This window comes from Hordeum vulgare, chromosome 4H (genome assembly GCF_904849725.1).
Source record: "Hordeum vulgare subsp. vulgare chromosome 4H, MorexV3_pseudomolecules_assembly, whole genome shotgun sequence".
NCBI lineage: Eukaryota > Viridiplantae > Streptophyta > Magnoliopsida > Poales > Poaceae > Hordeum > Hordeum vulgare.
Window position 1 is genome coordinate 100,547,906 of NC_058521.1, and position 72,089 is coordinate 100,619,994.

General features: G+C 43.8%; 2 protein-coding genes across 2 annotated transcripts; both read right to left on the reverse strand.

Annotated features, from left to right (window-relative positions):
- Nucleotides 1-42,544: 42,544 nt before the first annotated feature.
- LOC123448024 (vegetative cell wall protein gp1-like) lies at nucleotides 42,545-43,772 on the reverse strand. Its single transcript, XM_045124791.1, has one exon. It carries the CDS (start codon nucleotides 43,348-43,350, stop codon nucleotides 42,763-42,765), a length of 588 nt encoding a protein of 195 aa, XP_044980726.1. The 5' UTR covers nucleotides 43,351-43,772; the 3' UTR covers nucleotides 42,545-42,762.
- A 288-nt stretch (nucleotides 43,773-44,060) lies between these two features.
- Nucleotides 44,061-49,213, reverse strand: LOC123448023 (two-component response regulator-like APRR3). Its single transcript, XM_045124790.1, is given in 10 exon segments — nucleotides 44,061-44,429; nucleotides 44,556-45,026; nucleotides 45,028-45,337; nucleotides 45,531-45,945; nucleotides 46,059-46,215; nucleotides 46,518-46,631; nucleotides 46,937-47,067; nucleotides 48,752-48,913; nucleotides 49,008-49,125; nucleotides 49,127-49,213. Coding segments are annotated over 10 exon segments (2,064 nt in total). The 5' UTR covers nucleotides 49,199-49,213; the 3' UTR covers nucleotides 44,061-44,315.
- Nucleotides 49,214-72,089: the final 22,876 nt, after the last annotated feature.

Genomic DNA, 72,089 nt, shown 5'->3' on the forward strand with positions numbered 1-72,089 from the left:
CATGGCTCTCTTTCTTTACCATGCTTCCTAGCAGTAAAGTCATTCTTGTCGTATCTCTTAGGTTGTGGATTATCAGGATTAACCGTAGGTTCAATCTCCACATCCTCATCATGGCTAGGTTGAGCATTATTATGAACATCACTGTCCACATTGTCACCAGGTTCATGTCCATCACCTGATTGTGTTTCTGCATCAGACGCAGAAATATCATTAGGTTCTTCAGGTGTGATAGTATTTGGTAAACTGGCGTGCAGGTTTCTATCATCCTTCTTCTTCTCCTTAGGATGACTAAGTGTATCAGCATTGATTCCTTGAGAATCTTGATCAATTCTCTTAGGATGACCTTCAGGATACAAAGGTTCCTGAGTCATTTTGCCTCCTCTAGTAATGACTCTGACAGAGTTGTCATTTAATTCATTGAGCAAGTCATTCTGAGCTTTAAGTACTTGTTCTACCTCAGTAGTAATCATAGAGGCATGTTTACTCAGAAGCTTCAGAGCATTGACATTTCTGTCTACACAAGCACTTAAATGGCTAAGCATACGAGCACTTTGTTCCAAATGTCTGCTAACATAATCATTGAAACTCTGTTGTTTGGCAATAAAGTTGTCAAATTCATCAAAGCATAGGCTAGCTGGTTTATCAAAAGGAATATCACTCTCGTCAAACCTATGCAGAGAATTCACTTCTACTACCTGTACCGGGTTATCGAGACCATGGATCTCTTCGATAGGTGGTAGATTTTTGACATCTTCAGATCTAATGCCTTTCTCTTGCATAGATTTCTTGGCTTCTTGCATATCTTCGGGACTGAGGAATAGAATACCTCTTTTCTTAGGAGTTGGCTTAGGAGGTGGTTCGGGAATAGTCCAAGCATTATCGTTGATCAAGAGGTTATTCAATAGAGTCTCAGCTTGTTCTACAGTTCGTTCCCTAAAAACACAACCGGCACAACTATCTAGGTGGTCTCTAGAGGCATAGGTAAGTCCGTTATAGAGGATATCAAGTATATCGTTCTTCTTAAGAGGGTGATCAGGCAAAGCATTCTGTAGCTGGACGAGCCTCCCCCAAGCTTGTGGAAGACTCTCTTCTTGGAGTTGAGCAAAGTTGTATATTTCCTGCAAGGCAGCTTGCTTCTTATGGGCAGGGAAATATTTCTCACAGAAGTAATAGACCATCTCCTGGGAACTACGCACACATCCAGGAGCAAGAGAGGTGAACCAGGATTTAGCATCATCCTTTAGAGAGAAAGGAAACAGCTTAAGGATATAGTAGTGGCGGATCTTCTCCTCATTAGTGAAAAGGTTGGCTATTTCGAATAGTTTGGCAAGATGGGCTATGACCGTCTCAGACTCATAACCGTGAAAAGGATCAGATTCGACTAGAGAGATTATCTCAGGGTCGACAGACAATTCATAATCCTTATCGGTGACAAAGATAGGCGAAGTGGCAAACTTTGGATCATTTTTCATCCTAACTTCCCGAGATTTTTCCTTCCACTTGAGAATTAATTTCTCAGCGTCATTGGCATCCTTACACGCAATAAAATCCTCAGCTATCTTTCCCTCCATAACGTAACCCTCAGGTATATCAGGCAATGCATATCTAGGAGAGCTAGATCTAGCAGGAGCAAAAGCAGGTTCTGTCTCGATAGTATCGGTAGTTTCAGAAGCATCACGAGCATTGGCAGTAACTCTAGCAATATGAGCATCAAGGAACACTCCTAGTGGAACAGACTAAGGAGCATCTCTAGCAGTATCAAGCATAGCATCATCAGGCAAAATAGCATCTCTAGCATCATCAGGCAAAGCAGTATCAAGCATAGCATCTCTAGCAGTATCAGGCATAGCATCTCTAGCAGTATCAAGCATAGTATCTCTAGCAGTATCAAGCATAGTATCATCAGGCAAAGCAGCATCTCTAGCATCATCAAGCACAGGCGACGAATCACGATTTCTAGGAGGAGGTGAAGTCGCAAACTTACTCATAACTGAAGGTGAATCAAGTGCAGAGCTAGATGCCAATTCCTTACCTCCCCTCGTAGTTGAGGGCAAGACTTTGGTCTTCGGATCCTTCAGATTCTTCATAGTGATCAGCAGATATAAATCCCAAGTAACTCAGAGAATATAGCAATACCTCCCCGGCAACAGCGCTAGAAAAATGCTGACGTCAGTTGTGCTTCCCTGGTAATGGCTCCAGAAAAGTGTTGATCCTGCAATCTCTAGTGTTCGCTAGACGAATGCTTATGACAACAAACCTTCTCCTCCAACGGCACCAGAAGAATGCTGATAGCACTCCCCGGCAATGAGACTGTAAGAATGTTGTTGATGGCCGACCAGCGCGTGGGTTCGCAGCAGTTTTCGAGGGTAGAGTATTCGACCCAAATTTGTAGGTAAGACAATCAGGAGGTGAGAGTATACTCTCAAGTATTAGCAGCTGAATTTTTCAGATTCAACCACACCTAAAAGATTAGTATCTGCAAGCACAATAGTAACAGCAAAGTAACGAGTAATGGCAGTGTAACGAGCAATAGCAGTGGCAAGGGATAGCAGTAGTGATAGCAGTAGCAAGTAGCAACAGTAGCAAGCAACAGTAGTAGCAACAGTAGTAGCAGCAGCAGAGCAAGACAAGTAACAACAGTAGCAACAGTAGTAGCAGTAGAGCAAGACAAGTAACAGCAGTAGCAACAGTAGTAGCAGCAGCAGTGTAAGACAAGTAACAGCAGTAGCAACAGTAGGACAAACTCGTAGGCAATGGGTCGTTGATTTGTTTGGATGATATTCATCATGCAACAGCTATAACACGGAGAGATAAGTGGCTAGCTCCTGTTCGTCAATGTGATGTAGGCATGCATTCCGTGTGTCGTCATACGTGCTTAGGGAAAAGAACTTGCGTGACATCTATTGTCCATCCCTACCGTGGCAGCGGGGTCCAAAAGGAAACTACGGGATATTAAGGTTCTCCTTTTAATAAAGAACCGGACCAACGCATTAGCACTTGGTGAACACATGAACTCCTCAAACTATGATCATCACCGGGAGTGGTTCAGGTTATTGTCACTCCGGGGTTGCCAGATCATAACACATAGTAGGTAACTACAACTTGCAAGATCGGATCTAAAACACACATATATTGGTGACAACATAATAATTTCAGATCTGAAATCATGGCACTCGGGCCCTAGTGACAAGCATTAAGCATGGCAAAGTAGTAGCAACATCAATCTCAGAACATAGTGGATACTAGGGATCAATCCCCATCAAAACTAACTCGATTACATGATAGATCTCATCCTACTCATCACCGCCCAGCGAGCCTACGAATATATTACTCACGAACGATGAAGAGCTTCCTAGAATTGGAGAGGGAAGAAGGTTGATGATGACGATGGCGACAATTTCCCCTCTCCGGAGCTCAAGACGGACTCCGGATCTGCCCTCCAGATGAAGAACAGGAGGTGGCGGCGCCTCCGTATCGAAAACGCGATGAAAACTTCTCTTTTTTATTTTTCTGGGACGAAAGACAACTTATAGAGCTGGAGTTGGGGGCGGCAGGTGCCTGTGGGCCCCACAAGCCTGCCCACCGCCACCCGGGGGGTGGTGGCGGAGCAGGGGCTTGTGGCCCATTGGCCCACCTCCCGAGGTGGAACTTGGCGCAGATATTTTTGATATTTTCCAAAACTGCTCCCCGTAAATTATCAGGACGTTTGGAGAACTTTGATTTCTGCACAAAAATAACACCAAGGCAATTCTGCTGAAAATAGCGTCAGTCGAGGTTAGTTCCATTCAAATCATGCAAATTATAGTCCAAAACAAGGGCAAAAGAGTTTGGAAAAGTAGATACGTTGGAGACATATCAGTCATCCACTAGCTGGCTAGCGTGTTTAGTTATAATGACTACGTAGTCGACATATGCCTCGACTGTTTTGCCGATTTTCTTTTGCATGCATGTCTGAATCATGCATTGATATGTGGCGCCCGCGTTTTTAACCTGAAAGGCATTGTGCTGAAGCAGAATGGCACATAGGGAGTGATGAAGGTGATTGCAGCCTGATCAGATTCCTTCATTTGGATTTGATGGTATATGGAGTAGGCATCGAGGAAGCATAGTGAGTCATGTCCAGCGATGGCGTCAATGATTTGGCCTAGGCGGGGTAAAGGAAAGGGACCCTTATCATAGGCTTTATTTAGGTATTTAAAATTGACACATAGCCTCCAGGATTTATCCTTCTTTGGTGCCATGACCAAATTTTCCAATCACTCGAGGTGTTTGATATCTCGAATGAATCTGTCTTCAAGCAATTTTGCTAGTTCAGTACCCATGGCTTGATGCTTGAGTTCGGAAAATCAGCATAATGCATGTTTGACTGGTTTAAAGCCTGTAATTATGTTGAAGCCATGCTTTGCGAGTCTTCGTGGGTTTCCCGGCATATATGAAGGGTTCCACACGAATATGTCCTAGTTTTCAGGCAAGAATGAGCGCAATGCTTCATCAACCGAAGGGTCCCGTTGTGCTCCGATGGACGCTATTTTGTTGGGTCCGTTGGATGCACCTGAAATTTGACTATTTAGTCTACTCGTTTGAAGGACGTGGACTTACGCCTCTTGTTGAGGATTACATCATCCTTATCTACCATTGATTGTAGTTCATTTAATTCCTCGGCTGCAAGAGATTCATGAAGTGCCTCAAGGGCAAGCGATCCACTTTTATTTTTGGTCCGAAGAGCTTTGTCCGGGTCACTTGTAAGTGTAGTAACACCATTGGGCCGTGGTATTTTGAGCTTCATGTATCCGTAATGTAGTATGGCCTGAAATCTAGTGAAGGCCTCCAATCCCAAAAGAGTGCGATAACCGTTGCGAAAGGGTACAATATGGAAGACAAGTTCTTCAGACTTGTAGTTCTCATGGGTATCGAATACCACATTGAGGGAGACTCGTCATGTGCATCGCGCCTCACTTCTAGGGATAGTCCCTCAAAAGGTTGTGTGGCTTTGTTTGATGTGAGATGTGTCAAACCGCATTATATCCAAAGTATCCTCATAAATGAGGTTTAAGACGTCGCCGCGGTCCATTAGTACATTGTGCGGTCTAAAGCCGTCTATAATGGGGTTGAGGACCAAAGTTGTAGGTGCTCGGCTAGTCTTCTTTGCCAAAAGTTACGGGTGTATTCATCCATGAGTTTGTTTCTACCACCTCGAGTACATTGTTCAGTTGCAGAAGAGCTCTCTACCTCTGATTGTTTGAGGAGAACGTCTCATAAATTGTTAATACTTCGACGTTGTTATCCGACAGTGTTGGTGGATGCTTCTTGGACGATGAGACCCCATGGATAGCCTCTCCACTTTTTGCTATTTTCCTAATGATCCAACAAGCTTGTAGGCTATGGGTCAAGCTAGTGTTTGGCAATGAGGAGTGTATGGGGCGTGGCCTGTCCAATAATTTATCCAAGACACTTCTGGATCCGTCGAAGGGTTTATTCTGTTTCCCGGCGGGCCCATGTTCGGCCGACCAATGTTGGGGTATTCGCTTCCTCCAAGCTCCTCCGGATTGCTCGTCACAGAAAACTCTATTTGCATTTGTTGAGTCTAACACGTGCTTTCCATTGTGCAATACATGTGTATCAACATAGCTAGCTAGCAAAGCTATTGATTTGATGGAACGTGAGCGTGTTCAAGATTCCTTCATCATGGCATTTATGCTGAAGGTTTCTATAATTTCTTTGCCGATGTATTCTCGTATCTTTTTTTTGTCACAAGGAATCTAGCCCACAAGTGTTGGACCGTCTCCCTTGCTGTTGTCAGACGCACAGTAGGTCCCGTATATTGGACTTCTCCGAATTATTCAGAGAGTGTTTGAATTGGGAGGCAGGTGGGGGAAATTTTGGCATCCCAACAGGTTGTGAATTCCCGGTTCTGACGGTGGTTTCTAGTGCCATCATGGAGTCCGGCACGCTAGGTTCAGGATCTGAATTATCGGTCGAACATGTCCGCACTGAATTTAAGTCGCACTTTGAATTGAGTTCGGGGAGAAGCTTGCATTCAGAACAAATTGTCAGGAACCTGAACACAGACCGTTATAAGCTCCGGTAGTTGGGAAGGCGAATCTTCAGCTGGGTCCTCAAGGGTGGCAACCAAGTGCATGATAGGTGGGACTTGAATTTCCCCAACGTCTAGTTTAATCCCGATCTATACATAGACTGACGGTTGGTTGTTTTACATCCCCATGGCCTGAATCCAACCGAGTAACTCATTTAATTCCATGATATCCGCGGCGTCCATGTTTTCATAATACATGGGATCAACACGTAGTGTCGCCATTGCAGGGATGTTTATAGTCGCATCAAGGTAGAATTCATCCAAAAATGAACCGGGTATGTCATTTCATTCGGCCCATAGGGTCGGAGCCAGGGTGGAGGACGCCTCGAGGGCGAGATCCACCACGCCTTATGCCAGGTCGTTGGGAGTCGAAAGCTTTGTAAGAACAAAGATCCCCTCGAGAGTCGGCGATGAACTCTAGGTTCTCTGAACTGATCTCCTGATTGGGGTCAAGGTTTTCGATCTAGCTGAAGCGGTCGGTTGGATCATCATGCAACATAATACTGCCAAACGTGAAGATCTGTCCGGGAATGAAAATGTCCTTGTTACACATGTCATCACTGATGATTAGGGGAGACATTGATCCTCTCGTGATCCCATAGTGGAACTCTCAATAAAAGCACCAATATCAGTGTCAAAAGCGATAGATCTTAGGTAGGGGGTCCCGAACTGTGGATCTTAGATCAATGGGTAACAGGAGATAAAGGAAATAATGTTTACCTAGGTTTGGGCCCTCTCGATGGAGGTAAAATCCTACGTCTTGCTCTTATTTATATTGATGATGGGGTATCAGATACAGAGTTGATCTACCTCGATATTGTATATTGTGGTCTAAACCCTATGAGTAATGATCTTAACCTGTCCTACGGAATAAATCTCTTAGGTTTATATAGATACCAGGGGTACTAGGGTTACACAACGTCGGTTACACCGGGGTGGAAACATGCCGATTATCATCTTGCCTTGGAGCACACACCAAGTCTTCACAAGAGTCCATTCTGGACACAGCATCGTCGTGTAATCTGGATTCCAATGATAATTATAGGATGGTCCAGGAGTCCGGCCCATGAAAGTGTAGGGACCCCGACTCATAAGTTGTGATCACCGAATGCACATGTACAGTGATCCCAGAGATCAATGCTCACTAAACACACATAAGCTGAATAACAAGATTTTTACATCCATACATACCGTCTTACACAAATAAAGACCATTAATGCCAAGTATTACATAGATAGGTCCATGAAGGCAAACACCAAACACAATCTAGCAGCAGACATCCTGATCGAAACGTGAACCCATGCCATTTGCCTTAACCCTATACGCATTCTCACATGGAAGCATCCTAGTTTGCATATTCGTCACCATCGTACTCTTCACCATATTCGTGTTCTTCCATGCGTGGCCAATTAAATAACCAGTAGCAAGCACATGAGTACTTTGAATGTATTCACAAGAAACCCATATTAGGAACAAGGAAACAACAACACATGATATACAACTAAGTAGGTAAGTTGCAGAAAGCGAATTTTGAGTGCAATGACATGTTCGATCAACTTGCAAAAGCATGCATCAACAGGTTGCACATATCCATACGAACAAGGTACAGATATCATCATAAGCAGGGGGTTGAACATTTCATGTTCATTCATCATGTCAAGTTATCTAACTTAGATCAAGTATCATCCTTCTCACACACACCAAGTTCATGAAAACATTTGAACATAGTCTAAGCAGGACCACCAACAGTCCATGACCTTGGACACATCTATTTGAATAGTTTTGCAATCTATAGAGCTTGCGCACTTTACCCACAAGACTCAGGGAACTTTCATGTCATCCACGACTCGCAGTATATTACATACCCGAGGTAAGCACCCGAATAATGCCTTTCCCCTGGCGACACTAAACAAAGAGTCCACTCGATTGGTACCCAGCCCTCATGATGTACATCATACTAGCCTCACTCAAGATCATACCATCCATGACGGGACCAATAGTGGGTGTGGTGTATGTTAAAACAGCCCATGGTCACCCTACTAGACATGATCATGTATCAAGAGTGACCACGCTACTCTCTCCACTAGTAATGCGGGCTCTCTCCTAGCATCGACCAAAGTAATCAACAAAGCCCCATCCCATAAAGGGGTATCGTGGTTGCACATGTAAGGTTGGGACGGTCAGCGCATCTTAAATCTAATCCGTTTTTGATGGGGTTTGCTCTGGTACACCACTTCTTTCTCAAGTGGTTACCTAGCTCAACACCATCTCCCTCGGGCATTAGTGGCACCCGACGGGGTTTTCCACAAGTGTTTGAAATCATTCCCTTTCTGACACCATGCATTTTGCCATCCCTCTTGCATAGCATCTACTTAGCATCCTAACTACTTCCCACCCGCACAACCCTCATAGGAAGGTAGGGTCACACTTAGTGCAAGTATCAACAAGGAAAGTAACAAAGGTAACCCACCACGATGGTCACCGATTCATCATGATTCAATGCAACGGAATGAAGTGCTATATGCCATGCATAAAATAGTTTTTAGACATGGTCAAAGGGGTGCTTGCGTGGCTCAACAAAGTCTTCAAAATCTTCTGGTCCTACACCTTCGTCAAAAAAGACCCTTATCATCGCAATAACAACGGGCAAAACTAACACCATGGCAAAAACAAGAAAAATATAACACTCAGAAAAAATTTCAACTCAATTTTGTGAAATACTAGGGTGATTATTAGTGTTGCAAAAATTACTAGTCTCTCATTTTATAATACAAAAGGCGGTGAAAAGTATTTTAATAAAGGTTTAAAATGTTCACAACAATGTTTTTAATAAAAAAACAGTGTATAAAACTTTCTTCGCAAATTGCACAAGTGGCACCAATAAATAATTTGGAATATTACAAATTTTTAGAAAGTGTAATTATTAAATTTGAACTTATATTTTACCCAGGAGGAATTGTGGAAAATGCCAAAAAATCATAAAGGAAAAAGGGCACTATTGCCCATGGGCCTAAACGGTCAGCCGAGCTAGGCCCAGCCAGCTAAGCCGGCCCAAGCGAGCGAGCGCGCGTGCCTGCATGGGTTTAAACCCGATAGGCGGAGCCCGGCTCATAGCGATAGAGATGGGAGGGAGGGAGAGGTGAGGATGACAGCCGGGGCCTGCCTATCATCTCCAACCTCGCAATGGGGAGGCCGACGAGCGAAGCTGCGGGCATGAATCGAGTAGCGCCGTGTTGCCGATCTGGCGGAGGTGGAGGGAGTCGCCGGAGAAGCCCTGGTCGCCATCGACTAGGAGGCTGCGACAGGGAGCTTTGGGATGTGGTCGTTGCCGATGATTCTTAGCTGCAAACGCACGAGGAGGAGATGGAAATGATCAGGGTCTCGTTGCGGTTCCATATCAAGGGAAACCGATGGATGGAGAGCGTCCTACCGAGTAAATAGACGACAACCTCAAACAGCGGAGCTCCGGGTCGGTCTGTGTGCACGGTGCTTCGGGGAGGAAATGGGGGACGCAGGGGGCGATGGGATGAGAGAGAGAGACCAAAGGGGGTAGAGTGGATCGGGGTGGCTTTATATAGGCAGCCACGGTCCACCGTGTGCGTGGCTGCTGGAGCTGGCCGCAGAGGCGATGGAGGCCATGGGTGGGGGACGAGCATGGTTGTGGCGCTCATGGGTGTGGTCTATGACCAGAGGGAGTGGGAAAAGGAGAAGGGATGCGCGCACGTGCGAGGTCATGCATTGCCCGAACGGGGAGGCATCGGGCGCACGCTGTAGAAGCCATGAGAGGGTGAGAGAGGAGGGGGTGAGTACTTGCCGTTGGGGAACGTCGCATGGGAAACAAAAAATTTCCTACGCGCACGAAAACCTATCATGGTGATGTCCATCTACGAGAGGGGATTTCCGATCTACGTACCCTTGTAGATCGCACAGTAGGAAGCGTTAAGAAATGCGGTTGATGTAGTGGAACGTCCTCACATCCCTCGATCCGCCCCGCGAACCATCCCACGAACCGTCCCGCGATCCGTCCCACGATCCGCTCCGATCTAGTGCCGAACGGACGGCACCTCCGCGTTCAGCATACGTACAGCTCGATGATGATCTCAGCCTTCTTGATCCAGCAAGAGAGATGGAGAGGTAGATGAGTTCTCCGGCAGCGTGACGGTGCTCCGGAGGTTGGTGATGATCTATCTCAGCAGGGCTCCGCCCGAGCTCCGCAGAAATACGATCTAGAGGAAAAGCCGTGGAGGTATGTGGTCGGGCTGCCATGGAAAAGTTGTGTCAAATCAGCCCTAATACCTCAGTATATATAAGAGGGAGGGGGTGGGACCTGCCTTGAGGCTCAAGAGAGCCCCAAGGGGTCGGCCGAAGCAAGGAGGGAGTCCTCCCCTTCCAATCCTAGTCCAACTAGGATTGGAAGGTGGAGTCCTTCTCCACTTTCCCACTTCCCCCATTTTTTTCTTTTTCATTTGATTTCTTTCTTTCCTGCGCATAGGGCCTCTTGGGCTGTCCCACTAGCCCACTAAGGGCTGGTGCGGCACCCCTAAGGCTTATGGGCTTCCCCCGGGTGGGCTGGCCCCCCACCCCCGGTGAACATCCCAAACCCATTCGTCACTCCCGGTACATTCTCGGTAATGCCGAAAACTTTCCGGTAATTAAATGAGGTCATCCTATATATCAATCTTTGTTTTCGGACCATTCCAGAAACCCTCGTGACATCCGTGATCTCATCTGGGACTCCGAACAACATTTAACCATATAACTCAAATACGTATAAAACATCGTCGAACCTTAAGTGTGCAGACCCTGCGGGTTCGAGAACTATGTAGACATGACCCGAGAGACTCCTCGGTCAATATCCAATAGCGGGACCTGGATGCCCATATTGTATCCTAGATATTCTCCGAAGATCTTATCGGTTGAACCTCAGTGTCAAGGATTCATATAATCCCGTATGCCATTCCCTTTGTCCTTCGGTATGTTACTAGCCCGAAATTCGATCGTCGGTATCCGCATACCTATTTCAATCTCGTTTACCGGCAAGTCTCATTACTCGTTCCGTAATACAAGATCCCGTGACATACACTAAGTCACATTGCTTGCAAGGCCTGTGTGTGATGTTGTATTACCGAGTGGGCCCCGAGATACCTCTCCGTCACACGGAGTGACAAATCCCAGTCTTGATCCATACTAACTCAACAGACACCCTCGGAGATACCTGTAGAGCATCTTTATAGTCACCCAGTTACGTTGTGACGTTTGATACACACAAGTTATTCCTCTGGTGCCAGTGAGTTATATGATCTCATGGTCATAGGAATAAATACTTGACACGCAGAAAAACAGTAGCAACAAAATGACACAATCAACATGCTACGTTCATTAGTTTGGGTCTAGTCCATCACATGATTCTCCTAATGATGTGATCTTGTTATCAAGTGACAACACTTGCCTATGGTCAGGAAACCTTGACCATCTTTGATCAACGAGCTAGTCAACTAGAGGCTTACTAGGGACAGTGTTTTGTCTATGTATCCACACAAGTATTGCGTTTCCAATCAATACAATTATAGCATGGATAATAAACGATTATCATGAACAAAGAAATATAATAATAACTAATTTATTATTGCCTCTAGGGTATATTTACAACACTTGCCGCATCACAAACGTCGAGACCCAGCCTGTGGCGCATGGGGGAGGCTCAAGGAGACCAGGAGCAGGGTTAAACGTGATACGTCTCCAACGTATCTACAATTTTTGATTGTTTCATGTTGATATATTATCATTCTAGAATATTTTTGAGATATTTATTTACCAATTTATATTATTTTTGAGCACTAACCTATTGACCCAGTGCCTAGTGGGAGTTGTTATTTTTTGCATGTTTCTCACTTTTCAAGTTTCCATACCAAACGAAGTCCAATTGTCCGGAAACTTTTTGGTCATTTTTCTACACCAAAAGAAGACCAATGAGCATCGAAAGAAGGATGGTGCCTCCCTCGTGTCCCTCCCAACTTTGTTCTTTGGCTTGTAAATTCTCATCTCCCCTAAAACACCAGAGGGAGTGCTGAAAGACTTTTTACGCCGCCGCAAGTCTATGTTCCGACGGAAGGCCATCTGGAGCTCCATTCCGGCACACTATAGAAGGGGTGATCTATCAAGGAGGGACTCTTCATCAACCTCGTTGCCCTCATGGTGATGTGTGAGTAGTTCACCATAGACCTACGGGTCCATAGTCAATACCTCAATACAACGATCATCGCATCTTCGCTTTGATCCATATGATGTAATTCCTTTTGTGCGGTGCATTTGTTGGGATCGATGAATTGTGGGTTTATGTTTAGATTATTCATGATAAATATTTGAGTCTCCTTTGAATACTTATATGATTATTACGTGCATGATTATGATAGCTTCGTAATTCTCTCCGATCTATTAAAATATGTTTGCCAACTAGATCGATATTTCTTCGGTGAGAGAGGTGCATTGTGGTAGGTTCAACCTCGCAAATTTCTTTATCCCAGTGATAGAAGGGGACAAGATGTGTCTTTTTGTTGCTCCTACTAAGGATAAAATGATGGGGTTTATTCATACTGCTTGAGTTTACTTTGTCTGCATCATGTCATTGTTCTCCATGCATTACTCTGTTTTACTTAATACTCTAGATGCATGCTGGATAGCGGTCGATGAGTGGGGTAAGAATAATTGGTGCAGGCAAGAGTCGGCCTATTTGTTTATGCACGTGATGTCTATGTACACATGATCATTACCGTGAATATCGCATAATTATCCGCTTTTTTGTCAATTGCCCAATAGTAATTTGTTTACCCACCGTATGCTATTTTTCATGAGAGATGCCATTAGGAAAAGCTATGGCCCTGGGTCTATTCACAACATATTGATAAAACCTTCATTACCTTGCTTCCATTTACTTGTTTTTATTTCATCTTGTTATCTACAATTATCTATAGACCAACTTGCTTGCAAATAAGAAGACAAGAGAATTGATAACCCTCTTACCTGCCTTGGGTGCAAGTTGTTTGTTCTTTTGTGTGCAATCGCTGAAGATGTTTGTAGTTTATATTAGTATTGGTTCGATAAACCTTGGTTAATAACTAAGGGAAATACTTACCCACATTGTGCTTCAATAACTCGTTCCTCTTCACGAAAAACCCAACGCAGATCACAAGTATCAGGAAGGATTTCTAGCGTCGTTGCTGGGGAATATCATCACCAACTATCAAGTAACTCCACATAAAATTTCATTCGCTTGTTCGTATTTTTATTTTCTGGTATATTTAGTTAGTCTCATAAAAAATAAAAATACAAAAATATTTATCTTTGCTTCTCACTAGTCTTTTTGTTTGAAGTCATGGCTAATTCTTCCTTTGTTCGCGTTACTCCCAATAATGATGTTGTCAATTTTAAACAAAGGGGAGGAGAAAGTTTGAAAGATTATTAGTATAGGATTTGCTACGCTCAAAATAAAGCAACTAATAAGCTATCCACTACTACCTTGCTCCACAATTTTTATGTTGGTGTGACAACTTGGTATAGGTTTTTCCTTGACTTCATCACCAGTGGGAATTTTCTTATGTGTCACATATTGGATGCCTATAATTCCATTGAAAATCTTGTTGGAACACCACCCATTATCATCAATGAAAGAAATTTAACCTTGGAACATGTTATGCAAAGACTTGATGTTATTGAAAGGAAAATGGTTGCTCACAAACCAATCGAGGAGTTATATAAAAAATTGCATAATCATATCACTCAACTTGGGTCACATGTAAGAATGACTTTGAAAACCTTCAAGGAAAAGGACACCATTATAGATGAGAGGGTAGAACAAGGTTTGTGGAGAATTGATAAAATGTATGAGGTCATTGACAAGGTTTGTTCCGCCTTTGCACCATCTAAAACTAATGCTAGTACTTCTCGAGACAAAAGTCTCAAGTTCATATACGTTCCTAAGAGCATTAGTACACCTACCACCAAAAGAAATGAAGATCTCAAAAGGATTAGTGTTCATCCCAATTTCATAGACATGATAAAGGATCCTACTCTCAAGCCTCCTCTTGTGCCTACTATCCATGGTAGTATTATTAAGGAGCTTGATGATAAAGATGACAACACTTCAACCTATATGCAATATGCCTAGCTAGGGGCGTAAAACAATAGCACTTGTTGGGAAGCAACCAAATAGTTAACTTTTTTTTTGCTCTTTTATTTCTGTTAGTTTTTTATAATATGATTATGGCCTCTGAAATGATTTTGTTTTTATGGTTTAAATTAGTTTTTGTGCCAAGTAAAGCCTTTGGGATGATTTGGATGATGAGTAGAATTGATACGGTGCAAAAACAGAAACTTTGACGTCCACTCAGAATTTTATGATTTTATTGGAACATGTTTTTAACATGAATTTTTTTTTAAATATTTATATACAAATTCCTCAGGACTTACTAATTTTTCAGAATTTTTTGAGTTGCAGAAGTATAGGTTCATTATAGATTACCACAGCATGTTGTGTTTCGTTCTGATTCTGTTTTTTTGCTTGCGTAGTTTGCTTGTTTTGATGATGCTATGGATTGTATGAGGGGGTATAATCCATGGAGGAGTTAGGATACAGTACCCTATGCTAAAATTAAACAATAATCAACTTATAACATCACCTAAAAATATTTGATATGTTGCTTATACTAACGGATCTCGCGAAGTTTTTTTGAGTTTTATGTGATTGAAGTTTTCAAGGTTTGGGTATTATCCCGATGGACAAAGGATTGAGGAGCAAAAAAATCCTAAGCTCGGGGATGCCCAGGGCACCCCAAGGTAATATTATAGGAAGACTCAAGTGGCTAAGCTTGGGGATGCCTTGGAAGGCATCCCATCTTTTCGTCTCAATCCATCGGTATGTTACTTGGAGCTATATTTTTATTCATCACATGATATAAGTTTTGCTTCAAGTGTTGTTTGCTTTTGTTTGATTTTACTTTCAGTTTACCACAATCATTGTTTTCTGGACACACCTATTTAAGAGATATACCACATCATCACAATTTGTTACAATACTCTAGATGTGCTTCACTTATATCTTTTGAGCTTAGCATTTGCTCTACTACTTCACTTATATCTTTTTGAGCATGGTGGCTTGTAGATTTTATAGAAATATCATGTTGTCCTTCTCCACTTATATTTGTTTGAGAGCTAGAAAAATAGTGACGGTAATTTGCATGGGTCATAAGACTAGATAAAAAATAATGGGTATTCAATAAGTGATAACAAAAACCCATGTAGCACATATAGAGAAATTGTGGGTTAATGAAATTGATGTGGTGATATGAACAAGGTATGAGTGTATTATTATTAATTCAGATAGGCGTTGATATTAAGAGATGTTAAACTTCTTGTTCATCTAAAAAATTAAAAAAGCATGGTGATTATGTGTGAGCATTTCTATTCGTCGTTGAAATTCTAATGTTGTTTTGAGTCAGAGTCGCGCGATGGTTAATTCCTAGCAACCCTCTCCCTCGGGGCATGCAAGTAGTAATTTGATTTGTGATAAAAACTAATAGAACTTTGCAATAAGTATATGTGTTCTTTATGACTAACGTGACACCATGGACATATGCACTCTCACCTCCTCATATTTGCTAGCCTCTTCGGTACCGTGCATCGCCCGTTCTCACCTTGACGATCGGTGCAAGTTTCGTTGGTGCATCCAAACCCCATGGCATGGCATGCTCTATTGCACATAAACATTTTTATATCCTCCTCAAAACAGCCACCATACCTACCTATCATGACATTTCCATAGCCGTTCTGAGATATATTGCCATGCAAATGCCATCGTCACTTCACATGACTAGTTCGTTCATCATCATAATGCTTTGCATGATCATATAAAGCAGACATAGTATTTGTGGCAGAGGCACCATTCATCATATTTTTGATACATGTCACGCTAGATCTTGCACATCTTGGTACACTTCTAGAGGCATTCATTCAGAGTCATATCGTCCTATAAGTTTTCATATTGAGTTGAAAGTAAATAAAAGTGTGATGATCATCATTATTAGAGCATTGTCCTAGTGAGGAAATAAAAATGGGGGAGGCCCAATGAGCCCACCATAATAATAAAAATGAATGAGAGAAAAAGAGAGAAGGGACTTTGCTACTATCCTTTACCACACTTGTGCCTCAAAGTGGCACATTGTTCTATATATAGAGAGAGTCTCATGTTATATCATTCATATGCTAGTGGGAATCGCATTTTCTTAAACTTGGCTTATATATTCGTGAAAGGCTTCCTCAAATGCCCACGGTCTTCATGAGCAAGCAAATTGGATGCACATCCCAACTTAGTTTTAGTGGAGCTTTCATACACTTATAGCTCTTGTGCATCATTTGCATGGCAATCCCTACACCTTGCAGTGATATCTATCAACGGGCATGTCCATAGCTCATTGGTACGCCTAGTTGATGTGAGACTATCTTCTCCACTTTTACCCCTTTGAAACCTACCACCATATACTATTCCACCTTTATACTATGTCCAATGGTTCACGCTCATGTATTGCATGAAGAATAAAAAGTTGATGCATATTGAAAAAGTATGATCCAATTGCCTGACTTGAACATCGTGGTGCTTGACATTTTTATTAATGTGGTGAAGATGGAGCCATGCCTTGCTAATATAAGAAAGATGGATGGGGGGTAAACAATCTTTGAGGATCATATATGGAAAATTAATAATTTTCTGCTTATACCTATAAGTATTGTTGTGTTAATATTTGTCAATTCATCGTTTCTCAATGAGCATACATGCATAAGGTTACATCATGGATAGCAGGTCGCATCAAAAATTCTATTTTTATCATTTACCTACACAAGGACGAGTAGGAATTAATCTTGGGGATGCTTAATACATCTCCAATGTATCTATAACTTTTTATTGTTCCATGCTGATATATTGTCATTCTAGAATAATATTGGGGTATTTATTTACCAATTTATATTATTTTTGAGCACTAACCTATTAACCCAGTTTGAGTTACTGTTTTCTGCATGTTTATCAATTTTCAGGATTTCCATACCAAACGAAGTTCAATTGCCCTTAACCTTTTTGGTGATTTTTGGTGGACCAAAAGAAGACCAACAAGCATGAGAAGAAGGCTCGAGGCCTCATGAGGGGCCCGCAAGCCCACAAGGCATGACCTAGGGGCATGTCATGCTCTCATGGCTTGTGCCTCCCTTGTGGCCCCCCGAGTCCGTTCTTTGGCTTATAAATTCTCATCTACCCTAAAAACACCAGAGGGAGTCCCGAAACACTTTTCACGCCGCCACAAGTCTTTGTTCCAATGGAATGCTATCTCGAGCTCCGTTCCATCAATCTGTTGAAGGGGGGTCGATTACGGAGGGCCTCTCAATCAACCTTCCTACCCTCACAATGATGTGTGAGTAGTTCACCACAGACCTATAGTTCCATAGTTAGTACCTAGATGGCAATCTCTCTCTTTGATCTTCAATACAATGATCTTCCCTTTGATCCATATGATATAACTCCTTTTGTGCGGTGCGTTTGTTGGGATCCGATGAATTGTGGGTTCATGTTCATATTATTGATGATAAATATTTGAGTCTTCTTTGAATTCTAAATATGATTCTGATGTGCATGATCATCATAGCTTCGTAAATCTCTGTGCTCTATTAAAATAGTTTGGACAACTAGATCGATATTTCTTCGATGAGAGAGGTTGTGGTACGTTCAACCTGGCGAATTTCTATATCCCAGTGATAGAAGGGGACAAGATGTGTCTTTGCGTTGCTGCTACGAAGGATACAATGATGGGTTTTATTCATATTGCTTGAGTGTACTTTGTCTACACATGTCATTGTTGTCCATGCATTACTGTGTTTTACTTAATACTCTAGATGCATGCTGGACAGCAGTCGATGAGTGGAGTAATCATAATAGGTCCAAGCAGGAGTCGGCCTATTTTTATAGACGTGATGCCTATATACACATGATCATTGTCGTGAATACCTCATAACTATCTGCTTTTCTGTCAGTTGCCCAACAATAATTTGTTTACCCACCGTATGTTGTTTTTCATGAGAGATGCCATTAGGGAACGCTATGGCCCCCGGGTCTAGTCACAACATGTTAATAAAACCTTTCTTACCTTGCTTCCATTTAGTTGTTTTTTTATTTTATCTTGCTAACTACAATTATCTACACACATCACTTGCTTCCAAATAACAAGACAAGGGGATTGGTAACCCTCTTGCCCCCATGGGGTGCAAGTTGTTTGTTCTTTTGTGTGCAGGTGCTGAAGACGGTTGTGGTTGATATACCTATTGGTTCGATTAACCTTGGTTTCATAACTGAGGGAAATACTTACCCACATTGTGTTGCGATAACCGGTTCCTCTTCTCGGAAAACACAACGCGCATCACAAGTATCAAGGCGCGGAGTTAATGTCGTGTCGTCTTGTAGTGAGCTACAGAGTGTGCTTTTGGCCGGCAAGGTAGGACTATTGCATGCTCTACCGCATCCTTTAGTGTCCTGGAGGTCTATGGGATGCCCTAGGTGTCGTAGCAACTAAGAAAAGGCATGGGTAGGGTAGAGGAGAGAGAGCTGAGGGAGAGAGGGAATCTTGTTGTCCAGGGAGTGCAAGTGGGTGCTTCACCCATAAAATTATGGAGATGGGCGCCAGGAAATTTACTCGAGGTGCGGGAGAACTAGTTGGTGATGTGGTAAAGTTTTCACCCCAAGGATAGGAGTCTTGCAATCTCAATTATTGGATATGAGATTCCACCACAAGGTGTTTGATATCTGTTTGGGTGTTCTCTAGTGCTCTACCGGTGCTAAAAGTTAACAGGATCAAATAATTGGGATAGATAAGCTTGATCACCAAGTCTGAGCTCAGTTTATGAAAGGTGGCAATGCAAACATAAAAAACCCTATAAATGCATAGAATCTGGTTATCATGGATCTAGTTGGGAAAAACTATTCCTCCTAATGCACCACTGGGTATGGTGGCATTATTTGGGGATTAAAGCATGCCCAAAAAGTGTGGGGACAATTGGAGAAACTAGATAATGTAGAGTTGCTCATATTTGGATCTGGACACACAAACTTTTGGAATATTTTGGTGAAACAAATCAAGTTGGATTGAGGTGAAACTTGGCAAGATCATCACATATGTCATGTGTCACTTGCTAGAATTTTCCTAAAATTATTTGAGAATATTTCTTTTAGAATATTTCAAATACTTGAAATAAGGAGAAAGGTTTTGAAGGGTTTTGTCCAATATTTTAAACATGACCATGTGCTGAGACTCTTATATATAGAAACTATATACATATGTCATGTGAGTTTTCCTAAATTTTCTCAAATATTTTGAAAGCATTAAAATAATGTTTCCCTATAAAAGACCTTTTGTTGCCTTAGAAAAAGGTATTTAAATAAAATAGGAAAGTAACTTTTAAAATATTTATTTTTGTGGTTTTGGGAATTCTTTTTGATAATAGGATCCAAATAAAATATTTGGGGCAAAACAACTTCCCTAATTTGAGGACTTGTAGTACAAACATCAATTCATGGGGTTTTGAAAGCTTAAATTAAACAAATTCCTTTTGGTAAAAATAATATTTTATAGAAATAGTTTTAAGTCCTATACACATGGCATGATCACTGGGAAAAGACGTGGGTCAAGGATATGGCTTGAGACAAGGAGAATTTTTGTGATATAAAACACAATCAAGCAGTGAGGCAAATAAAAACCAAATCAAACATGACAAGCACACCAAAAGTTTTAATTGGTCCAAATTTTTATAACTCAAGTCATAGCAAGTGATACAAAAACAGGGTGTGACGGAAAGCAGGTAAGCGGTCTGAGGACCCCTCAGTCCCGGACTCCCTCACCCCCTTTTATGCTAGTATCATTATGTTCATGCCATGAGTAGCATGTACATTCCATGCTCACTCTCATGTTGTTCTAGTAGTATGATTATCATCATTAATTAAGCTGTAAATGCCATGTTGTTATTTGTCTTGATTTCTTTGGTTGTTGTGAGATTGCGAGTACATTCAAAGTACAAACCTCATGTGTCATGCGAGATTGCAGGTGTTGTCGTGATTGATTGCTTGTTGAGGATCTCGAGTTTGCACTCTAGGTCATGTCTTAGCTAGAGTCACCGCAGAGTGGAGTCCATCACCGTCATCGTTGTTCCGCTGCTAGAAGTTATTCCGGTGTTACGAGTTGTTCTGCTGCTAGCATAGAGCTACCTTAGCAGGCATAGTGTTGTCGTGCCGATGTAATCCTTTCTAATACCCGAACACGTGTACCTTGATTATTTATAATAAAGATCTTATTTGTCCTATGCTAAGCAGTGTCGTATTCTAGAATACTTGATCTCTAAGCTGGAATATGGGGTGTTCCGGTTCCTCTAAGCCGGGGTGCCACAAATAATAGCGCCAATAGTATGTAGGAAAGGTCTACCAAGTATTATAGGGCAAGACAGATTGTACTCAATATCAAGCACAATAATATCCACAAGCACATAATTTCTATTACCAAGAAAGAATATCATTTATTCTACCCAATGGTTTCTTAATAGTGGAATCTGCAAGATGCAAGTTAAGGGAACATTCATTTATATCAGTGAGACCTAGCACATCACATAGATATTTAGGCATAGTAGAAACACTAGCACCAAGGTCACATGAAAGAATTACATTCACAATCTTTAAGCTTAGTTTTAATAGTAGGCTCCCATTCATCATGCGGTTTTCTAGGTATTGAGACCTCGAGTTCAAGTTTCTCCTCGGGAAATTTTATCGCAACTTCTACGATATGTTTAATAAAAGCTTTATTTTGTTCATAAGAAATAGGTGAGCTAATAATGGATCGTAACAAGGAAAACATCCAATCAAATAACAACTTTCATAATTAAAGTCATTCTAATCCAAAGTAGTGGGTACATCACTATGTAAAGTCTTGACCTCTCCAAATCCACTTTTTGATTTTTGATCATCAGGATCATCACCCTCCAAATAAGAGGGAAGCCTTCTAGATAAAGTTGATTAATATCTAGTACCTTTTTCATCGAGTTTAAGATTAGTAAATAGAGAAACACTAGTCATTTTAATATCTTCATCATGATTACGATAAAAAACTGGTGGAAAAGCCTTTTTAAGAATTGTCGCTTAGCTATCAACCTAGTGGTTCTCTCCTTACTTTCAGTAATAGACACTTCAATAGATTCAATGGAATCATTAATATTATGCTTAGGTGGCAAATTTTTTACTTTTAAGGGTATCCACATCATGAGCAGTCATATACATATTTCAAGCCGTATCGACAACTTTATGTAGTTTTTCTACTACCATAGTGTTGAAAATCTTTGGAGAACTAATGAAAAAATTAATGGTCTTCTCAACATTAGAGGGTATTGTATTATTATTGCTAGATGAATTATCATAGTACTAACCATAATTATTAGAGGAATTACCCGGGTAAGGTCTAGGATTGAAATTTCCTCTATAAGCATTGTTGTTGAAATTATTTCTTGAGACAGAATTCACATCAAAAGCATCATTATTGTGCTCAAGCAAAGTAGGTAATGGCACATCACTAGGATCAATATGAGCATTATTATTAGCAAACATATTCATAAGAGCATCCATTTTATCACTCAAGGTAGCGATTTCTTTGATAGAATTTACCTTCTTACCTATTGGAGCTCATTCGGTACGCCATTAAGAGTAATTTGTCGTAATATTATTCAAAAGTTTTATATATTCTCCCAATGTAATTCCCATGAATGTACCACCTGCATTAGAATCTAGGAGAATTCTCGACACAAAGTTTAGTCATGCATAGAAATTTTGTATTATCATCTATAAACTTAAGCCGTGAGTAGGACAATTTCTAATCATTATTTCATTCACTCCCATGCTTGTGTAACATGTTCTTCCTCGTGATGTTTAAAATTCATAAATTTATTTATAAGAGAAATAAGCTTAGCGGGACGAAAACACATAGTAATACAAGCATCCTTACTCTTATCCCAAGTTCAAACACTATTACGAGGCAAGGATGAAAACCAAGTTTTAGATTTATTCTTAGTGAGAATGGAAATAAATTCAACTTAACCACATCATTATCCACATCCCTTTTCTTTTGCATATGACATAATTCAACGAAGGTATTAAGATGTGAAGCAGCATCCTCATTAGGACTTCGAGCAAATTGTTTTTTCGTACAAAGATTTGGTAATACAAAATTTATATCATAAGAATCCACACTAGTGGCGGGTGGTATTGGAGTACTAATAAAATCGTTATTATTAGTATTTGCAAGGTCACACGGTTTGGTATTTTCTTGAGATATAGCAACAAAGCAAGTAAACTAACAAGTGAAACAAGTAAACCAACAAATATAAATATTTTTGTATTTTTGATATTTTTAATCAAGCAAATAAAGAGTAGACGACCTCCATGATCGATTCCCCCTCCGTCAGGGCACTGGTAAAGGTCTCCAAATGGGATCACTGTGGAACGGATACTTGCGGCGGTGGATAAAGTGTTTCGGGTGGCTCTCTAATGTTTTCGGAATATTTTGGGATTTGTAGGAGTGAGATTAGTTCAGGGGGACTTGCGAGGGCCCACAAGCCTCTTGGGCGTGCCCTACCCCCAAGGTGCGCCAGCAGTCTTATCGCCACTTCGTGTGGCACCCTTGGCCTCCTTCCTAAGCTTCGTGGGTCCAAAACTTTCCACAAAAAATGACCAAAAGTTTCATCATGTTTGGACTCTATTTGGTACTGATTTTTTGCAGAAGTCAAAAACGAGCAAAAACAGGAACTCGCACTAGGCACTGGGTTAATAGGTTAGTACCCACAAATGATATAAAATAGCATAATAATGCATATAAAGTATCCAAGATTGATTGCATAATAGCATAGAACAATAAAAATTGACGATACGTTGGAGACGTATCACATTGCATAATAAAATTTACCCAATTTTAATGGTAACCTAGTCTCAGCATAATCTCCTTCAAAAAAGGCCACCCAATTCAGAAATAAGCTTTGTGCATAATGAGTTTTATAGCACACAAACCCTCTTTGCCTTCAATTTTGTTCTTGATTGTATGGAAGCACTCGTAAGACAATCAAAAAAAATTGTAATCAATCTACCAAGCACAAAGCATTCTGAATCAGGCTACTCCTCTCCTTCTAAATAGCTACAACCCACTACCTAATTTTCCTAGTCATGCAACCAAGACACATAAGCAAGTATGCATGTAAGACATAAATAACATCTTCTGCATTATTCTAGGCATGCAATGGTGTCACATCATCAATTCACGCATATTAGTCATAAGTAGTTTTTTAATTAGAGCTCAACATCCATATTTTGTTAGAATTTTAACTATAATTTTCAGTCTTTTAAACGCTTTGTATTTTATTGTTTTCAAGCTTGCATCCGCTTTTCATTAGTTTTAGATTTTTTTATAACAATTATTTATCCATTTTTTAGCAATGTCTCCGCAACAACGCGCGGGGCATCATCTAGTAATATAAGGTAGGAAAACCTTCAAGCGAGGGGCCACCATTTATGCAATTATTTTATATACCACATTGCACAAACTGATCAACCTAAATTGGGTTACCTTTTGCGAGGAATTAACCTTAGAGATCATCACAATCACAGTATCATTCCAGCTAGATGGGATAGTGTAAGTATTGATTGCTTGCAAGACCTCCTCTCCTAACATGGGTCAAAATCTTTTATAGAATATAGCATATAGCCCGCCTTGTACCCGGGCTTCTAAGTCCCCAATATCGAACAACCCCATACGAACAACTTTGATGGTATAACATGCAATAAGGGTGTTATTCATTTCAATAGACATTGTCCTAAAAGCAACCTCTTCTTATTCTATGAGCTACATCTAGTTTGCTTAAAAATGGTATCAAAACTGACATCAATCTCCTTGAAATTTTGGTGAGGAGTGGGTCATTATTTTTGAATTGTTGGGACAAGAAGTGCTATAGTGAGAGGATGGGAGGAATGAACCTTCGTGATTTCAAAACCTAAAACGCAATGTTGATATAACATTTTGAATACGTATCATTTTAACCTTTTTTAGGAAGTAAGCTTGTATTCAAATCACTAAATAATACAAAGTCCTCGATCCGTACAAGCACACCCTAACACGCGCACAAATAACTAGAATAACAAAGAGCAACCTAAAACAACGAGTAAAACACGAAGATCATCGAAGCTCTGTGTCATCATCCCTAATCCTTGCGAGAAGACCCCTGCAACACAAGCATCTGCAACCATATCTAAGCAGGCCATCATCTTGAACTATGATATAATCGTCATCATGTCACTCCCCCTTTTCTTCGCTTTCGCGCCAAAAAGACAAGAACACACATATGAATCTAACAATCATGCACCAGCCTTCACCATATATGGCTTTGAGTACCGATGTATGTGTCCCTTTGAGATGGAAGAGAATTAGGGTCCGGTTCCGACGCCATGCTCGGGCCAACTGCCCGGGCAAAGCAGAAATAAACGCAGTAGGAAATCATACCGACGCCGAGGAAGAAGAATATGTGTCACCACAGAACTGCCACCCATTCGAGGACCAACCTGGCCAGTGTCGGTCGACCTCTAGACACCATAGCCTGCAATATCAACGAGATCTAGGGATCCCCCACCCGCCTAGCTCCTAAACGAAGGAAAGAACCCTGCATGACCACGAACGGAGCCCGAGGAAACTTATCCCGACGCAACGCCGCCATGACGGCCTCGGCAGCGAATTCCTCAAACCTAACCCTACTGAGAACCCGGTCGACGCACAGATCTGAGGTTCCCCCTCCCTCCAGCCGCCGGAGCGGATGGCAGAGGGAGAGGGAACCAGCAGCGGCGCCGACGGCTCACAAAGGGAACCCGATGTCGCCTACCTTCTGCCACGCTTGATCCGATCTTCCCGGACACAGTTCCCATAGAGTACCCTCAGTCCCGGCTATCATTTTAACTTTTGTGGAACACAAATTGAGAGACATCAGAAGTAACTAAGATTTACGGCATTTTGGTCTCTCTTTTTTACACACTACAACCATGACCCTTAATATCACCAGTTAACGCATAGTCCCTCCTTTCCGATTTATAGGGCTCAAATCTAAAATCTCATCAACCAAGGTGAATTGTGAGTGGATGAATTGTAACTGGCCAATGAAATATTTCTCACATATTCAATTTTCGAAGCAATAAATGTAGCATCCTCCTTAGAGCATCTCCAACAATCCGTATGTTCAATTGTTGGTATAAGTGTCCACATCATCAACCAACAGCACATCATACAAGCTCTTCAATAGAGTGTATGTTAACCGTATGTAAAATAACTAAGTGGGTCCATTAAATGTTGAAGAAATAACCATGTTTGCCTCGGAGCTTGTGCATGAACCGTTGCTTCAAGTTCATACGGTTTCATTCTCTCTCTTCTTTTATTATGTGCCATCTCATCAAAACCATCTATATGGCAATTTTACCAACGATGATCATACGATCATTGGAGATGCCCTTATTAGACTTGCATGATGGATGTAGAAAACGATGCATGCATAGTCACTCATTTCCTTTCTCTAAACTCTATGAATTAAATATGGCGTGAGACTCAAAGTAGTTTAACTCAATTAGACTCAAAATGAGCTTAATATAGTGAAAATCTGAAATTTTTAAGACGAGCCCTATAAACCGGAAAGGAGGGAGTACATGCTCGTTCATAACACCCTCGCAAAAAATGCTGGTTGATAACACGTTTTACATTCCTAAACTTCGAGTTTGTAAAAATAGACACATATCAGCGCACGTACGGATCATGGCACAAATTCGACACATTTATCACTAGCAAAATCAGAGACAAATAACTAGCTCCCGAAAAATCGCAAACACGAAGGGCACGTCGAACGTGGGAAAAGAAGCATGGGTAAATGTGTGGGAACACACGCTCGCGTCCCTATTAATCCCCACTCGTCGTCGTCGTCCGCGGTATAAAATGCTCACGCCCAATGCCTGCCTCTCCACTCCCCCATGCACCGTGCGCCTCCCCATCCCCACTACAACCGCGTCGCCTCTCGCGGTCTCTCTCGACGAGCAATGGCAATGACAATGGCCGACGACTACTACGCGGCGGATCTGGACGACGTCGTCCACCGGCTGCTGCCGCGGGAAATCTTGGCGGACGTGGGCATCGCCCCGCGTTCGTGCGCGTTGAGCTGCCGCAGCGACGACCACGCCGCTTTGGTGGAGGACCTCGCCGCGCACCTCGTTGGCATCCTCGGCCTCGACGGCGGAAGAAAGAAGCGCGCCCATGCCCATCCTCCGTACGTGCGCCATGAGCAGGGACCCCGTGTCCGTGATGGGATGGACTGCGGGCGCAGGGCTCTCGTCGGTGGTGGCCAAGATGGAGCTGGGCGTCACGCGCCGCCTCCCTCCTGGAATAACGGTGCCGTGCCGCGGCGGCTTCCGAGGTTTGAGCCGACCGTGCCAGTTCCCGCCTTTGCGGATTGCCATCCTTCGGCGAGGCGCCACGGCAGTGGCACCGGCACCGGCACCGGCGTGTTCCTTCCGCGCGCGGAGGCGTACCTGAAGAACGGAGCATCATCCACATCGCTCAGCCCCAGGAACGGTAAGAATTGTTAATCGTCGCGTTGTGTGCTTTTCCGGCAACGGCGGCGGCGTCAGCCTGAACAAACGTGCAATGCAGGTGCGAAGCCGCCGCGGATGCTGAGAAAGGAGGCTCTCATTATTGCGATGCGGGAGCAGCAGGAGCAGCTGATGCAACTGAGGGTGATGGCGGAGGAGATGGAGCGGCAGAGGGAAGCATTCCCCGTGGCGTTCCAAGGCTGCCCTGCGCTCGCGGCGCCACGACAATGGACGTACTGACTGATAGATTGTTGACAGTTGGTCGTATGCTCAGAATAAACCTGGATGGCTACGATGATAAATTATTTCCGCTTTGGGGTATTATAGCAGTTCACATCAGTTGATCATATTTTTCTTGATCGGGTGGAGTTGTACTGCTTCTTCTTTTTTTCTGGAGGAAGTCTGAACGGGGTAAAATTTGAGGTCGCTAGAATTGAATTTAAGCTGTTTGTCATACTACGGCTTTGATATCCCACTCAGGTTCCCCGGCAAAAAAAAAAAAGAATCTGATAATCGTATGAAAACAGACGAAACCAAATTATGACAATTAATGAACGGTACCTCAAGGTCTTTCGCAGTGGACAGTTTTTTAAACAGGGTACAAACCTAAGTGTTCGTATACGCACGCATACAATTAGTTCTATAAACGCACGTATACATAGCCGACCGGTTTTGGTAAGAAATCGCGTGGGGTCTCCCACACCAGCTAAAAAGAGGAAGTTTGCCTCCTTCCTAGTGTTACCATGTCCTGCAAAAAAAGAAACAGCCGTTTCCAGGTTCGTTCCGTCCTCAACACCTGCGTCGTTTGCAAGCAAAACAACATATGCCCCCCACACAGATCTGCCTGCTCGCATCAAGAAAACACGCATCTCTTTTCAACCCATCATCACACACTGACCCCTGTTTCTTCAAGCCGCCGTTGCCCGCCATGGATTAGGGGAAAACTATTGTCTTGTAAGAACACAACACAGGTGGAATATTATATAGCACAAACAAGCCAACTGGCCTGCAACTCTTTGTCCCAGGACAAAAAACTCACAAATCTCATAAGGCAACAGACAGATAAAAGCACGATGCTACATAGCACGTGTGATACGGTAGGATCTGACAGCCGTACTTTTTTGATAGTTGCCCCACGTACGGTCCCTCATGTGTCAGAAAGCGAAAAATCCCACCCTTATACGTAGCCAACGTACCGTCAAAAGAAAGAACAAAAGCTGCCACTGCCATGGTCTAGCCGGGGGTTACTTGCAGATAGAAAACTCAAAAAAAACACCAAATCCTGAAGAAAGCCACAAATTTTGCCATACAACTCTTTGTTGCTGATCAGGCAATATTGTGAAGCAAGCGTCGGCAAGAAAATTCAAGAAACTAGGCAATTTCCTCCCGACAAAAACATCAAGGTAAAAGTACTCTCCAACTATTATTATCCCTACTATAATCCTTGGGAAAAAACAAAAAAGAAAAGCTTGATTCCTGTTTGGCTCTTGAGCTACTAGGACTATCCCTTTGTACCTTCGGTGTGATACTGCTAGTCTTCACGTGTAGTTGCCTCCCCTTCCCCATGTTGAATCCGGATGATACAGAAGAAATGGAGCGTTCTTGAATTATCTTGCCTATTGTCTTGCATCTTGCCTCTGCAACAGAAAAGAAGAGGAAAAATCTGGTTGTGATAAGACTGTATATGATTGCTCAATATGCCTAAACATAGAGAAAAAGCTTGCCTACCACCCTGATTAAAAAAATGGGGAGATGAAAATGACAAGACAAGTTGCTTACAAAACAAAAACTAGAGAAAAAGTATGAGCCAGTACTACAAGTAGCAATAATGTCAAATTCTTGCGTGCCATTTTTCTGCCAACTAGTAGTGAACATGATATGCCAAGCTGACTAGTAGTAAAAAAGCGAAAAAGAGATGTTTTCGTTGTTTCATTTCATTGTGTCGCTCACACAAATTCTTCTCATCTATCTTTTAAAATGTGCAAATGGCTGAGCTTGATCTCAATAAACTTCATGATGACTTCGATAATTGTGATGGAGGCCCATCCTAGTCGCCAACCAACGCCCTCGAATATTAGTCTCCCACCTCGCGTTAGGAAGATTTAGTTAGTCGACCTGGCACATCCGCAGTGGCCGTATTTGATTGGTCGGCTTAGGCCATTTTCAAAGGGTTTTGTGGGGCTTTGTAGGCGAGTAGGCTAACGCGTTGGGCAACCTAGCATCCCAGGGTGGGCGAGTTGGATTGGCCGGTTTAGGTCATTTTTTAAAGGATGTGGGTTGTGTAGGCGAGTAGGTCGACACATTAGGCGACCTAGCACCCCGGGGGTGAGCGAGTTGGTTTGACGGTCTTAGGTGATTTTCAATGGGTATGGCGTGTGTATGCGAGTAGGTCGTGGGCGAGTTGGTTTTGACGGGCTTAGACGATTTTCATGGGGTTTATAGGGTTATGTAGGCGAGTAGGGCAATGGGTTAGGCAACCTAGCACCCCGGGGGTGGGCGACCTGGTTTGACGGTCTTAGGCGACTTTCAAAGGGTGGGCGTGTGTAGGCGAGTAGGTCGATGCGTTAGGCGACCAAACATCCGGGGGTGGGCGAGTTTGTTTTGATGGGCTTAGGCAATTTTCAAGGGGTTTGTACAGTTGTGTAGGCGAGTAGGACGATGTGTTAGGCGACCTAGCACCCAGGGATGGGCGAGTTTGTTTGCCGGCTTAGGTGATTTTCAAATGATGTGGCGTGGTAGGCGAATAGGCCAACGCGTTAATTGACCTAGCACCCGGGGGTGGGCGAGTTGGTTTGCCGGCTTAGGCGATTTTCAAAGGGTGTGGTGTGTGTAGGCGAGTAGGCCGACGCGTTAGGAGACCTAGCACGCAGGGGGTAGGCGAGCTGGTCTGCCGGCTTGGGCGATCTTCAAAGGGTGTGGTGTGTAGGCGATTTGACGAACGCATTAGGCGACCTAGCACCCTAGAATGGGCAAATTGGTTTGGCCAGCTTAGGTAGTTTTCAAAAGGTCTGTCTGGTAGGCGAGTAGGCTGACGTGTTAGGCGACCTAGCATCCCAAGGGGCGAGTTGGTTTTGACGGCTTAGGCAATATTTAAAGGGTTGTCGAGTTAATTGCCATGCTTAACCGACTTTGTTGTCCGATCAAGGCCACTGCGCTTAAGGTCTCAGGCGGCTCATTTTCGATGGTTGGGGCTTTGGAGGGCTTAGTGTATTGGGATGTCCAAGATTTGCCTTTCGATGTGGCCCTCATATGTGGGTTGGTAGGCGACTCCATGCCCTGATTTTAGGGGTGTTGTGAGCGACTTCAGAGTGTTTTGCCTGGTCAAGTAGGCTCTCAGCATGCGCATGGTGGCCATTGATATTGTTGGGTAGGGTGACTTAGCCCCCCTCCCCCCCCCCCCCCGGGTGGTTAAGAGACTTTGTTGTGACGTCCAAGCGACTACATTTAGGGGCTTAAGTGATTCTGTTGTGTGATTTTGGTGTTGGGCGACTTAGTGTATTAGAATGTTTTAGATTTTGCCGTTGGGTTAGATGACGATGTGTGTGTTGGTTGGTGACTCCGTACCTAATTCTTAGGGGTGTTGTGAGAGACTTTAGCATATCTGGCTTAGTCGAGTAGGCTCTTGGCAAACACACGGGGGACAACTATGATAGAGAAGCGATTTCGTTCACCCCCAATAAGCTGGCTTTGTTGTGCGCAGGCAAGGAGGCTAGATATTTGAGGCTTAGGCGGCTCTAATGTTTTCATTGGGCTTTTGACGACGAAATTGCTGCCCTACATACTATTGAGTTGCTTCAGAACCCAAGGAATTCGTATCACCTTTTACATGGTGTGAAACCGAAAGATATTGTGCCGGCCGTTTTTTAGCTTTCCGCGCAAAAAGGGGCCACGGTCCATGACGCGCTGCAGGATCACACTTGGATCCAAAGAATCAACATCTCCAATTGCCTGAACGTCTTCTAGCTTCAACAGTTCCACGTCCTCTGGGGGAAATTCAGCAGGTCCATCTCACGAAAGAAGCACCGGTTGACATCTCTTCGAAATTCACGGCTTCGGCAGTCTATTCGGCCTCCTCTACCTACAAGGCTCTTTTTGCGGGTCAGGTCGCCACTAGCATGAGACCCATGGTGTGGAGCAATTGGACGCCCCCAAAATGCAATTTTTTTGCATGACTCATAATCAAGAATAGAGTGTAGACGGCAGGTGGGCTTCAAAAGAGAGGGTGGCCAAACTATGGCCTCTGTCAACTGTGCAATCGAGAGAATGAGTTCGCGTTTCACTTGCTATTTAAGCGTAGGTACTCCATTAGGATTTGACGTGATATCAAGCTCTCGCTTGGTATGTATGAGCTGGAGATCGATATCAGGCCTCGGATGCATTCCTTTGAAGAGTGGTCGGAGCGGACTCTGCTACACAAGGAGCATAGACGCAAGGCGACGACTTTTTCTCTACTCATGCTGGTGATGTGAGAGATTTTGAAAAAAGAACGCGGAGATTTTCCAGAGCACGGCGTCCATGTCTTCTTGGGGTGGTTACCTTGATAAAAAAATGAGGCGAGGACTGGGGCACTCGTCGTGGCAAGGAATTTGGGTTCGATCATGCTGCAAGAGTAGTTCTTTCGTTGTCGGCCATTTGTGGAGGTGTAAGGAAAACTCCAACGGCGCGACCTATTTCGTCCGCCGCCGTCCGTTTGGGTCCACGCGGACAAAAGTGATGACTCAACGCGTCGACCCATTTCTAATACGCGTCCGCTTCAGGCCAGCGTCGACCCATGTTCAGCCAAAATTTGGGACTGAAATGTGTCAGCGCGGACACGAAGCGAACGCGTGCGCGTCCTCGGTGTTCGCACTCCTCGGACCCACACGTCAGCGACCGTGGTCGGCCTTTTTTAATCCGAGTGTGTGGTGGGGTTCAGCCACCTGCTTCCAGAACCCTCTCCCCCCCCCCCCCCCGTCCCCGTCCCCATCTCGCCACCCCTCTGTTTCCTCGTCGACGACCCAACAGCCATGGACAACGGCGACAACCTCGTCGTCTATGCCCGCGCGATGCTCCCAGAGGAGGTCGCCTACCTGCAGGCTAAGAGGGTGATGCGCCAGGCGCACGAGCATGCCCGTGCTACGCCCGGCTTCGCACAGAACACCCTCGTCGTCTACCCCCGCGCGCTGCTCCCGGAGGAGGCCTCCTACCTCCATGCTAAGATGGCGCTGCGTGTGGCGAACAACCGCGGCCGTGCTGCGCCACTGCCGACACCAGCACTACCCGCTTCGGCACAGCCCGCCCCCGCTCCGGCGTAGCCCGACCTCGCCGCTGCCGTCGAGGACGCCTAGGTTTTTTTTCATTTATAATGTAACGCGTGGACTCTCGCCGGCCTTCGTGACCGGCTTTTAATTTTTAATTATGCATGTTTTATAAAAAAAATCGCACGCCACAAAAATGGGTCGGACCAGCGATGGGTGCATGCGCTGATCAAAACGCTGAAGCGAACATTTGTGTCCGCTGGACCGACCCAAACGGACAAAAAGCAGACAAAATCGCCGTCCGTTTGGATCGATCCGTTGGAGTTTCCCTAATGGACCTCATCGCTATGTTTTAAACTTCTTCTTTATTAATGAGATGATACAAAGCTTTTGCCTCCCTTTTGAAAAAATGACATGGATGCTAGTAGCTAGCCATCCTCGTGCCCCCCCCACCATTAAAAATAGGGAAGAAATGAGCAAGTCAGCAAAAAAATGAGCATAAAAATGTTGTGTGGGCATCTATGCCCCTCACTGTTTTGCTTGGCCATGTGATTTGCATTTGAGAATTGTTTATACCCGGCGTGCCGGCCGAGCCTTGCGCCGGTGGCGCGCGGGGCGTGGGATTTACTTTCAATCTAGTGGCCCTCGTTCACCCATCCAGCCCATTGCAGCAGACTCTTTCCTAGCCACATATCCAGTGTCTTATCCATCCACCAACCGCTCTTCTTCCTCCTCCAGCTCTTCTCCTGGCCATTGAAAAAGCTTCGAGAGCATGGAATGAAAAGTTTTAATCCATGAGAAAACGCTTCAACTATTGAAAAAGCTTCGACTGTTGGTTTGAAAAAGCTTCATGTCCACGACCATGTCCTGCCAGTTCGACCGCGAGATGCGCCCCCGCAGATCCCGACCCGCAATCCTGCAACCGTTGACATAAAATGCTACAACCGTTGATGAATAAAGCTGCAACCATACATATAAAAAGCTACAAACGGTCATTGCCATGGCGGGATGCTGCAACCGTTGACCTAAAATGCTTCAACCGTTGATGGAAAAAGCTGCAACTAAAACAATAGAGAGCGCATTAATCGAGCGCTGCTAAAAGATAATAGTTGCAACCCTTTACAGAAAAGCTTCGACCGTAGAGGAAAAAAGTTCCAACCATTGGAAGAGAAAGCTACAACCATACACTCCACAATCAGAAAAGTTACAACCGTTCTAGAAAAAGCTTCAACCATATGTGTAAAAAGCTTCAACGAGCGACGACCAGGGGAAAAAGATTTGACCGCCGCAGCCTCTCCTACAAGCCACGAGCTTGACAATAACACAAGTACCGACGAGAGGCTCCGACGAGCACGCTGGCGAGCGCGCCGACGAGCGGCTCCGGCAAGGACGAGTGGAGGCTCCGGCGAACAAGCTGACGAGCAAGCCAACGAGCAGCTCCGGCAAGCGGCTCTGACAAGCGCGCCGACGAGCAGCTCCAGAGAGTTGTTCCGACGAGCATGCTGGCTTGCACGCCGACGAGCGGCTCCGACGAGCATGCTGGCAAGCACGCCGACGAGCAAGCTAGCGGAAGGCGGTGAGAGCGAGGAGGAGATATTTTTTTCTTTTTTTTCTGGATCGGACGGTTATATATGCATGTATCCTACGCTGGGGCGTTGACCGGCCGAAACGGCTGCGCCGGCACGCCAGCGCAGAGCGTTGCCCTTTGCATTTCCCTGCTCTTGATTTCCATCACCGATTTGCTCCTGCTCCCTCGTGATCTACTCTACCCCATCACCATTCATCGTCGTTGATGACGAGAGGACGCGTCGGCGAAACAATCATGGAGGCCAAAAACACCCGGAACTCACCTTTGACCGTGGATGTAGTAGAGGGCTGGTTTTTTCACTGTTTTGACCCATGAGACGAAAAAAAATTCACACAATGAACTCGATTTCAAAGTTTTTCACGATCTGACCCTTTTGGAAACGCCAGAAATCGTGGCGTTGCAGGCCTTATGGGAAACGCCAGTCTACTGGACGTTGCAGGCCTCATGTGCAACGCCAGCCTACTGGACGTTGCAGACCTTAACAGAAACGCCAAAGAGGCTGGCGTTGCAGGGGCTCTGAAACGCCAAGGGCGCTCGCGTTTCTGGGGGGCTATGTAACTGCCCAGCGCGCGCCCCTTCGTCCACCTCATGTTCTTTCCTTCTTCCTCTCCACGAAAAAGCTCTCCCTCCTCCTCCAGATCCCCCCCTTCGATCTCCCTCCTCCCCCAACCGTTTTGTTGGTTCTTTGGGGCAAATCGAAGAGGCCGGTAAGCTCCTCCAATCCCTCCAATTAGTTTTTGCAATGACTTTGTATGTGTGTAGCTTTTTCTTGCACTAGGTGTACGTATGTTTTGAAGTAAAATTTATTATGTGATTGTTAATAGGTGTAGTTTATGGTGTGTCTAGGTGTAGTTTTTGGTGGCTATAGGTATAACCTAGGTTTTGTTCATATTATTCGCATTAGGTTTATGCCTAGGTTTAGTTCATATTATTCGAAGAGGCCCGTAAGAATTTTGTTCATATTATGTAGGATGTTTCAGCCGGATAAATATCCGGGTCTTGATGAGTACTACGAGCAGAAGCATCGTGCGGTGCTAGTTGAAAGAGGAGAGGTAATTATGATGGTGTTGATGATTATTTTTATATACTCCATGATTTTTATATTTTGACAAATTGAGTCAATTAACAAATTGTGCGTTTGTTTGTTTAGGTTCCTCCACTACTTCGTTTGAGGGGGCACAACCTGAATGAAACTCTTTTATATGACCCTCGTTACGAGCCTTATTTTAGAAGAATGGATCTTCTTCAATTTGTGCTCAACTTTAAAGGCACATCACCATGGTTGAACGCCACGGCCCTAACCGCACTTACGGATCGTTGGAGGCCGGAGACGCACTCTTTTCACCTTCCTCTTGGTGAGATGAGCATAACCTTGGAGGATATTGCTATGATCACCGAGCTTCCTGTCGAGGGCAGGGCTCTTACAAGGAAGGTTAGGTCAAATGGGTGGCGACAACGGGTTGCAACATTGGTTGGTGTTGAACCCGAGCCATGGACTGATGAAACTAGGAAGGGTCCTAGGCCATCCGGTGTGTTGTTCTCTTGGATACAGAGACATTTTCGCAGATGCCCAAAGGATGCTAGTCTGTTTGTTGTGGAGAGGTTCGCGAGAGCTTATCTCTGGAATCTTTTGACCCAAGCGGTGTTTCCGGATGGCACTGGGGACACAGCCTCATGGATGTTCTTGGATCCTCTTCGTGACTGGGATGTTAAGTGGAGTTGGGGTTCGGCGGCACTAGCCTTCTTGTACCGTCAGGTATGGCTTAATATCATGCATTTTCATTTTATTCAATGGGATATGATGCATTTTAATTTTATTATTCTATAATTGGATGGAGCATGTATGAGGAGTAAGCCGACGTACAGTCTTGGAGGTTCCATCTGGGCCCTACAGGTTTGGATGTGGGAGCGTATCCCTGTTGGCCGGAACTTCAGCCTTGCTCCAGAAGAACCCTGGAAGTACCCGTTTGACGGGGATGAGGAGCGGTACCGCACTATCGCAACACATGGGCTAATGTCCAATGGACGAGTATCCCGGCTATGGGGCGGTATAAGGCATACATAAGCGAGCTTGACATGCTAACTTACGAACAGGTAAATGCTTTATCAAATTTGCTGATTTTTTTCATGGATGGTTGAGTGACTTGTTGTTATGTAGGTTAATTGGAGGCCGTACACGGTACTTAGGCAGTTCCCTGTGAGCAACATGTGCCTTCGTGACCAGCATCTTTGGCGTGTGCGGTGACCGATGATATGCTTTTATGCGGTGGAGTGGCATCTTCCTCATCGTGTTTCAAAGCAGTTCGGGGTACAACAACGCACCCCGTCGGATTACGTCGAGACAAGTGTGAAGCTACATAAGTGAGTATTTTGTATCACGTGTTTCTCCTGTTGATCAATGTCTAACATGAAAAAATGAAACTGATGTAGTATTCTAATGCTTTGAAGGACAAACCGGCAAAGCAATAAGACTGTCATCAATTGGGAGGAGCACCACATGACTTGGGTGGACATGTGGAATGCTCAGAGGCAACATCGAGTTGAAAATGATCAAACACCCGACACTGACGAGGCGGCATACTTAAGGCATTTGGAGTGGATGCGTACAGAGTACAGAGTTATCCATAAGGCTGCCTGGACTCATTCTGATTGCTTGGACTTACTGCCGAGTGAGGCTACTGATGCTGCATTCAACAATTCAATTAGGGAGACAGTTGGAGCGCATCTTTACTATGGTCCTCTCCATGACCGAGTGGTACGTCCCTCCTTTAAAATATAAACAAGTGTCATTTATTCGTGGGTGGTATGTCACATGTGTTTTATCCAGGGCACGGAGCTATGGAGATGTATCAACGAGAGTAACGTGGTCCTTGGCCGTGCCCCATGTCCACAAACGGACGGACTTGTTAGAACTACTCTGCAGGTTTGATGCCTTGTTAACCTTTGTTTTGTCGTACCTTTGTAAGCATATTAACATGTCATTATCTTTTCCTTGCGCAGAAGGTCGCCAATCGGTGCTGCACACTAGCGGCTTTACTTTCTTGCCACGGTGTTTCGTTCACCGATGTGAGGGCACATGCGCAGTACACGATGGATGTGCAGTCTTCCGCTCGTCCGTCTTCCAGCCGGCCACGGGCCTCTTCCGCTCGTCCGTCTTCGAGTCGAGCACATGCTTCTTCTAGCCGAGCACATGTTGAGGAGATTGAATAAGAAGAGGATTCAGACAACGAGGCTGCTGATCTGGACTTCAATGAGTTTGGGGCTTCGCAGATGGAAGATGCTCCGCAGCCAAGTCAACCCACTCAGCCGACGGAAGAAACACGTCGAGCTAGCTCAAGGAACGTCAGACGTCCTGGCTGGCAGAACACTCCAGAGGGCTACGTTACTAAGGGCAAGCTGGCTGCGAAGAGCAGGAGGAAGTGAAGTGTTATGACCTATGTAGTATTCTGAGTGTTATGATGCTGTCTGTTGAACTATGAAGTTTTTATCTTCTTAAGTAGGAAGTATGAACTATGAACTATGAACTATGTCTGTTGAACTATGAACTATGATGTTATGATGAGTGTTATGCTGATGGTTATGAAGTTTTAAGTAGTTTGAATTTTTAAGTATCAACTTGGTTATGAAGTTTTAAGTATCAACTTGTCATGTCATTCTAACTTGGTTATGAAGTATGAAGTTTGAAGTATCAATGGCGGTTATGCTAACTCGGGTTATGAAGTTTTAAGTATCAACTTGTCATGTCATTCTAACTTGGGTTTTATAGTTTGCAGTTCAAAGTATTCATGGAAATTTTGGTACTGGACTAAGGAAACGCCGCTGAGCCTGGCGTTTCTGGTTGAGTCTGCAACGCCATCAGGCTTGGCGTTTCTTCTAGGGCTGCAACGCTGAGGAGCATGTTATAATTTTGGTACTAGACTAAGGAAACGCCGCTGAGCCTGGCGTTTCTCGTTGAGTCTACAACGCCATTAGGCTTGGCGTTTCTTGTAGGGCCACCACTTGAACCACCACGTCTACCACCGCCGGATCCTCGTCCCATAGAAAGGCCACCACTTGAACCACCACGTCTACCACCGCCGAATCCTCGTCCCATAGCAATGCCACCACTTGAACCACCACGTCTACCACCGCCGAATCCTCGTCCCACAGGAAGGCCACCACTTGAACCACCACGTCTACCACCGTCGGATCCTCGTCCCATAGCAATGCCACCACTTAAACCACCACGTCTACCACCGCCAGCACTTGAACCACCTCTGCCCCCCACATCACTAGTAGATGCGTTGTTTCTTTTGCAAGTCCTCTTATTATGTGTCGTTTCATTGCAATCACCACATTGGTTCCTATCACGTGGCTCCATGAAATGTCCACTACCAAACTCTCTGGTGCTCATCAGGTCATCCATATCATTCCTGTATCGTTTTGTTCTCCTTCTACCCTTCGGTTGAACCATCATCTCTGGGTCCGGCCTAATATTAGGGTTGTGATACTCTGGCCACTATGATTGGTCAAGAAAAGGGTGGAATCTCGACGCCCATGTTAACTAATGAGTTTGCAAGTTGAATTCATGCAACCTCACAACTACACCATCAGAGAAGGGCAAATTCCTCATGCGACATGTCGTCATCATGTGCGAGCATGTCCAGTGGTACTTACTAGGACGCTCACAAGTGCAATGCCGCGTCCGAAGGGAAACCATAAATGAGCGACCACCATATGATTGACCATCTCTCGTTGTACCGCCTGGCTCATCCACTTGGTATTTCATTTCAGCGTTATCGAAACAAGTGGCTCGCTCCATGGCTGACTTCTCCTTTTGAAACTCTAGCCACTCGGCAACCTTCTTCGGATAGATCTCATTGGGAGGCTTCTCACTCTCACCAATCAACTTGCCAATTTCTTCGGAGTGCTTAAGAAAATACTCATTTAGCTTGTAAAAGGTATATTCAGCTATTGTCGTGACCGGCAACTGACGTGTCCCCTTCAAGACAAAGTTGAAGCACTCAACAAGATTGCTTGTCATGTCGCCATATCTCATGCCTCCTTCGTCACATGCCCGTGACCACTTATGTCTCTCATCTATATTCCTTTGTAGGAATTCTTTCCCACCTTCATTTGCCTTCTCATATATTTTGTTCAATCGTTTAGTGAACGGCTCAACGGAGAAGGCCATACATGCGGAGTTAAGATCCTTCGCCAGATCTTTGTTCTTACAAGCCCTGTAAAAGTTTGCAACGAAGTGCCTCATGCACCATCGATGGTGAAGCCTCGCATGCCCTGGAATGTGAACATCCACGGCCTTCAATATGCCTTGGTGCCAATCGGATATGATGCATACCTCCCTATTGGGAGGAATCACCGTGCTTCTCACAAGTCTCATGAACCATTCCCAGTTGTCTTGGTTCTCCGCTGACACCAAAGCAAATGCCACAGGCAACACCTGATCATTAGCATCATGTGTCATTGCTATCATTAGTGTGCCCTTGTATTTGCCAGTCAGGAATGTTCCATCTATAGACAAAACCGGACGACAATGCTCAAAAGCTGCAATGCATGGGCCAAACGTCCAAAAGGCACGACGGAACACTCCTTCAATATCTTGGACATAGTGGTACATTCCGGGGCTTCTATAGGCCATCGCGCCCAGCAACCGGGGTAGCATGTTGTACGCCTCTTCCCATCCACCATACAACATTCTAAAAGCGACTTGTTTGGCCTTCCATGTCTTCCCGTACTTGACCTTATAACCAAATCTCTCGAAAACCCAACTCATCAACAACTTCACTTTAATGGTTGGATCCTTAGCTCTATGTTTCTGGTATTTATAACCGATGAATTCTGAGGTTAACTGACGGTGTGTCTCTGGTGCTTCATTTGTCAGCGGTGTGCATTGGTGAGTTGCAATGCAACTACTTATCTTTCACAAACCATCTTTCATGAGTCTTGAATTGACTTTCCATTTGCATTTTTCTACCTCACATTTCACGGTGTATCGCTTGTGGCAGTCCGAGTAAGCAACTCTGAAAGGCCTGTAGTGTTTGACGGCATACTCACACAACCACATCTTCAATTCTAGAATGTCCTCCAACATCAAACCTTTCTTTAGGTAAGACGGACAAATCGCGTTGGGTGTGCTACTTGGGAACATTCTAGCCTCAATTGTCTTGCTCATGCCACCGTCGACTAAAGCCTTATCTGCAAGGCTAACATCACAAAACAAGGGAACTTTGTGATCCCTACCAGTGATTTTTGTATACCACTCCGCTTCTTTCTCAGTGAAGCCATCCTCATCCAACTCATTCACCGGGCCTTCATCATCCGACTCATCCACACAAGCACGCTGATAAACAATGTCAGGATCCATGTCATCATGCCTTACTTGAGCCTCTACGTCACCAACAATGTTGTGTTGCCTCTCATACTCTTCGGCGGACTCATGACCATCATCTTTGATCGGTGCACTACCTCCAAACTCATATTGGGGATACTCATTGACTTGCACTTCTACTTTATGCTCAACAATAGGTGCCACACCATTATACGGGCTCAAATCATCTACTATGGGTTGGTTCAAGTCAACATGAAGAGGAGCATTGAGCACCGTACTAGCAAACACTTCGAGTGACTTGTCTATCGAGGATGCAAAAGCCTCCTTGTATGCAACCCAATGCAAATTAGACTTGATAGGCATTGTCTTCATTCGACACTTGTGTGCCGACCCAACATCATATCTTCCTAATAATTCTACTTGGTCACTTGGATCAACCCACTTTAATCTTATCCAAGTTTCTGCCACAACCTCTTCATAAGTAGGACTATCAAGAAATGTCAACACTTCCTCATATTTGTCAACAATAGCAACATTCATGAATGCCTCTTTGTCAACATAATGAATATTCACAATCTTGTCCATCTAAAAAAGGGGACAAAATTACCAATTCTAAGTATAACAAAACAACTAACAAAACATTACTCTAACCATTTGCATCCAAATTAGGCATTAACACAAACCCTAACCCTAAACCTTGTCCATCCAAATTAGGCATAACACAAAACCTAACACTAACCCTAACCCTTGTCCAACCAAACTAGGCATAACCCTAACCATAACACTAAATCTCCTCAATAATAAGAAACCAACCAATACAATGCAACATAAATAGAACACCTAGTGCAAAAAAAATCTACACAAATACAAAATCATTGCAAAAACTAATTGGAGGGATTGGAGGAGCTTACCGGCCTCTTCGATTTGCCCCAAAGAACCAACTAAAAGGTTGAGGGAGGAGGGAGATCGAAGGGGGGGATCTTGAGGACAAGGAAGAGCTTTTTCGTGCAAGGAAGAACAAGAGGAGAGGAGAAATGGTGGTTGGTGGGCGAGGGGGTCGGGGTGGCGGAATATACAGGCCAGAAATGCCATAGCAACTGGCGTTTCACCTCAGGTCCGCAACGCCACATTAGACAGGCGTTTCAACGAAGGTCTGCAACGCCACAATAGAGTGGCGTTTCATAAGAGGGCTGCAACGCCACGGCCTATGGCGTTTCAAGAAAAGGATCAAAACGTGAAATTCTTTCGAAACGAGTTCGTTGCGTGATTAACTTGCACCCCTAAGATCAAAACAGTGAAAAAATCCCCGCGTATTCCGCCGAAGCGCACAGCCAACGGCTCCGACCCCCTCCAACCCTGTCGCGGGCGCGTGCCGCTCAGCCCCCCGTCGCGCGGTTGACTTGCAGGTGACCAGCTCCCCCCGATGTGGTGGTCGCTTCGCCGGTTTTTGCTTCTCTGCTGTTCGTCGTCGGTTGATGGACTCTCGCCGACGACGCTTGTCGAATCCCTAGGAGATTTCTCTCCCAATGTCGTTGTGTGGGAGAGGGATTCTTTTTGTACTGTGTACGGGAGAGGGATTGGGAGAGAAAACGGTGAAATGAGGAAACGTGTGGGTGAACGGAAGCGACAAAAATACATTGAGCAAACATTTGGGTTCTTTTATAGTCATGTTTAGACAACATGTCTGATTCACACATTGAGCAAACAATTTACGGTACAAGCCGGAAGGAATACATACCTGGCCCCCGGATAATACGAAGTTGCTGCTAGCTCGATTATTTTTTATAAGTTGTTTCCGATTACAGACTAGAATTTGAAACAGACACATTAAGACATGTCTATATACATTCAGTTTTAAAAAAGTTAAAACATCTTACATTTGTGAAGGGAGAGAGTACACACCTGTCCCTCGGATAGGGGTGGGCACTATAAAACCGAACCGAACCGTATTAACCGATTTATCAGTTTATTTGGTTGTTTGATTTTTGGTTCGGTGAAAAAATTTAAGGTTGTTTGGTGTTTTGTTTTTGTTCGGTTTTTGATGTCCAGAAACCGAATAGACCGAACAAACCGATACGTGGGATACCCCATGTAATACATTGTTTTCGAAAGTGCAACAATATGGAAGCATCATACATTTCTCCGTACATAATACATTTCACGTTTCATATGCTTTTTCTACTTGATTATGGTTACTAGTTTGTTTGACCGAATAAACCATAATATGATATTAAGGTTGCTAGACTTGTGATTACCTTTTTGCATATTTTACAATCCAAATCAGTGATGTCAAGTCACTACACTTATACTGACAAGTGTGTGAATTTTGATTTTTTTGATTAAGCGAACAAACCAAACCGATATATTATGGTTAATATGGTTCGGTTTCTAAATTTTAAATGATTATTTTGGTTTCTATTCTTCTAAAACCAAAATTATATAGAACCGAATAAATCAAACTGTGTTAACCATATAAATCGAACGCCCTGCCCTACCCTGTAAACCGAACGCCCTGCCCTACCCTCGGATAATGCGAAGTCGCTATTTTTCCGACAGATAAAGGGACTAATTACCACCAAAACAAACAGTACTGTACGCACTTGTAATAGTTAATAATAATCAGTAGCACCGTTACACAAGCAACGAATTAACAGGGGAAGTGCTGCTAGCTTCTTCTGAATCTGACGGGGAAGAAAGGAAAAGAAGTGACAGTACAGTACTATAAACACACGAAGAGCGGAAGAGTTGCACCGGAATGGGCACGGCGACGCAACGACGTCCAACACCTCACCTCCAAAAGGTGACGGCGGGCAGGAGCAGCGCGAGGATAAGAACGGCGTAGACGCTCGACGCGCCGCGGCTCCTGCTGCCCCCGGAGAGGTAGAAATAGTAATACGGGTTCGACGAGGACGACGGCGGGGACGGCGGTGACGAGAAGTGCGAGGACGGAGCCGAGGGAGAGGAAGACGACGACGACCCGCTGCTCTTCGGTGGAGTCGGCGACGGCGGGGACTCGTCATGCCCGTCCGACGATGACGACGGAGGCGGGGGGAGCAGCAGAGACAGGTACGGCGGCGGGGGCGTGGGCAGCGGGAGGATTGTCGTCGACGGTGAGGGAGGCGACGGCGTTGAAGATGAAGATGACGATGACGGCGAGGGAGGCGACGGCGTTGAAGATGACGGGGAGGGAGGAGCTGGCGGCGGCGACGTGCACACCGTGGGGCACGTCCCGCACTTGCTGATACACAGCAGGCTCGCCTCCGGGCCTCCCGCCGCCGGCTGGCCCTGATCACCTCCGCCGACAGCCACCTGAGCACCACAACACGCCACGAGGAAGATCACCGCCACCATCGCCATCGCTCTTGGTCCCTCCATTGCCACCCTGACAGGCTGCTCTCATGAGCTTGCTTCGCGCAGGTGGGGGAATGAGATTCCTGCGATCGGCTGCTTGTGGGCCGGAGCTGCCGGTTTATAAGCCAACAAGTGCAGTGCAGGAGAAGATGTGCGAAACTTGAGGTGCAAGCTGGGAGAGAATATGAGGAGCAGGGTGTAAAGAGAAGATGCTCCGCTCCTGGATTGGCACCAAACAATCAAGAAATCGGCCACCGTAACATATGTTTGTGACTGATACCTTGTCTCATGGAGCTCAAAAGTGTTGGCAAGCTTTTGTAAGGTAAGAGTGCCAGGGTTGGTGGATGGAGAAGTGCATGTGTACTGATCTGCAGAGTGCAAGGCAGGTAAAGCATCTTGGTTGGACAAAGAACTCGGACGAGTGCTTGCTAATTGCTATTCTACTCGTCTGGATGAATAGTTTATGGCCTCAAAAAGATTTGCAGCGGTTCCACGGGAAACGGTTAAATTACCCCAAGAACTAAGAAAAAGGAAAACACGCCTTTCAAACAGGGGCTTGAAACGAAAGAAAAATGTTGCCAGGATGTCCTTCAATCATCTTAAATAGAGAAATATATCTAAGGGAAAGCATAATTACATTGGGCATACTCATGTGAGGAAGCAAGGTTTACTGACTAATATAATATGGAGCTACTGTAAGGATGTAACACACCGCAAACATTTGACGCAATAAATAAGTAAAGAAAATCTGAATATCTGCATTGATTTCCTATTTCCCCTGAGCATTTTCAATTCGACACTCTTTACAGGCACAAACGATGTGAATAAACAACCGACAAAGGAGTACACTGAACAACACTTGTACAAAAGGCTAACCCTGGAAGGAAAACTTTTGCCAGCCTTTCACTCTTACCAGTTACTTTAAATTTCTCTCCCTCACCTGGGAAGGGAGGTATCAAAAGTACAGTCATGGATTAACAACAACATCACTAGTCAGTTTCCGCATCTTCTGTTGTTGTAGCTGACTTGAGTTTTTGGCTCACAAACTGCCCTTTGATTCTTGGTCTTTGCTCTGCAAGCTTCTTCCTGCTGTGATATCTCACCTGTGGAGCGAAAGGTGACCAGATAAAAGGGAATAACTGTAAGAAAAACCTCGCGGAAAAGAATATATGAATGCGCATACAAGATTTGTAAATTTCCAGACTATTTATGTTTGTCAAACAGAATACCTTCTTCTCGAAGCATCTATCTTTCCTTTTCATGCGGAATTTCATTAAGGCAGCTTCACGACGAGACCGGTCACTATCCAATCCGTTGTAACCAAAGTTCTGGATGCCACTCTCGTTGCCGCTTTCTGGGGCAATTACTGTGTTGGTGTTTGTATCAGTTTCACCGCTCACAGTCCATCCACGGATATCCTGGCTACAACTAGCACTCTGGTTATTGTGCTCTGCATGAGCTCTCAACAAGTCAATAGGTTCTCCTGATTCTTGGAGAATTTGTCTTGAATGATGCAACCGCTGATTTTCTTCTAGCTGTCTGTGTTCATCAATCTCTGACGGTTTACTAAGATTTTGATGGTAACTAGAATGATATGCATGCTGAATTCCCATCTGGTTGATGCCAGATGGATCACATTGCATAAAAGGAGGTTGTGTGTAGTATATCGGCGGCATAATTGCACTGTAGTGGTACGGTATTAGCAGCACCAACAGGAATTGGAACAGGTATAAAGCCATATGGAGGATGACCGAAATTGTCCTTTCTAGGGGAGGAACTGCTTGTGCCAGCATCTTCTCTTGCACTGGTTGAAGACGGAATGGCAGGACCCTCTGTGCAACTGTCCAAAGGAGCCTGAGCTTGCATTGTAATCTTGCATGTATGATGTTCATGTGAGGGCAAAACCCCACTAGATTGAACATTCTTGTCATTAACAGATTCTTGATAAGTTAAGTGGACGGAGGGAAGAGACAGTTGCTTAGCTGACGGCTCTATTCTTTTATTACCATACCTGTGATGTTGCAAAGCATGTGATGACCATGAATAATAGAGCTAATCAGAGTTGCACAGGGTATATGTGCAAGCAATTGTTAATAGCAACCTAAGGGTCTAAAATATGAAAATAGTGTTCTCAATGAAATAAATGACCATTCCAAGCAAAAATTATTTGGATCAAAACTTAAAAATAATGAACATGTAAGTACCTTGAAAAGGCTGAAGAATTTGAGTGATTAAAATTATCCTTATCCCTCAGCTCTTGGTTCACATGACCATCAGAACGTTGCTGCTTCCCTAAGTTGACATCCAGAGAGGGATGGTCGATTGCAGTACCCTTTGAATCTTCACGAAGGGTATTTTTCATAACAGGCTTGACAGCATTATTCATTGTGATTGGAGATTTGCATTTTTTGCTAGTTGTTGGTTGGGCAGTAGCCATAAGATCTTTGCCAAGATCACTTGGGCGACATGAACTTGCATCAGCAATTCTCATGGCATTATCCATTATCTGTCCAGCAACCTTTGCAGAAGTAATGCCATGAAGATACTTCGAACGCACATTCTTCTCAGCTGAAAACACTTGTGGCTTACTGGCGCCACATGCATTTCCACTTGGAGCATCTACACAACACCAGGTAAAATCACACTTATTAATGTGCAATTTACACACTAGATGGCCAATAAACAGAGCACAAGAAAATCAAATAACAGAGAACCATATGTAGATTTCATACCATCGGTTCCCTTTAATGCAGGTGCCTTTGTGTTCATTCTATCAAAAGGCCCATTTTGTACTTTTAGTTCTCTGGGTGAGCTTGCCACATTATGTGTTACAGTCTCCGGTAATTTCTCAACACTCTGAATTTCAGTCTCCCTTTTGCTTCCAGAACTCTGATAAACATGTTAGAAGAGTGCCAATAGGATTAGGTGCATAAGAACTCCAATAATTAAAAAGAGTAACCAGAACTTTGTAAAGATCAGTTATGATGAACTAAGGTTTCTGTAAATATTGCTGGCTACAGTTAACTGGCAGTGACAAGAACAAAAAGACATAGAAAAAACAGTGTCTTTATTTGCTTCAGATTTCAATTTTGCTTGCTTGGCATTATCAACCTGAGTTAGGAGTGATGACATTCTAGTCATACTTTGATATCAGTTAGACAAATAAGGTATAAACCAGCTCAGTTGCTCACCTGAGCATCACTTTCCTCATCACTGTTTTCTCCTGTCTTTGACCCGGTACCAGAATTCACACTTATATGGTTGCTGGCTGCATTGTTTTCTGATGCATTTAGTTGGCTATTCATCTGCAATGGAATGTTCAAGGCCTGGTTAAACCTCAGAAAGCTAGAATAAACAAGAAATATTCCTATTTGCTAAAAGCTTATACGATCACAACAACAATATAGCACTTTTAATCTTAGATAACGAAAATCAGTGCGCATTATACAGTTGATAATATTTTCAAGGAAAATGCATTAAAATATATCCAAAAAAGCCTGAAAATATAGAACAGATAATACAATTGAAGAAGGCTACCCGATTCAGTCATTCCCCATAACACAGGCTGCAAAAGAAAACATTTGGAAAAACTTCCTGAATGAGGACTTACAGAGTGGCGCCTCCACACATGTTGCCATAAGTTACGCAACTCATTCTTCCTCACTGGTTTCACGAGGAAGTCCACTGCACCATTCTGCATGCACTTTAGCACCGTGCCAATGGAATCTTGGGACGACATCACTGCACAGAGTCAAGAGAGTTCTAACTTAAGACATCTCATGTTACACACTTCGTTACTAACGTCAGCAATACGCCCATCACTCCACTATGCCATCTGGCTGCTTATGTGTTTGTCGCATTAGCAGCACAGTGATTACATTCCCCTGAATGCACTCATCACATAGTGTGTAGCAGGACCATGCATTTGTCACGTGCAGCAACTTTTTTGTTATTTTAGTATAGATACATAGCATGTACTCCCTCTGTAAACTAATATAAGAGCATTTATTAGATTACTAAAGTAGTGATCTAAATGATCTTATATTAGTTTACAGAGGGAGTACTTATGTATATCCATACCATCATATACAATAATCAATTGGCATCTTAGCGATGATGTGATTGCTCTCTTCCCACTATTTCAAACATGCAAACTGAATTACTATTAATTTAATTTCCAATATTAGCAGCCTTCATTATAGGCAGTTACGCACGCTATGAAATAGTATGGTTCCTCAATTAAGCTACCTAATTAGGACCATTTGCCTATTAAACTGCACTAATAAAATTAGACTTCCAATCCCAATCAAACATATTTTTAACGTCAAATCGCTGAGAATAGTCATAACTACCATTGCAATTTTGCCAAAAAACTTGCTCCAAACCATGAATTGCACCAAAATTAAGCTGTCAATTTATTCATCAAGAGAGTACCACACAAGACAAATCTGTTAAAAGGATTCAGAAACACAACACGTGGAGCATACCCGTAGCGATACTCGACTGGAATCAGACAACGACAATGGTAATTGAGTTACAACTGAGAGCAGAGACAGGCACTGACTAAAAGTAGCCGACACGGGACTAAAGCAGATCGGCCAATCCATTTGAATTTAGTTCCAAATATCCAGGAGCAGTACCATTTATAGGCAGTTGTGCACACTACAGATAACAAAAATCAGCCTACCACAGTTTAAAATTAGCATTAAAAAAATTCATTATAGGCAGTTGCGCACACTATGAAATGGTATGGTTAGACCTTCAATACCAATCAAAAGAAAAAAATCAACCTACCACAGTTAAGCAATTAGCATTAAAAATATCCATTTATAGGACCTTAAAATATCCATTTACCTATTAAAAGTGTACACGTGTAGAGTTAGACCTTCAATCCCAATCAAACATATTTTTAACATCAATTTGCTTACAAAGTACTCATAACTACCATTGTCATTCTGCCAAAAAACTTGCTCCGATCCCCCATAAATTGCACCAAAATTAAGCTGCTAATTTATTCATCAAGAGATATACCGCACAAGATAAATCTGTTAAAAAGATTCAGAAACACACCACGTGGAGCGTACCCATAGCGATAATCGAGCGGAATCCAACAACGGTAACGGCAATTCAGTTACAACTGAGAGCATAGACAGACACTGACTAAAAGTAGCCGACACGGATCGCCAAATCCATTTGAACTTAGTTCCGATTATCCAGGCGCAGTACCATATGCGACCATAGACACACACAAAAATCAGCCTAGCACAGTTAAGCAGTTTTAGCATTAAAAAAAACAGCGCTGAATCCCGTGTGTAAAGCAGCTGCTAGATGGTGAAATCGAGTACGTTTTGCCAGATCGTCCTGAGCCTTACGCCAGTGATAATTCAAGCTGATATGAAGCGATAGTCGTACGCCGGCGCCTTACTTATAACGGGGATGTTCTTGCACTCGTCTGCGGCGACGATCCTGGAGAGCAGGTCGATTCCGGAGAGCGTGGGCATGTTGACCTCCGTGAGCACGAGGTCGAAGGCGTACGCGCGGCCCCGCATGACCTCCCACGCCTTCATCCCGTCCGCCACCGCCGCCACTGGCGTCACCTCCCGAGAAGAAAACAGAGCCCAATTCAGCAGCAGGAAAATCGGTGGACCTGGCGTCCCCGTAGAAGAAGGAGGCTGGCTCACCGCGGTACCCGCACTTGCGGAGGAGCGCGGTGACGACCTGGCGGGTGGAGTCGTCGTGCTCGACGAGGAGCACCCGGAGCGAGCGGCGCGGCAGGATCTCGTCCCAGCGGATCACCCCCGCGCGCCGCCACCCCGCCCCCCGCCGCCGCGGCCGCGGCCGCCGGCTCCCCGGCGTCGGCGTCGGGGGACATCTCGTCGTCGCCGTCCGTCGGGAGAGGGGAACGGATGAAAATATCTGCGGCCCTGCGCGCCACGTCACGCGGGGGGGTGGGGGGGAGAGAGGATCGAAGGGACGGGTGGAAATGGGCCAGATAATACCCACGAGCGCTGGCAGATATTTTTCCCTCTCCTCCTCCACTGCTCCCGTTGGTTTTTCAGTTGGGGTGCCGTGGTGGGTGAATCGTGAAGTGTTTTTGGGCGTGATATTTCTGGTGAGATTCCGGGGCGTGTCATTTTTTCACGGGGATATTTTGCCGGGAGCTGGTGGCCTCTCGTTTTTGAGGGGGGGGTGGGGGGGGGGGGGGGGGGGGGTATTTTGGTGGGGTGAGGCTCGGGCTCGAGTATTTTAGTGGCTGCTGGCTGGTCTCGGCCGCCACTTGTGGAAAGTGGCATCGAAGAAGAACAGACAGATGGGCACGAGGAACGGAGGAAAGATCACGACTCATCAAAAAATACAGGGGACGAAGGAAAGATCTACTAGGGGTGGCATCCATCCATACATGACAGACGGTGCCTGCTTTCTTTACGGACAAGTCTTAGATGAACTACGTGGAGTACAGTTGGCCGGCTGGTTTTTTATAGGTAAAAAAAATTACAGGTAAAGTTGAGCTGAAAATTTGAGCATCCGCATTATCATCCTTATGTCTAGTTTCCAATACTTTGGTTTTCGTGTGGAGAGCCATGAATTGCCCCCTTTGTGATGTGATCTAAGTCCATATGAATTCTCTCTATGTCAACCGGAAAGACAAACACAATGTAAAATCTAAATTTATCACAACGACCAAATTTCTTTTTATTAGTACTCCCTCCGTTTCTAAATATAAGACATTTTAGAGATTACACTATGAACTACATACGGATGTATATAGACATATTTTACAGTATAGGTTCATTTATTTTGCTCCCTATGTAGTCCATGGTAGAATTTCTAAAAGGTCTTATATTTAGGAACGGAGGGAGTAATATAATTACTTTGAGCGACATCTAAAGTTCTAGTAGCGGAATAAATAACATTCGGTTTCTAATTAATCCTTGCATAAGAACAACACAACAAAATCACGAACATCACACAGAATTTTTGAAGACAAATTTCAATCACGTGGTTGAACTATAGGAGCAGATTAAAGCCTTCTCGGGAATTTTAAAGGCTTCCCTATAATTATCATAAAAAACGAACATCTATTTACAGAAGATTAGTAAGAGATCCCGTTCAAAAAAAAGATTAGTAAGAGATCTAGATTTTTTGAAAAATCTTTAATAAATCTTCTATAAAAATCAACATGACTAAGGGCATGTTCGGATCTCCTCTCACTTTACAAAACTTCTTAAATCCAGCTTCTCTTCTTGGCTTCTCGCTCCATGCAACGAGCTCGTTCCGTTCGACAGCTAAATCAGCTTCCCATCATGATTTTGGGCTGGTAGCAGTTGACGGGTTGTCGAGGACCATAGTGGGTCGGCTGGAACCAGCCCAGGATGGCCATCGAGGGGAGATATTCACAGCGATGCCTGGTTGTCATTGGCTGAATCGTTTTCTTTTCGTAGCTAAGCGAATCGTTATGTTTGGCGGTGGCATTTTCACTATAATATGTGTGAACTCCAGATGGTTTTAGTGGAGCTGGGCCGACCTCGCTCCAGATTTTTGCACTACAAGCGACCACAGCTTCTCGAAGCTAGCTTCTTGGGGCTAATCCTTTCGACTCGGCTCCACTCTATAATATTGTGAAGCGTGGAGCGGGAGGAGGTCCGAACACGCCCTAAGAAAAGTACATATACCTTTAGTATCTTGAGAGCATGACATCTTCTCAATAGCTTAAACCTTACCTCTATCAACTTTAATACCTCTTTTAGAGATTCTATGTCCAAGGACAATACCTTCATTTACCATAAAGTGACACTTTTCTCAATTCAAGTCAAGGTGAGTCTCCTCACATCTTTGCAAAAACATGTTAGAGAAAGTACAATAGAGATGAGTTAGCTGACTATAAGAAATAAAATAATATATTTGTGCTTAATTGGGGGAAAGAGAAGAGGAGAGAGAAGGTAAGCGGTCTCTTACTTAAGAGCCAGCTCTAACACGTGCTCCTAGGCACTTTGTGAGAGTGAAAGGTGGGCCATATAGAAAAAAGTAGTACACTTTTATAACCAACCATCGTACATGTTAGCTATAAGATGGGCTATAGGTGACATGGCAATGCCTTATAGCCAGCAGCTCACTATATTATTAACCATGCTCTTAAGACTTTGCAAGAAATCGTCGAAAGAAGTTCCATTGAGGGAGAAATCAACCATGAATACTTCCATGATCTTCTCACAAAAATCATTAAATATAATAGTCATATATCTTTGAAAAGTAGTAGATGCATTACATAGACCAAAAGGCATACGTATGTAAGCAAAAGTTTCAAAAGGACAAGTAAAATATGCTTTTTCTTGATCTTCAGGGTAAACAACTGTTTGAGAGAAGCCAAAATGACCATCAAGATAGCAAGAGAGTGTGCTTAGGCAATATTTCTAACATTTAGATAATAAAAAGAAAATTATAATAATCATTCCTATAGTTTTGTTTTTTCTAAAATCAATGCACGTCCCATAACCAGTAAAAAATGTGGGATAAGTTCATTTTTTTCATTAGGAACAATAGTAATTACTCCTCTCTTAGAAACACAATGAACATGACTTACACATCTACTTTCAAATATAGGATATATTATATTGATTTCTAGGAGTTTGACAATTTGTTTCCTTTCCACTTCCTTCATCTTAGGATTCAAGGAACGATGATGATCTATAACAGGCTTAGCATTGGGTTTCATATGAATCCGATGCATACAAAGAGTATGACAAATGCCTTTAAGATCATCCAGAGTGTAACCAACTGCATCATGATGCTTTTTAGAATAACAAGTAATATTTATTCTTCTAAACTAAAAGGTTAGCACTGATAATAACAAAATATATCTTATTTTTATCTAAATAAGAATATTTTTGTGTATCAGGCAAAGGTTTAAGTTCAAACACAGGATCGCCCTTAGGAGGCTTAGGATCCCCTAAAGATTCAACATGCAGATTATGTTTAAGCAAAGGTTGTCACCTAAAGAAAACTCGTCGGTTTCTTTCATTTCATTTATATCTGATAAATTATCATGCTCCAACAAATACTCTTCTAAAGGATCAATGTGAGGAACAACAGCTGGAGAAATTCTTTTTATCTCATCTACACAGGGCAAATATTTAACATGAAGTTGTTTAGTAAACTTAGAGAAACAAATGGTAACTTCATCTCCTCCAAACTCAACATAAACTTTTCTGTCTAGTAATCAACAACAACACTAAAAGTATTTAAAGAGGGTCTACCAAAGATAATAGGAAAACGCTATGTTGATCGGTTCCAAGTATTGAGAAATCAGTTGTATGGTTAATTAGTCTTACCAAAAAAAATTCAACATCTCTAACAATTACCACATGTGAAATACTAAATATAGCTACCAGTTTAACAATCAAATCAATCTCTTCTATTGCACAAGGTAGCTAAACGCGTAGACTCCAAGGCCAGAGCCTCGGGAGTCATCCCTGTGATCGGCTTATGCAGAGCCTGCTCGGCCCTTTAGTTGAGTTCCTCCCTCCGCTCCCGAGTGAGGGTGGGGCATCTGGTCTTCACCTCTAGGGCCGCCTCCAAGGCCATCATCGGCATGCTTGTGTGATGCATCACTGCGACCATCTCGGCAATTCCAGTAACCAGGAGGGTTACTATTTGAACGGCCACCAAAACTTCTACAGATGACTGGAAACTCTCACAAACTATTTCCTCTTCGGACCCCTCATAGAGAGAGGCAAGCACATCATGAAAGGAGTCATCAGGCTCGATTGTTGCAACGTGTTCAGATGTAGCTTGACGAGCCATAGCGTGCTTGATCCACCGTTGGCGTCGCGTGTCATGCCCAATATATTGTCCTATCCTTGCAGAAGCTTGAAAGTCTCAACAAGGATAGAAGTGTGTATGAGAGACGCTTTAACAAGGTGGATATCGTCAAGAAATACATGTACTGGAGAGAAGAGAATACAAGATATAGTATTACACTCGCCACAAGCTATAATATGAATATCTTAAAACATCAATACACAACAATCATCATCCAGAAGAGCAGGATCCGACTACAGATGAAAACAAACAAACAAAAGACGATGCCCACCCTACTAATACCAGGCTGCTCACCTGGAACCTATCCTATGATTGTCGTCGAAGAAGAAGAAATATTCCAATTAGAATAAGCATCACTCTCACGTCAAAGTGTTGCTTTACTTGTACTTGCACTTGTTGTTGTGGTAATCTGTGAGCCTTTAAGGGACTCAACAATCTCATTACCAAGGTATCAATGCTGGAAATATGCCCTAGAGGCAATAATAAATTGGTTATTATCATATTTCCTTGTTCGTGATAATCGTTTATTATCCATGCTAGAATTGTATTGGTTGGAAACTCAAATACATGTGTGGATACATAGACAACACACTGTCCCTAGTGAGCCTCTAGTTGACTAGCTCATTGATCAAAGATGGTCAAGGTTTTCTCGCCATAGACAAGTGTTGTCACTTGATAACGGGATCACATCATTAGAAGAATGATGTGATGGACAAGACCCAAACTATGAACGTAGCATAGGATCATGTTAGTTTATTGCTACTATTTTCTACATGTCAGTGTATCTGTTCCTATGACCATGAGATCATGCAACTCCCGGACACCGGAGGAATACCTTGTGTGTATCAAACGTCGCAGCGTAACTGGGTGACTATAAAGATGCTCTACAGGTATCTCTGAAGGTGTCTGTTGGGTTGGCAAGGATCAAGACTGGGATTTGTCACTCCGTGTGACGGAGAGGTATCTCGGGGCCCACTCGGTAATACAACATCACAACAAGCCTTGCAAGCAATGTGACTAAGGAGTTAGTCACGGGGTCTTGTATTACAGAACGAGTAAATAGACTTGCCGGTAACGAGATTGAACTAGGTATCGAGATACCGACGATCGAATCTCGGGCAAGTAACATACCGATGGACAAAGGGAACAACATACGGGATTATCTGAATCCTTGAGACAAAGGTTCAACCGATAAAGATATTCGTAGAATATGTAGGAACCAATATGGGCATCCAGGTCCAGTTATTGGTTATTGATCGTAGAGGTGTCTCGGTCATGTCTACATAGTTCTCGAACCCGCAGGGTCTGCACACTTAAGGTTCGGTGACATTTCGTATAGTTGAGTTATAGGTGTTGGTGACCGAAGGTTGTTTGGAGTCCTGGTTGAGATCATGGATATCACGAGGATCTCCGAAATGGTCCGGAGGTAAAGATTGATATATAGGAAGTCCTGTTTTGGTCTCCGGAAAGGTTTCGGGCATTTCCGACAGTGTACCTGGAGTGACGAATGGGTTCCCGGGGACCATCGGGAGGCGACCACCCACTCCGAGGGGGGGCATGAGCCTTAGAGGTGGTGCACCATCCCCTAATGGGTTGTACAAACCATCCACTAAGGGCCCATGCAAAAAGGATAAAGGAAAAGGCAAAAAGGGACAAATTAGGAAGGAGACCTAATAGGATTCCACCTCCCTTGTGGGAGGTGGATTCCTCCCTTGTTTGGTTCAGCCGAACCTCCTTGGAGTAGGGACCAAGGCTGACTCCTCTCTCCTTCCTCCTATATATATTGAGGGATTTTGAGGGAAGCCTCTAACCCTAATTGCCACGTGCTGCCCTCTTCTTCCTTTAGATCTGTTCTCCTCTAGATCTGTTCGGTATAGCTTAGTGAAGCTCTGCCGGATCAGCTCCACCACCACCACCACCACGCCGTCGTGTTGGAGAACTTATCTACCTCTCCTTCCCTCTTGCTAGATCAAGAAGGCGGTGATCCTCATCAAGCTATACATGTGCTAAATGCGGAGGTGCCGTCCATTCGACACTAGATCGGGATGGATCGTGATGGGATTACGGGACGGTTCGTGATGAGATCGCGGGATGGACTGCGATTTGGATCACGAACTACATCGACCGCATTATATACGCTTCCACTTAGAGATCTACAAGGGTTGTAGATGCACTCTCCCCTCTCGTAGATGATCATCACCATGGATAGGTATTGCGTGTGCGTAGGATTTTTTTTATTCCCCATGCAACGTTCCCCAACAGTGGCATCATGATCTAGGTTCATGCGTAGATGATATCTCGAGTAGAACACAAAAGAGTTGTGGGCGTTGATTTTCAATTTGCTACCCTCCTTAGTCTTTTCTTGATTCAGCGGTATTGTTGGATTGAAGCGGCCTAGAACAACATTACTCGTACTCTTACGAGAGACCGGTTTCCACGACTAACATGCAACTTATTGCATAAAGATGACTGGCATGTGTCTGTTTCTTCAACTTTAGTTGAATCGGATTTGACCGAGGCGGTCCTTGGAGAAGGTTAAATAGCAACTTGCAAATCACCGTTGTGGCTTTGTGTAAGTAAGATGCGATTATGCTAGATACCCATAGCAGCCACATAAAATTTGCAACAACAAATTAGAGGATGTCTAACTTGTTTTTGCAGGGTATGCATGTGATGTGATATGCCCAAAGACATGATATGATATATTGGATGTATGATATGATCATGTTGTAATAGTTAAGTATCGACTTGCACATCGATGCTACGGCAACCGGCAAGAGCCATAGGGTTGTCTTTAATTATTTTGCGCGTGGTGATGATTTGCTTTATTGCTAGTAGTAGCTTTAGTAGTAACAACATAGTTAGCGCGACAACCTCGATGGCAGCACAATGATGGAGATCATGGTGTGGCGTCGGTGACGATGGAGATCATGCCCATGCTTTGGTGATGGAGATCAAGAAGCACAAGTTCATGGCTATATCATGTCACTTATGATTTGCATGTGATGTTAATCCTTTTATGCACCTTATTTTGCTTAGGACGATAGTAGCATTATAAGGTGATCCCTCACTAAAATTTCAAGATAAAATTGTGTTCTCCCCGACTGTGCACCATTGTGACAGATCGTCGTTTCGAGACACCATGTGATGATCGGGTGTGATAGACTCAATGTTCACATACAACAGATGCAAAATAGTTGCACACGCGGAACACTCGGGTTAAACTTGACGAGCCTAGCATGTACATACATGGCCTAGAAACACAAGAGACTTAAAGGTCGAGCATGAATCATATAGTTGATATGATCAACATGGAGGTGTTCACCATTGAAACTATACTCAAGTCACGTGATGATCGGACTTGAGTTAGTGAATTTGGATCATGCGACACTCGAATGACTAGAGGAATGTCAATTTGAGTGGAAGTTTATTAGTAATATGATTAGCTAAACTCAATTATCATGAACATAGTCAAAAGGTCTTTGCAAATTATGTTGTAGCTTGCGCTATAGCTCTACTGTTTTTTGATATGTTCCTAGAGAAAACCTAGTATAAAGATGATAGTAGCAATTATGCGGACTAGGTCCGTAAACTGAGGATTGTCCTCATTGCTGCACAGAAGGCTTATGTCCTTAATGCACCGCTCGGTGTGCTAAACCCCTAGCGTTGTCTATAGATGTTATGAACATCGGACATACATGTTTTTTTATGACTACATGATAGTTAAGTGCGTAATGCTTAAACGGCTTAGAATTGAGGCGTCGAAGACGTTTCGAATGTCACGGGACATATGAGATGTTCCAAGAGATGAAATTGGGATTTCAGGCTCGTGTCCGTGTTAAGAGCTATAAGGCCTCCGACTAAATTCTTTGTCTACGAAGTAAGGGAGAAAAGCTCAATCGTTGAGCATGTGCTCAGATTGTCTGGGTGCTACAATTGCTTGAATCGAGTGGGAGTTGATCTTCCACATAAGATAGTGATTGACATAGTTCTCCAAAGTCACTGCCACCAAGCTACAAAACTTCGTGATGAACTATAACATATCAGGGATATAGTTGATGATCCTTGAGCTATTTGCGATGTTTGACACCGCAAAAGTAGAAATCAAGTAGGAGCATCAATTGTTGATGGTTAGTAAAACCAAAAGTTTCGAGAAGGGCAAGGGTTAAAAGGGATACTTCATGAAATGGCAAACCAGTTGCCACTCTAGTAAAGAAACCCAAGGTTAAACCCAAACCCGAGACTAAGTGCTTCTACTATGAGGGGAACAGACACTAAAGTGGAACTACCCTAGTTACTTGGTAGATGAGAGGGCTGGCAAAGTTGACAAAAGTATATTGGATATACATGATATTGATGTGTACTTTACTAGTACTCCTAGTAGCACGAGGGTATTAGATACCAGTTTGGTTGCTAAGTGTTAGTAGTTCGAAATAAAAGCTACGGAATAAACGGATACTAGCAAGGGTGAGGTGACGATGTGTGTTGGAAGAAATTTCTAGGTTGATGTGATCAAACATCACATGCTCCCTTTGCCATCGGGATTAGTGTTGAACCTAAGTAAATGTTATTTGGTGTTTGCGTTGAGCATGAACATGATTAGATCGTGTTTATTGCAATATGATTATTCATTTAAAGAGAATAATGGTTATTATGTTTGCCTGAATAAATACCTTCAACGATTTATTGAATCTCGATCATAGTGATACACATGTTCATGATATTGATGCCAAAAGATACAAAGTAGTAATGATAGTACCACTTACTTGTGGCACTTCCGCTTGAGTCATATTGGTATAAAAAGCATAAAGAAGCTCCATATTGATGGATATATGGACTTAGTCGTTTTTGAAACGTTTGAGACATGCGGACCATGTCTATTGGTGTAAACGCATCAAGAAACTCCATGCACATGGATCGTTTGGACCCACTTGAGTTTGAATCACTTGAGACATGCAAATCATGCCACATGGGCAAGATGACTGAAGGCCTCGTTTTCCAGTGAGATGGAACAAGAAAGTAACTTGTTGGAAGTAATACATTTTCATGTATGCAGTCCAATGAGTGTTGAGGCACGCAGTGGGAATCATTATGATCTTACTTCACACATGATTTGGGTAGATACTGGTATATTTACTTGATGAAACATGAGTCTGGATTATTGAAAGGTTCAAGTAATTTTGGAGTGAATTTGAATATCTTCATGACAATAGGATATCAAGCACAATGAAATATGCACGCACATAATTTCTATTAGCAAGAATAAGCACATCATTTATTCTATCCAAAGGTTTCTTAATGGTAGAGTCCGTAAGATGCAAGTTAAGGGAACAATCTTGTATATCGGGGAGACCAAGCATATCACAAAGAGATTTAGGTATGGTTAAAACACTAGAACCAAGGTCACACAAAGCATTGCATTCATATTATTTAAGCTTTATCTACTACCGCTATAAAAGGAAAAGAGGGGCGGATCCAAACAACACCCATCCATCCAGAAGATCTAATGGTACTTAATCCTCCGGTGTTTGATGCTACAAACCACACATTAAGCCACCAACAATCCATCGATCGCTAACCTTGTCCCACCGTTAAAAAACCCGCTGCCAACAACACACGCCGGCATGACCTCTCGCCCCCTCCTCCATCTCCCAATGGACACCACAACATGGGTGGGCCTCCGCTCGCCGATCCTCCCACGCCATTCGTCGCCTCCCCTGTTCTTCCCGCAGTCTCCCACAACCGTTAGCCATGGGTGCTGCCGCTGGAGCCGCCTGTCACGGGTCACCGCAGGCCACCGCACCCTTCATCGTGGGCCGCTGGAGCCGCCTACGACACCCGTCGCCGTGGGCCGCTGGAGCCGCCTACCGCACCCTTCATCGTAGGTCGCTGCCAAAGCCATTCCTCATCATCATCCTTGCCATAGTTCATCGGGGAGGCCGGCCCGGCCGTCGGGGACGCTGCCTCCTACACATCCTGGCCAACGTCAGTTCACATATCCGCTTACACAGTCAGGGGATGACGCCTCCTACACCGCATGGAAAACGTTAGTACATATCTCCGCTCGCACAGTCAGGGGACGTGCCGTCTTCAAACACGCAACCGCCATACCGGAGGTCTTTCATCTCTACATTCTTTCGTTTGCCATATTTTTTCTAGTGTAGTGCTGCTTCATATTTGATATTTTTAGTGTAGTTTTGATACACGTTTCACTTAACCCCGAGATATTTTCCAGTGCAAGCGACGATCGTCCAGCCACATCGCAGGTTCCTGTTTTTGTTGGTTCAAAGTGCCCTTTTCAGTGGAATTTGGTGTGGCCATATCCTGACTAAACATAAAAAGTCTGATGTATCAAACTAGCCACATCCTTTTACACTTTTTTAAGTTTCCCTTTACACTTATTGATTGACCTAAGTAATATTCTTTGCAATTTTATATACAAATCAATATGGTTGGGTTTTATAGTTGATCCTAGTATGTGAAATATTAATCTTAGAAGGTCTTTGACTATTTCTAGAGTTGATTTGAAGATCCGTAAGAGGTTTCCAATAACAAACTGATTTAGTTGCTGTAGTGATTTGTCAATGTTGATATGTGAGAAGTGCTTAGGATCATAGCAACATGCACATACCGGTGGTTGGAAACAGACATATGGACTGATTTTTGGGAGACTCGCATGCATGAAGAACATTGCTACATAAGCTTTCGTCCATGACACATATATATTCTAACAAATTTCTTATTTGTTGAACTATTTATGTCCTTTTGTAGATGGTAATCATATTAATTATGAGAAAGTAGGTCGGAACTATGAGAAAGTAGGCCACGTTTACAATCTCAAGTAGGCCAGAACTAGGTAAGCTACACTGCCAAGTGCAAATCCTCATCTTACTACAGTTTTCAACTTTTCATTCACATTTTCCATTTTGGACTATAGCTTTTGTTCAGACCCCACTGTAGGCAATGTAATTTGCGGCCATGATCTTACATTGCCAATATATTAGTAAACTATAATTTGCTGCCATGATGTTAAGCACGTGCAGTCTTTGGTAGTGTCACAATTTTGGGGGTACATCTCCTCGCACGCAATTGGAAGAAATTCCTAGCCCTCAAGTCCAACTAATTGAGGACCTGCATCTCTCATATACCGTCGTGTGTCATGCTTACTCTTGATCTCCTCACTACATTCCATTCCATTTCTTAAATGAAAGGAATGCTGGTTTAATTTAATATGTTGTCCAAACTCAGAAGCGCTTGATGTGCTCAACTGTTGATATATACAAGAAATATGGGATCTTTATGAGGATCGTAGTACACTTCATTCATAATTTAAATTCTTAGTGTATCTATCATCATGTCGGGGTTGGTTCCTTCCTTGATGTGTTCTTTCTGAAGAGTCGATGAAATACACAACTAGCTTGCACATATTTAAGGAGCATGTATAGTTTCATTTTGAAAAAAATTGTAGTTGGTGAGTTTTTATTCAAAGAACTCTCCACCAGTCGACCTACATATTTCAATTGAGAATTTATTTCAATAATGGTTGATTTGTAACAAAGTAAACAATTTAAGTTACTTGGTGCATAAAAGACCTTAGTGTGTTGTGCATTGTTGCAAATATCTTTTTCTTCTCCAGGTTGCTGGCGCACGAATGAAACTCAAGGACATTGGTGCAGAAATGCAAAAAAAATAAAATGTGGCTTTTAATATGGTATAAGCTTATATCGGACCTATCATTTGGATAGTATTGATTGCTAGTCTTTTACTTGTTTTAACATAAATTATCGTGTTGCTTCTGTAGGATGGAAAGTTAGATTCAATTCAATACAAGCACGTAGGCTCCTCCACATACAAATTTTTACTTCCTTGCTTTGGTCTTCTTAACCGTGGGAAAATTGTTCTACACTCCTACCACTTGTCACCAAAAAATAAAGAATTGTATGTTATGATTTCTAGCAAAGGGATTCCCTTACGAAATTCATGATATCAAGACTGAGTCCAGCGCATAACATTTCTCTCTTGTGACTAGCGATATTGTATCCAATAGGATTGCCAATTAGCTAGCATGTCGTACATCCTCCAATTCAATGAACCAAATATTGCAATGTTGCTAAATTGCCTAGTAAGAGCCTAACCATAAATTACTGCCCTTGTAAACAAAGTTCTTCTTCAAGAACTTATCACCACATCTCACTTGCTTAAATAAAGTGAATCATCATGGGAGTAGATGTTTGGGTAGCTGAGGTGTACCACATAGCCTTCATCTGCAAAAATATATAACAATACAAAGACAACAACGATCACTATGGTATAACCATTTTCATGTTCATTTGATACACGAAGCTTGCAGCGACCAGTGGTTACGAGATCCATGAAGCAACGAGAGCTCCCGGTTAGTTCTCTTCTCCCATTCACAACTTTTTCCATGGTTAGGCTATGTTTTTAGTAGTATATCTTTGTCTGATCGGGACCTCTTTTCTTCAGAGTCTGGAGTTTGGGCTGCGACTGGTGGCGCTAGAACAATCTGCGAAAGGAGTAGGGTTGTCCCTGCCATCGTCGCTCGTCTAATCTGCGCACTCATACTTCTTCCTTTGTCGGTCGTGGTGGAGGCTGCGACGAGTTTATAAATCACAGGTTGTATAGACAGGGAATTCTTAACATCTTGGAGTTATGCTGAAGAAATACACGGGATGTTTTAGGAGGTATGAATAATTTTCTTATGAGGTCTAACTAATTTTCTTATGATAGTTCAGACATGCTGCCAATGAAATTCATCCTTTGCAGAAAACAACAACTTGTTTATTCATGTGTTGTTCTATTATTAGACTGTAGGGATAAGTTACCTTTTAGTTTTTACTACACCAAGGTTCAAGGTTTGTTTTCTTTTTATAGATGCACCTTTTCATTCTACAATTTACACATATTCTCACAGATCTGGGATGTAACAATGGTTAATATGCTCTTCATGTTTTTTGGTAATTGCTTTGGCCATTTGTTAATTAGGCATGAATCCATCTTCTCACATGTTGCACTATTATGTATCCGACTTTTTCTAAGATATCTTTTATGCCATCATGGCATTGAAGCATGAGTCAAGCAATGATGTAACTATTGGGGATCGTAGTAATTTCAAAAAAAATCCTACGCCAAACAAGGATCTATCTATGGAGAAACCAGCAACGAGTGATGGGGTAGAGCATCTTCATACCTTTGAAGATTGCTAAGCGGAAGCTTTACTAGAACGCGGTCGATGGAGTCGTACTCGCAGCGATTCAGATCGCGGTCGATTCACACCTCCACGTTCAACACACATACAACCCGATGACGTCTCCTGCACCTTGATCCAGCAAGGAGGAGGGAGCGGTTGAGGGAGAACTCCGGCAGCACGACGGCGTGGTGGCGATGGAGCTACGAGGTATTCCGAGAGGGCTTTGCCAAGCACCGTGGAAGAGGAGGAAGAGGAGGAACAGGGCTGCATCGAGAGAGAGAGAGAGATTTCGTGTTCTCAAATCAGCCAAAAACTCCACTATATATAGAGGGAGAGGGAGGAGGTGCACACCCTTAGGGTTCCCACCCCTAAGGGGTGCGGCGGCCCCATCCGCGCCGGGAGGTGGCGGCGAGGGTAGGGAGATGAGGGGTGGCGCCCTCTGATGGGCCTTGGGCCCATCTGCACTAGGGTTTGCCCCCCTTTCCTCCTATGCTGCACCTTGGGCCAAGGTGGGAGGCGCACCAGCCCATTGTGGGCTGGTTCCCTTCCACCCTTGGCTCATGTTAGCCTTTGGGGCTGGTGGCCCCTCCTGATGGACCCCCGGAACCCTTCCGGTGGTCCCGGTACGTTACCGGTGACGCCCGAAACATTTCCGGTGTCCAAAACCTCTCATCCTTTATATCAATCTATACCTCCAGACCATTCCGGAGCTCCTCTTGACGTCCGGGATCTCATCCGAGCCTCCGAAAAACCTTCGATAACCACGTACACTATTTCCCTATAACCCTGGAATCATCGAACCTTAAGTGTGTAGACCCTATGGGTTCGGGAGACGTGCAGACATGACCGAGACATCTCTCCGGCCAATAACCAACAACGGGGTATGGATATCCATGTTGGTTCCCACATGTTCCACGATGATCTCATTGGATGAACCACGATGTTAGGGATTCAATCAATCCCGTATGCAATTCCCTTTGTCTGTCGGTATGATACTTGCCCGAGATTCGATCGTCGGTACCCCTATACCTTGTTCAATCTCATTACCAGCAAGTCTCTTTACTCGTTCCGTAACACATCATCCCATGCCTAACCCCTTAGTCACACTGAGCTCAATATGATGACGGATTACTGAGTGGGCCTAAAGATACCTCTCCGTCACACGGAGTGACAAATCCCGGTCTCGACCCGTACAACTCAACATACATTTTTGGAGATACCCGTAGTGCACCTTTATAATCACCCAGTTACGTTGTGACGTTTGGTACACCCAAAGCACTCCTATGGTATCCGGAAGTTGCACAATCTCACGGTCTAAGGAAATGATACTTGACACTAGAAAAGCTTTAGCAGACGAACAACACGATCTAGTGCTATCCTTAGGATTGGGTCTTGTCCATCACACCATTCCCCAATGATGTGATCCCATTATCAATGACATCCAATGTCCATGATCAAGAAACCACGATCATCTATTGATCAACGAGCTAGCCCACTAGAGGCTTACTAGGGACACATTGTGATCTATATATTCACACATGTATTACGGTTTCTCGTTAATACAATTATAGCATGAATAATAGACAATTATCATGAACTAGGAAATATACAAATAACCAATTTATTATTGCCTCTAGGGCATATTTCCAACAGTCTCCCACTTGCACTAGAGTCAATAATCTAGTTCACATCACTATGTGATTGCAATGAATCCAACACCCATACAATTTTGGGGTTTGATCATGTCTTGCTTGTGAGAGAGGTTTATTAGTTAATGGTCTGAACCTTTTAGATCCGTGTGTGCTTTACAAATCTCTATGTCTTCATATAGATACTACTAACATGTACCATTTGGAACTATTCCAAATGACTGCTCCACTATACGAATCCGGTTTACTACTCATATTCATCTGGATTAGTGACAAAGCTTGCATCGACGTAACCCCTTTATGACGAACTCTTTAATCACCTCGATAATCAAGAAAAATTCCTTTGTCCACTAGTTACTAAGGATATGTTTGACCGTTGTCCGGTGATCCATTCCTGGATCACTCTTGTACCCCTTGACTGACTCATAGCAAGGCACACTTTAGGTGCGATACACAACATAGCATACTTATAGAGCCTACGGCTGATGCATAGGGGACGACATTCGTCCTTTCTCTTTCTTCTTCTGTGGTCGTGCTTTTGAGTCTTACTCAAAATTCACACCTTATAACACAACCAAGAACTCCTTCTTTTGCTGATCTATTTTGAACACTTTCGAAAACTTGTCAAGGCATGCATTTTGTTGAAAGTTCTATTAAGCACTTTGATATATCTCCATAGATCTTGATGCTCAATGTTCAAGTAGCTAATCAAGGTTTTCCTTTGAAAAACTCCTTTAAAACAACCCTTTATGCTTTCCAGAATTTCTACGTTATTTCCGATCAACAATATGTCAACCACATATATTCACCAGAAATTCTATAGTGCTCCCACTCACTTCTTTGGAAATACAAGTTTATCATAAACTTTGTATAAAACCAAAAACTTTGATCATCTCATCAAAGTGTATATTCCAACTCCGAGATGCTTGCTCCAGTCCATAGAAGGATCGTTGGAGCTTTGCATACTTGTTAGCACCCTTTAGGATCGACAAAATCTTCTGGTTGTATTACATACAACCTTTCCTCAAGGAAAACGTCGTGGAAACAATATTTTGACATACTATCTACAAGATTTCATAAATGATGCAACAATTGCTAACATAATTCCAATAGAATTTTAGCATCGCTAAGAGTGAGAAAGTCTCATCGTAGTCAACTCTTTGAACTTTGTCGAAAACATCTTTGCGACAAGTCGAGCTTTCTTAATGGTGACTTTTCACCATCATCGCATGTCTTCCTTTTAAAGACCCATTCATAGTTAATAGTCTTACGTCCATCAAGTAGTTCTTCCAAAGTCTACACTTTGTTTTCATACATGGATCCTCCTCTCGGATTTCATGGCCTCTAGCCATTTGTCGGAATCCGGGCCCACCATCGCTTCTCCATTGCTCGTAGGTTCATTGTTGTCCAACAACATGACCTCTAAGACAGGGTTGACGTACCACTCTCTAGCAACAGTATGTGACCTTGTCGACCTACGTGGTTTTTAGTGACTTGATCCGAAGTTTCATGATCACTATCATTAGCTTCCACTTCAATTGATGTAGGCGCCACAGGAACAACTTCCCGCGCCCTGCTACACACACTGGTTGAAGTGATGGTTCAGTAACCTCATCAAGTGTCGGGACCCCGATCCTAAGTCATAGGAATCCAGCCTGTAACACATCGCATCTCTTTGCGGTCTCACGCACGGTTATCCCCACGGCTGCAGCCTTACCTTAGCCGGGACCGTTTGCGCCTTTTGACTCGCGTATGCAATTGTGTCGCTAGCAATCCAGTGACAGAGAACCCGGATCGACATGTCTAGTCATAAACCAAAGCGGCAGTTCCACACAGGGACATGCATACATGACCCAGCAAAGCAGGTGTCGGTCACTAGCGAATGTAGACGAGTCGTAGCAAGCTACATGGACTTCATTACATCGCGTGACATTTCCCCAAAGGGGACAGACACAACAGCTAAGGACACATGCCGGTCAACCAATGTGTTGAGAGCAGTAGCGAACTACCATGGCTCGTTGGATCACAAAGGGGCATTTCCCTGTAAGGAATGTTGCTAAAGCCTACGGCTAGGTAATCGAACCCCATACATATCAAGTATGACACACGTACGCATGACACACTGATATGTATAGATACATCGATGGCATCACAACATAACCATAATCATACAAGCTTTATTTAAAAGGCTCAGAAGAGCCACACACATAATATTACACAGTAGGGGTCTCACGACCCATCATAACAGTCATTCAAGTTACAAGCCAGCGGAAGTAGATAAATTGTCTGAGTACAGACAGATGAAACTAGAAGGCACATGGCCTGACTATACTACAGACCCACTCTAGGGCCAGATCGTAGCTGGGATACCAGCTACTCGTCGTCGATGTCTAGGAAGAACCCTCCATTAGGGTCATTAACAACCTCTGCAACAAATTATTAAGCAAACATGAGTACGGAGGTACTCAGCAAGACTTTAGGGTAACTATCTACTCATGCAATGTATCAATAAGGAATTGTGGGGTTTCATGCGGAAAGCCAGCATTTGACTCGTGGCTAGACAACTTGCATTTTTAAATAATTTTGACAACTTGATTTCTCGCACACGAGTCCACTAACACCACAACAATACTCCATCGTGGAATCATTCCGTCTCCATACGGGAATGCCGTCCACGACACTCACGCTTATCTTGACAATTTTATGAGTAGCCATTGAAGTTATCTATGAACAACATATGTCTCCAAGTACTCCATATCCGCGGACGCGGCTATTCGAATAGATCATAACCCTGCAGGGGTGTACTTCTTCACACACGCTCTCACCACTTATCGCCATGTGCACGTCATGCACCTCGGTAACCTTCAAGCGGAAGCCCAGCGAGGGAGTCGGCCACGACCGTTAACCACGCTTAATACTTAGTCCAGGTCTATCGCCTATCTGAGGGTAACCCGCATGGAAGTCCGGCCGAGGTTTCTGCCACGGCCCCAAACAATGTGCACAGGGTTCCCAAGCCCACCATCCGGGTGCCACTTGGTACACCGTGCCACTGCCTACCGCATCACAGCCCACCTCTCAGGTCAGCGCTATGCACGGCCTCCAGCATGACTATAAACACCAGAAACTACTTGCAACTCCTGGACCGAGTACTAGGCGATTAATATGTTGAGCAGGGTCATATTTCAGGGCCCAGCATGTGGTAGTATCTCATCTTGGATTACATACACGGAACTCAGTTCCTAAGGACGGTTCCAATGAAACAACCCGCCATGTACTCCTACATAGCCTTTCACCGGTACCATTACCAAATCAGGTTCAACACGCAACCTTTACTTACTGAACACATTCTCACAATTCTGTTCATCTCCCAGATGACAGACCATACACAACTATAAGCATAGCAGGATAAGGCACTTCATGGCTCAAGCATCTACCAGGTATGCTAGGTTCAACTATTTACTATGACAAAGACAGGTCATGCAAAGGAAGTGGGTTCAACTAACGTGGCAAAAGCATTTGAAGCATTTGATCCTAATGCAATAAGTAAGTGCAGGAGCGAGAACATGGGATTTATCGGGATGATCAAAATGGTTGCTTGCCTTGTTGCTCAGAGGAGGGACAATATTCGCTAGACGGATATTCAGTGGAATCCGGAGGAGCGGAGCTTACTGATAGAAATGACATCAATCAATAACAATCATATGCAACAAAATGATGCATGAGCATGGCATGAGATGCAAGGTGGTATGCTAATGTAGCTACCATTATTAGGTTGAAGTGGATTTGAATCAGATTCAAATATCACTTCCAACGAGGTATTCTCGAATACCATTTTAATTGATTCGACCTGATGCTCAGATCAACTTGTTTTAACATGCATGGTAATGATATGTTAAGTTGCTGGTTATATTTGGACAATGTTTGATCATAGCATTTGAAGTGGAATTCAAATGATTTTCAAATTCCAACTCCAAAGCATTTATTTAATTTAACCTATTCATTATTCTACATGTTTGGTCCAGTAACATTTTCAAACATGTTTGAAAATGACATATTCAGATTCCTTGGATTTTTTTGATACTTTTTTATATATAAATTATTTTTATTGGAGTTACAGATTAATTTCTATGTTTTTTAGAAGTTTTGGGCATTTTCTGGAATTCTTTTTAAACAGAAAAGCTACTTATTGCGCCAGCATGGCATGAGCAGGTCCAACTGGCCGTTGAAATTCAAACCTGACCAGTGGGACCCACTGGTCAGTGACTCTGGTCAGTTTTAGATTAGTTTTAAACTTAATTAGCTAATTAACAGAAGTGGACCCACATGTTAGTGGCTTATTAGTTTACTTAATTTTATTTTTGTTAACCAAAATCATCCAGAGGCTGGCCCCACATGTCAGTGGCTCTGGCCAGCTGAGATCCACCGGCGGCGAGGTCATCCTCGCCGGCGGTGAGCCTCCGGCGACACCAGGGACGGCGGAGGGCATCGGAAACTCATCTCCGATGACCAAACGCATGGCGGAGACCACAGGGAGAACGGCCACTCGACGGCGCGCATGATGGGGCAAACCCCAGGGGCTGGGGTGACCGGAATCGACGCCGGCGACGAGCTCGGCGGCGACCAAAGCTCGTCCATCGTCGAGGTCATCGGAAACAGGGTCAAATCGCGCAGGGCTAGGCTCCTAAAGCATCTACGCGACGGCCTGAAGCTCCTGGTGGCCTCAGAAGGACCAACCGTTCACCGAAGAGCTACCGACGACGAGCTGCAGCGGCGGTCCTCGTCGGGCTCCGGTGGAACTAGGCCTAGAGGAAGAGATCGAAGGGGGAAGCTTGGGGGAAAGCTTGCTAGGCTCACGGGAAGTGCAGTGGAGGGCTTAGACGGCTCGGGGAGGCGCTGTGGGCGACGAATCGATCGAAGCTCGCCGGCGGCCGAAGCTTGAAGACGACGGTGCCGTGGGCGTTGTAGGGCTCGGGGGACCTTCGGCTTCTGCAGGGATGACCAGCTCGTCGAGGCGGAGCGAATGGAGCACTCAGGAGGGAGATCCTGTGGCTAGGGGCACGGGCAGCTCGAGCTCGAGCTCCTGTCAATGGCGGCAGAGGGGAACAGGGCAACCGAGAGGAGAGGGGGGGGGATGGTGCGCGGGAATGGATAGGCCAGAGGTTATCCCCGCACGTGCCAGCGAGAAGCCGCGGCTAGGCAGGTAGGGAGCTGCGTGGAGGCGCCGGGCGTCGCGGCGGCCACCTCGTGCTCCTACTGGCGAGGAGGAAGACGACACACGGGCTGGGCCTGGGCGAGGTGAGCGTCAGGTAGGTCTTTCCTCATTTTTTTCCTTGTTTTGTTTTCTGATTTACTAACTATTTTGATTTGCTTTTTTTATTTCAGCTCCAAAATAGTTTATAAAATTATTTTGAACACACCAGAATATTTGTTGGAATATATCCAACCATTCCTGAAGTTTTCAACATTTTTGAAAACTTAAAGTTTTTGAATTCAAATTTAAACTTGAATCCAGTAGTTTTTTGCATTTAAATAAAATGCCAAAAGTGTTACGAAAATAGTTTTCTTCACTGCTTATTTGCTTCCATGAATTATCAGAAAAGTTGAACTTTTCTTGAGGCCATTTTGGGTTCATTGATTTCAACAAGTATAGAATTTCTTTGAATTTAAGAAGTGGCTAGGGTTTTTGAGTTTTGCTTCACCACTTGCTTTGATCTTGTTGCCATTTTCTTGGATGCAATGCAAATAAAATATGAGCACAATGCTATACTTGATTAGGGTTCCAGGGATGTGACATCAAGTCTCCACCATGCTCCCACTCAATTCTTTCGAGAGAAACTTTTCCTCGAGAAAGGACCCATTTCTAGAAACAAACACTTCCGTTTCCGGATCTGAGATAGGAGGTATACCCAACTGTTTTGGGTATCCTATGAAGATGCATTTATCCGCTTTGGGTTTGAGATTATCCGGCTGAAACTCTTTCACATAAGCATCGCAGCCCCAAACTTATAAGAAACTACGGCTTAGGTTTCTCTAAACCATAATTCATACGGTGTCATTGATACATCTCCATCGTATCTACTTTTCCAAACTCTTTTTCCCTTATTTGTACTCTAATTTGCATGATTTGAATGGAACTAACCTGGACTGACGCTGTTTTCAGCAGAATTGCCTTTGTGTTGTTTTTGTGCAGAAATGAAAGTTCTCGGAATGTCCTGAAAATTTACGGAGAATATTTCTGGAAAATATGAAAAATACCTGCGCAAAGATCCACCGGAGGGGATGGGCCAGTGGGCCACAAGACCTGTAGCCGCCGCCCCCTGGTGGCGACTACCAAGCTTGTGAGGCCCACGTGGCTCTGCCGCCCCCAAACTCAGCTCTATAAATTCACTTTCGTCCCAAAAAAAATCAAGAGAGCAGATTTCATCGCGTTTGCGATACGGAGGTGCCGCCACATCCTGTTCTTCATCTGGAGGGCAGATCTGGAGTCCGTTTTGGGCTCCGGAGAGGGGAAATCGTCCTCATCGTCATCATCAACCTTCTTCCCTCTCCAATTCCATGAAGCTCTTCATCGTTCATGACTAATCTATTCATAGGCTTGCTGGGCGGTGATGAGGAGGATGAGATCTACCATGTAATCGAGTTAGTTTTGACGGGGATTGATCCCTAGTATCCACTATGTTCTGAGATTGATGTTGTACTACTTTGCCATTCTTAATGCTTGTCACTAGGGCCCGAGTGCCATGATTTCAGATCTGAAATTATTATGTTGTCACCAATATATGTGTGTTTTAGATCTGATCTTGCAAGTTGTAGTTACCTACTATGTGTTATGATCCGGCAACCCCGAAGTGACAATAACCAGAACCACTCCTGGTGATGACCATAGTTTGAGGAGTTCATGTGTTCACCAAGTGCTAATGCGTTGTTCCGGTTCTTTATTAAAAGGAGAACCTTAATATCCCGTAGTATCCTTTTGGACCCCGCTGCCACGGGAGGGATGGACAATAGATGTCATGCAAGTTCTTTTCCCTAAGCACGTATGACGACACACGGAATGCATGCCTACATCACATTGACGAACGGGAGCTAGCCACATATCTCTCCATGCTATAATTGTTGCATGATGAATGTCATCCAAACAAATCACCGACCCATTGCCTACGAGTTTGTCCTACTGCTGCTGTTACTACTGTTGCTTCTGCTGTTACTTGTTTTGCTCTGCTGCTGTTACTACTGTTGCTGCTGCTGTTACTTGCTTTGCTTTGCTGCTACTTGCTATTGCTGTTGCTTGCTACTGTTGCTACTTGCTACCGCTGTCACTACTGCTGTTCCTTGCCACTGATGTTACTCTTTACACTGCTGCTACCTGCTACAATACTTTTTCTCGTGCCGTTGACGGGAAAGAATATTTTCCGTCCACGGTCAACTTGTGGCGCCATTGATACCACGGGAAAGAATAGTCTGCTGTCAACAGATCGTTTCTGGCACCGTTGTTATCATACTACTTTGCTGCTGATACTTTGCTTGTAGATACTAATCTTTCAGGTGTGGTTGAATCTGACGCATTCAGCTGCTGATACTTGAGAATATTCTTTCACTTCCCTTCGTGCGAACCAACAAATTTGGGTGAATACTCTACCCTCGAAAACTGTCGCGAACCCACGCGCTGGTGGGCCATTGCAAGACAATTGCTAATTGTTCAGCAACTCGGAGCAGTTCTGGCTCTGTTGCTGTGGAGGCATCAAGTCAGGAACACGTCAACAACATTTTTCTAGTGTCGTTGCCGGGGACTGCTAGCAGCATTTTTATAGCGCCGTTGCCGGGGATGGGATTGCTATATTCTCTGAGTCACTTGGGATTTATATCTGCTGATCACTATGAAGAATCTGAAAGATCCAAAAACCAAAGTTTTTCCCTCAACTACGAGGGGAGGTAAGGAACTGCCATCTAGCTCTGCACTTGATTCACCTTCAGTTATGAGTAAGTTTGCGACATCACCTCCTGCTAGAAATCTTGATACGTCGCCTGTGCTTGATGATGCTTATGATGCTGCTATGCCTGATACTGCTAGAGATGCTATGTGTGAT

Bases quoted from the DNA above. Each gene is read 5' to 3' on its own strand.
- LOC123448024 (XM_045124791.1), bottom strand. From the start codon at position 43,350: ATGGAGGGACCAAGAGCGATGGCGATGGTGGCGGTGATCTTCCTCGTG.